At 39.7% G+C, this 50,490-nt stretch overlaps 3 protein-coding genes across 3 annotated transcripts in view; 2 read left to right on the plus strand and 1 right to left on the minus strand.

Annotated features, from left to right (window-relative positions):
* Nucleotides 1-7,308, plus strand: part of nckap1l (NCK associated protein 1 like) — a 23,227-nt gene extending 15,919 nt beyond the window's left edge. Inside the window, exons 27-31 of the mRNA XM_089011281.1 lie at nucleotides 1,334-1,427; nucleotides 1,496-1,612; nucleotides 3,047-3,156; nucleotides 4,725-4,805; nucleotides 6,970-7,308. Of these exons, the coding sequence (XP_088867407.1) occupies nucleotides 1,334-1,427; nucleotides 1,496-1,612; nucleotides 3,047-3,156; nucleotides 4,725-4,805; nucleotides 6,970-7,086 (519 nt within the window). The 3' untranslated portion in view covers nucleotides 7,087-7,308. The remainder of the gene's footprint in view (nucleotides 1-1,333; nucleotides 1,428-1,495; nucleotides 1,613-3,046; nucleotides 3,157-4,724; nucleotides 4,806-6,969) is intronic.
* Nucleotides 7,309-13,445: 6,137 nt separating this feature from the next.
* On the plus strand, nucleotides 13,446-27,143 carry LOC148890464 (dual specificity calcium/calmodulin-dependent 3',5'-cyclic nucleotide phosphodiesterase 1B-like). The gene is made up of 14 exons (XM_089010968.1): nucleotides 13,446-13,554; nucleotides 16,827-16,940; nucleotides 17,063-17,245; nucleotides 17,997-18,063; nucleotides 18,181-18,297; nucleotides 18,433-18,573; nucleotides 19,140-19,240; nucleotides 20,770-20,895; nucleotides 22,452-22,553; nucleotides 22,623-22,743; nucleotides 23,147-23,228; nucleotides 23,320-23,437; nucleotides 26,369-26,505; nucleotides 26,675-27,143. Exons 1-14 carry the CDS (start codon nucleotides 13,502-13,504, stop codon nucleotides 26,758-26,760), a joined length of 1,548 nt encoding a protein of 515 aa, XP_088867094.1. The 5' UTR covers nucleotides 13,446-13,501; the 3' UTR covers nucleotides 26,761-27,143.
* Nucleotides 27,144-27,565: 422 nt separating this feature from the next.
* LOC148890465 (uncharacterized) lies at nucleotides 27,566-50,183 on the minus strand. Its single transcript, XM_089009822.1, has 8 exons — nucleotides 50,027-50,183; nucleotides 49,689-49,863; nucleotides 45,013-45,073; nucleotides 36,704-36,741; nucleotides 36,515-36,578; nucleotides 34,303-34,485; nucleotides 31,975-32,109; nucleotides 27,566-30,532 (listed from the first exon to the last, which is right to left on the minus strand). Exons 2-8 carry the CDS (start codon nucleotides 49,767-49,769, stop codon nucleotides 30,450-30,452), a joined length of 645 nt encoding a protein of 214 aa, XP_088865948.1. The 5' UTR covers nucleotides 49,770-49,863; nucleotides 50,027-50,183; the 3' UTR covers nucleotides 27,566-30,449.
* Nucleotides 50,184-50,490: the final 307 nt, after the last annotated feature.

The raw sequence follows: 50,490 nt of genomic DNA on the forward strand, positions 1-50,490 counted from the left end.
GACTACGATTTGCCACATGATGTTATCTCATGGAAACGGTCCCAAGTGGATACATGCATGGCATGTAGTGACATTTAGTGTTGTGTAGTTACATGACAGCCTACGGGGAATTTAATCAAAAGGTTAAACATGTAGCTGAAAGCATGTGGTGTGTTTGTTGAAATGAGAGGAGAGAGTGTGTAGACGTTGCCAAGGGGAAGGGGGTGAGGTGAGGACAACAACAAATGTGTGCCCACCATTACCCCACCAAATTAAATTCTTTATCTCCCGGCGGAGCACTCTGATGTGAACATGCCACACCAAGGCTCCAGGCCCCCCGTTTTGCTTACGTCTGGCCCCTGAGTGAGGTCTGACAGCCGTGCCACATCTCAGACCAGGATAACCCCAAAGACGTCAGCAAACCCGCCACATCCCACCACCCTCCTCCCACTGTGAGAGAGACCACTTTCACAATACTAACATTCACCCTTCAGTTCGCTTTTATCAACCATTTGGTTCTCCTTGTTTAAAAGTTTGAAAGGGGAGTAAAAGAAGCCAGTTTTATAAAACAGCAAAATCCTTCACTAAACCGCCACGGTGGTGTGAGGTTCAATTTGGATCGTTCGTACAACAGACTGCTTAGGCAACATAGGCATAGTTATGATGATAAGGTGATACCAGAGCAAATGGGGCAATCAGGCCAGTCATAGACCTCATACTCAGGCAGGACAATAGAAGTAATCAGTGGAGCCGCAGGGAGTAGTCCTCTGCTCCCTCCACCCTGAGAGCAGGGACCAATCATAGCAGAGTCTGGCACAGCCACGTCAGGACAGTAGGTATATATATATATATATATATATATATATATATATATATATATATATATATATATATATATATATATATATATATATATATATATATATATATATCGGTAGTCGAGTGGTTAGCACACCGGCTTCACAGTGCAGAGGTCGCCGGTTCGCGTCCTGGTCCGGCCTCCCCGTGTGGAGTTTGCATGTTCTCCCCGGACCCGCGTGGGTTTTTTCCGGGTCCTCCGGTTTCCTCCCACACTCCAAAAACATGCATGGCAGGCAGATTGACCACTCCAAATTGTCACTAGGTGTGTGAGTGACTGTTGTACGTCTTTGTGTGCCCTGCGATTGGCTGGCAACCAATTCAGGGTGTCCCCCGCCTCGTGCCCGAAGACAGCTGAGATACCAGCAAGACAATTAAAAGATGAACAATTAGAAATGTGCGCATCGTCCTCTAATCTTGGAAAATTGCTATCTTTTGTAGTTACGTATGCTTTAATATTGTGACTTTACGAATCACTGGCTGAACATGTTGCCAGGTGACACTGAGCGTATTCGAAATGGCATCCGCTGCAGGAATGAACTGCGAAGTGGATCCTACGCTTGTCTTCGCTATCAGAAGCATGCAGACAGGTGACCGTAGAAATATGTCATAGAGTGTCATGAATGTTTTCTAAAATCAATATTACACACACGTGTAGATAACATGTCCATCGAGGAGGAGTACAAGCTGTCGTGCTTGCTGCTGGTCTTCATCGCAGTGTCCCTTCCGAGCTTGGCCCTGGACCCCAATTCTAGCTACAGCCGAGAACATGGAGGTGCGCTTTTGTCATACTGAATCGTGACTCCATGACAAGATCAAGTGTTCGCACAACCCTCAACCTGACATTCATTAGCCATCATGCATCAATATATTCCATGGAACCAGCTGTATCATCACACCTCAGCCAGGAATGAAATTCTTGATAGGATAGGATGTGAAAATAACGTACACGTAACCAACTGTTAAAATTTAACGCAGGGGTGTCAAAGTCTTTTTTTTTTTTTTTTGCCGTGGGCCACATTGTAGATATGGTTTCCTCTTGATGGCCGTTATGAATTTGGGGAAGCCATTAGAATGTTCAATCCCCTCCACATATATAGAGCGCACAACAAATGAATTAATAACTAGCTTTCAAATCTGAAGTCAAGAATAATGACTGATATTGTGGTATACATCCAAAAATATGAAATCTTAGTTAAGATTTTAGCAAGCATCATGGAATTTCCCAAATTGATTTGTTTTCGCGGGCCGAAAAAAAAAGGATGTGGCGGGCCGGTTTTGGTCCCGGGGCCTTGACTTTGACACCTATGATTTAACGTAACCATTTCATACAACCTGTAACCCGATAACATGGTAAGCTGCTCACTGTCGAAAATGCTGTCCCTAAAAGGGTAAAATGCGAAAATAAATAAATAAATAATTGAAATTAACTTTTTTTGCCTACATACAGCTCCCCTCTCCCGGCAAATTGGCGTTTTCATGTTTATGTTTGTTAAGTAATTATAAGTACCTTGCATGCTGGGTTCGAGAGGACAGTAATTTCATCTGTGCTGTATGTCATGCATATTAGCATATTTGACAATAAAGCTGACTTTGACTTTTGATACAGCATCACAATTTTGCCCGCTTAATAATAATAATAATAATAATAATAATATGATACATTTCATTTATAAGCGCCTTTCAAATAAGATTCAACTTTCCACTGGGTCATTGACTTACATGTATGAGTGCACCTAATATCGTGTCCTGGAATGCATGCATGAACAAACACCCTGAGAAAAGCAAGCCTGTCATGTTTTCCACTCTCAAGTATGTCTGGGACTAATGCGAAACACGTGTTTTGCGTTGAGACTTTTTGTTTATCGACATGTATTGACATCGTCGCTGCTGCTGCTAGCGTGCCTTGACCCCAAACGATTTGCCGCAGACTCTGCATTAATGGCGTTATCAAAGCCAGCCATGTTATCGACTTGGCAATAACTTTCCATAAACAATCTCGAAAAGCTATTGAAGAAACTGTTTCCTCTTCAACTTAACGGCTGGTTAAAAAAATGGTGCTAATTGACAGCTCACAAAAACATCCGCTGACTGTTCGTCACACACTCGCACGCTAATGCTACGCTCATGCTCTCACCCACAATCTAATCTAATCAACACTTTTTCTCTTTTATGTGTACTGTTCATTGCATTTTTTTGTTTCCCTCAGGTCACAACAACAACATCCACTGTTTGGCGCTGGCCATCAACCAGGTGGCTTCCGCCATGTTGACAGTACAGAACAAGAACATAGAGCAGCACCTCAAAGAGTTTCTCCTGGTCAGTTGTCCACAAAACATTTCCAAAGTTTTGTGGATTTTTTTTTGTGGAACCAATCAGAAATTACCCGGATGGAAAATCGATGAAGTCACAAATAATCCCATGGCACTTTTCAGGAGACTGCTTTGGACAAACCTGTTCTCTGTTTGACTTAAAGGACAACCGACGTCTCCGGACAAATTGTGTCCATAATTTGTAAAATGGCTTCAAATGACTTCTACTGAGCGTATTTTACAAAGATCCCACCGTATATAGCTGTATATTTTACGCTTTAAGACTTGTGCTGAATATTCCGGAAGTCTTGTTTTTGAGTTGGTGACGTCACTGAAGGAACGTCCCTGACCGAAAAAAGGACACATTGTAGCAGTCCTTCACGTCAATGCATTTGGCTGTACTTGGCTGGGCTGAAAACTTCGTGTACCACGAAAAAAGAGGCAGAAGAGGGCGACAAAGCCGTAAGGAATGTAAGGAATTAATCAGCCTGTGGAAACGGGCTGATTAATTCCTCACACGGACCTTGGTCGCCATTTTCTGCCTCCTTTTTGGTGATCCATTTCCCCCCAATGTTGCCTCAAAATGGCACGTAATACATATTATTTAATCGATTGCAAACATGTATGCTTTCCTCTTCAGAACTATTTGAATCATATTCATAACTGCATGTGTAACAAGAGAGCATATTCTCCAAATCTGAAGCCATTGTTTTGATTCTCGAGCAATGCAAGGTGTCTTGGCGTGACGTCACGAACTGGGGGCGGGACTTTCTGAAAATGCCCAATTCGCAGCTCAATTTTTTGCAGATTTTGGACACTTTAAGTCATTTTATTGGTGTTTTGCATTTGAATAAAAAAATCATACTGCGTGTTTTGGGTATTTTAGATGCGATAAAACGTTTTTCTGATGTCAGTTAGGAAACAAAAAAGTGATGTTGGTTGTCCTTTAAAATAAAGATTAATCTTGCTTTGGGAAGACCACAGATACATATTCTGATGGGGTCTGCTATTTTCTCTCATGTAAAATCAACTGCTCTCTTACTTTGATTCAAAATCATCTGGGATCATACTTAGAATTGGATTGGATGTACCTTTATTCATCTCTCTGTGGAGAAGTTTACATTGCACAGCAGCAAAGTTATGAAAGTTAGAGGAAAGAAAGAAGTAGAAAACAAAATACAGGAGCTGCTGGAAAGGCAGCCACCCTCGAATGAACAAACAATATTTAAGGTTCAACTACAGCCATTCTGTGATTCAATCAGAATCAGAAAGCCTCTAATCACAATAGGGAAATTTGTAATCTAAAGCATCAAAATTGAAAGTATTAATTTACAGCCTTGAATGTTCACATGTAAAGCATCACCTGGATTTAATTTTTCAGAAGATTGTTTTCAAAGTACGCTTGTTAGCAAGTTCAATAACATACTGTAGCTGCGTTTGGAATTAAACTGCAGCCATTTTATGGGAAAAAGTTGACCCTGAGCCATTTTGTGGATGCTCGTTCAAAATCAATCGGCAAATGAACACATTTTAGTGCCTTGAAAGTACATGTTTGTTTTCCCTCTGTGCGCACAGCTGGCATCCTCTTCCCTGCTTCAAATGGGACAAAACGTGGAGAGCAAAAACAGAGAGTCCATCTACCTGCTCCTGCACATGGTAAAGCCACACCATTTTCATTAAATGCTTTTGCGGTACAGTTTGGAATGCTAATTACGGGGATCAATCAAAGTTTGTCTAAATTTCCTGCACGGGCTTCAATTCTGATGATGAAACATTGACGGATTGGCAAAAAAAACAAAAACAAACAAACAAACTGAATTTGACTATTTACAATACTGCATTTAAAGTTCCATTTTCAATAAGTATGATTATGTACATTGTGTTATTAGTCATTTAATTTATTCACAATATTAAATTAATTCAGTGAAATTTTAAAGGAATTTGTACAGGCAAAAATGCAAAAATGTTCAGATTGTTTTATGTCAAATACATGTGATGTAAGCGCACTGAAATTGGGCAAAAATCAATATGATAACATATTCTAACAATTTTGCAGAAGGTGGCCGATTATGTTGTTTAAAAAAAGAAAACTGTTACATTTTAGTTTAATGTAATGGATTCCGTTGTGATTATATATTAGTATCATAGAGTACATAGGGAAAGTCGATTACTCAACTGTCCATGTTTTTATGTTCCTGTTGTGTTTATTATTTTGCTTTGTGTTGACTATCTGAAGTGTTGACTATTATGTGAAGCGCTTTGTTACAGTTGCAGCTGTTGTGAAAGCGCTATACAAATTAGGAAGTATTTTATTGTATTATGAATTATATAAATCTTTCTCCCTTCATTTTACCTTGTATACGTACTTACGATTTAACATTGTACAGCATTAGGAGATATATGTATATACAGTGATACCTCGGTTTACGAAACCCTCGGCTTACGAACTTTTCGGTTGACGAACGTTACATTTATGAAAAATTTACCTTGGATTACAAACTTTACCTTGGCATATGAACTTTTTCGTACACGGAGCAGCCTCAATGTGTGATGTGTCGTTTGCGAACAAACCCGTTCTTCTAACAACAAAATGACAGCCGACTGTTTTAGTCCTCTATTCCTCGCCCCCAGTCTTCGATTAAAGCCACGTGATTGGTCAAGAACGCAGCAGTGAGGGGGGGGGGGGGTGTGGTTTAAACATTAAAGAGACAGGCAGACGTCAGTGAGAGAGTTTAAACTTTGATAGTTCAAAGGCAGAGTGTAGACTGCAAGTTAAAATATCCCATCAATCAGGCTCCATGAACAATCCGGCCACTCCATTCCATCAAGCCATCAACGACCATCACAAAGCGTCTGTGTAAGCTCACAGTCGTACAGGAGTGATTCATCGATGAGAAGGTTTCTTCCATCACAAAGGTAAATAAAATGACTTTATTATATGGTACAGTTTATTTAATTCTAATACCCTAGCACATTTATTATACATAAAATAAGGTATATTTTGTGTAGTTTTAAGGCTTAGAAAATTAGAAAGTAGAAAATTATTTTTTATGGGGACCTGTGAACGGATTATTCTCATTTGAATGGTTTGGATTGGATTGGATTGGATATGCCTTTATAAATCTCACAGTGGAGAAATTTACATTTCACAGCAGCAAAGTGATGAAAGGAATGAAAGTAGAAAAACAAAATACATGAGCTGCTGGAAAGGCAGCCACTCTCGCGGCGCCGTCTTGAAGTCAAAAGAACAAAAAAAACTAAATAACAAATAATATGAGAGCATAGAGACAATATGACAAAACAAAGACACAGAGAGACATTCATTCTTCAGGACTTGCTGTACCCTCTTTGTGATGACATGAAGCAGTTCTAGATGAAAGAGGAGAGGATCAAAGCGTCTTTCCACCAGTGGATCAGGGACATCATGGTGGAATGTGCACGTCGACTACAAGCTAAATGTTGAAGGCAACCACGCACGTTTCCTATGGGAAATTCATTTTTGGGGTACACACTTTTCACCTTATACACTCTGTCTGGGACCAATTAAGTTCGTAAACCAAGGTATCAATGTATATATGTGTGTTTGTTTTGTTTTTTTTTTTTTTTCTACTACAGCCTTCCGAACATGGTGCTAAAAAGTTTGTAAAATTAAATTACATTTCCATCATTGAATTGTTTTACATCATTGATTTGATAAAGTGTTATAATGTCACAAAGTTCCTGTCATTCAAAACCTATTTTTGTTAAAGCAGCCTGAACAGGAAATTAGGCTAATCCTTGCTCACGTACTACCTTGTGATCCATCATCTACATTATTTAGATTGTGGAGGAGTCTGCGTTCCTGAGCCAAGACATGATGGAAAGATGCTTCCCGTACGTCCTACTCCGGAATGCCTACAGAGAAGTCTACAAGTCCATTATCATCACCCTCGGGTGAAAACACACAGACGTTCCCTTGCACTTATCCGAAATCCATTTAAAATGATTGATGATTTTGTTCACCTTCTTGCGAAATGTCCAAACCTAAATCGTGTGGTTGTTCAGGTGGAAGTCTGTAACAAGCTCTCAGTGCAAACGCTGCACTTTTCAGACTGGAAAGTCACTGATGCCTGTGTGTATTATTCTTTCAAACTTTCCGTGAATAAAGGTCTTAATTATATTTAGTTTGTTTTTCTTTTCTTGGGGGCCCAAGTCAACATGTGTTCCGCATCTGTTTCCAGCCGTCCTACCGCCTACGGCCTACGCCCTTCGTCCAATTTCACCCAATGCAAATGACTTGAGGTTTATTACCAACGTTGTAAATAGTAAACATTAACATCAAATCATGTTCGTATCATCACAAAAATTAATTTCGTTTAGATACATTTTTTTTTTAAATACATGCTCGGATGTGGTAATTAGTTTCTTTAGTTAGTATTGGTGAATTGTCGGTGAGTGTTGCTCCACAGTGTGTGGCCAAATCCGTTATTATGCCGCGACACCAATTCTATCCATTCAACATCTATGGGGGATTTCAGTATCTGCTCAAATTAAGCCAAATACTTCATGAAGGCAAAGCAATTTGCTTCTTTTAATTGCATGTGTACCGTAATTTCCGATATATAAGGCGCACCGGAGTAAGATTCTTATTGCTATATTATTTAGGTCAATAAAAATGGAAAAAAATTAAAATTATATTTTGCCCATATTAATTGAAAAAAAAAATATTTCTTAAAAGCTAAATCATGTACCATGTTTTCCGGTGTATATGGCGCACTGGAGTATAAGGCGTACCCCCAAAGGAATGGTGTATTTTCAAACTTTTTTCCACGTACAAGTACAAGTCGCACCGGGCTTTAAGGTACATCCCCAATGAATTGTGTATTTTCAAACTTTTGCCATATATAAGGCACACCGGAGTATAAAGCGCACCTTCGAACAATGAAAAATGTTTTCTAAATCTAATATATAAATACAGTATATTAATGTTTTCCAAATTTAAGCCACACCACATTAAAAGACAGTAGAGTAGAGGCTGCGGTTCCGCACTACTTCTTCTACAGGGGGAAATCGGTAGCTGCTGACACTAGTTGCGAGACCTGTGTGGCTCAACATGACTTCACATATAAGGCGCACCTGCATATAAGGCGCAGGGTTATCTTTTGAAGAAAATGAAGCGCTTTATCAGCACCCCTGCAGGAAAAAAATAACTGCCGGGGATGGTAGTGAATGAGTAATATTCGAACATTAAACCATTTGGCATTGGATAGCCAATAATTTCAAATACCTGCAGTTATGGGATTCTTGCATGTCTTGCATGTAATTCAAGGATGACAAAGTCATTTTTTGCTGCGGGCCACACTGTAGGTACGGTTTCCTGTCGAGGGCCATTAAGAATTTGGGGAAGCCATTAGAATGTTTAATCCCCTCCACATATTACATATAGAGCGGACAACAAATTAAGAAATAACCAGTTTTCAAATCTGAAGTAAAAAATAATGACTGTTATTGTGGTTTACATAGGACAATTTTAAATTTTGGTTCGGACTTTAGCAAGCATCATGGAATTTCACAGGTTTGATTTGCCTTTGTGGGCCAGATAAAATGATGTGGCGGGCCAGATTTGGCCCCGGGGCCTTGACTTTGACACCTGTGATGTAATTGAACCATTACTACATCTTCACAGTGGGTTTCATTCCCGAGACACTTTGGTCAGATAATGGTGGAAAGTCAAGGCCTGATGTAAAGACTCTCTGCTGAATGTGTCAGTGACGCAGAACCTATCCTGCTGACTTGTTAACCTCTGAGGAGTCCGCAGTCGTGCACATTGCCCTTACACTGACGCGCACGCACACACACAAAACAGGATCTCTCTCTCCCTCGCTCATGTACAAACACCCACCTACCAACGCACCTGAAAACACAATATGCATACACAGAGGAGAAGGCATTGAGTGCGTACGCGTTTGCACAGGCTTACTAACATTAACCATGACAATGGATACTCATGTGCTGGCTTTGCAAGAAGGCACAGGGGGTACCATTCATTTCGGGGGGTCTTGGTAACACACACACACACACACACACACACACACACACACACAAATGCCTCACAAGATATGCAGAAGACAGCCTGACAAAATTCTGATTGTTTCAACATGGAGGATCGCACTGGGCCGGTAATGCTGACTTTTTTCTCTCACTCTTTTATAGTATGTTTAAAAAAAGGGAGAGGGGATTAAATAAATACATGACATCATTTATCAGTCATCCAATTGGACGACAGCCATAAGGTCTGAGTCTGCGAATTTTTGCTCTGGGATAAAAGCCGACATTGATTTGGTTATGTGGCAACTTAACTCATTCACTGCCATTCACGAATTTATTCGGGAATTAAAAATATGATGTCCCGAATTTGTTCTGGTTGGTTTTTCATGCGTGAGTGCCGATAAAGCGCTGGCCATGGCCTCCGGCAATATTTTTTTCCCCTTTCTAGTATGTTAGCGCTTTGTTCCAGCTTCAGCTGCTGTTAAAGCCGTATATAAACCAATATGTTTGTATTGCATTGTATTTTGGACAGCCACCCTCATTTCAAACTCATATAACTTCAGACCCATATAATTTAGGAACTTTTTTTCTGATGAAAGAAGAGAGTCTAACGTTTCTAAAGCTGTATTGAATGTTTATGTTGTCCTAAAACTTCATATTCTGTGGGTCCTGGAATTCAAGTAACAATTACAAAAACCCTGGCACTGGAGTGGACACATTTTTGCACATGTCTGGCAGTGAATGAGTTAAGTTATCATAGAGTGTCAATAAACTAATAATAAGCATTGGATTAAATCATATTCAGTAATTTTAGCGTGGACGTAGTCATGTACATCGGTGTCCAGCTGTTGTTGTTTATGCTAACTGTGCATACAATGTGACAACACAGACGTGATGCGTCTTTGGTGGAGCCATACATACATGTAAAGTGTGAAACTTGCATCATTACCCAGAAAACAAATTAACCTAAAAATATTGCGATGCAATTCGCAAATGAGATTTGATGGGAAGTTAAATTAAATGTTGACCAACTGTCACTATGTATGCTCAGCTGCAAGAATTTAAGATTGTTGTGTCGTGTCCCTTTTGGTGGAGTCCAACAATCTCGTCTTTATTGACTAATCGCAAGGGTGGGAAAATTCCACAATTTGGCTAGAGTATATGTATGTATGTATTGTCCTTTTGCTAAATATGTAAACTCGCTACGTTTGCTTTTGTTGTTTAACTAAAGAGTAGCATCCAGTGACGTTATAGACCGCTCCGACGACATTGAAAGACACTCGAGACTTGAAACGTTGGGTAAACTCTATTTTGGACTCCAGGATTGTAAAAACAAAAAAGACCACCAATCATGCCCCTCAGAACCTTAAGCCTCTTGGAAGTGTGGTTCCCATGAGGGGACTTGAAATGTTTTACAAAGTGATTTATGGTGTCACAGAGTCACATTTCTTCCTGTGAAATGTTGCGGACAGCAAAGAGATCAAAGGGTGAGCGTTCATCATCCTTGGGCGAGGGATAGACCGATCAGTAAACTGAAATAGTTAGACACGAAAAAGATCAAAACTGCAAGAGGCTGCCAACCTGTGACTTGAACTATCTATCAGGAGCAAATTTCCTGAGATTTAAGGAACGGACCTTCTAGCAAGGAGGATGAGGAGAAGACCTCAGTTTGTTTGTACATCCATCTTTAAAGAGGATTACGCATAAACCAAAGTCTTTTTAATCAAGCTTGGTGAAGGCTTTAAGCATTAGGAATCCAATAAAGTCTGGAGTGGATCTATTTACGACCTGTCACAAAAAAAAACTGCATTTTTGGCGGGATTAATGGGGAGTACCTGACTGCCAGATGGCTATTTCAAACACAACTTTATTTAACGCTTCACCATGGACAGGGCCAATAGCAGCAGTGTGGGAAAAAGGCGGGTTCATCCATCAGAGGCTAATTGATTAACAAGGAGAAGAGTAAAAATCACACTGCCAAGACTTTGGGTGAGTCATGTAGTGGCCTTCAGGCCACTATTAATGTTGAACGCTGAGTAGGCTTCAGTTCGACAATATGGATTTTTTTTTTCTCCCCACTATTAGCACGAAAACGCCTGACGACTTTGGCGTTTACTGATGAGGAGGAACTGTTTATATAGGCAGAGTGGGATCTTGGGTAGATCAGGCTTGTACGTGAACTAGATCTATTTAAAGACTGCTTGGAGGTGCACTTTAGCCTCTTCCAGTTTCAGATTTTTTTCACTCTGCCCTTGAACACTTGCAACATATGTTGAAATCACTGTCACCCTCTCTCTCATTGATTTCGCTTTCTGACATCACAATGGGGATGTGATTGAATTCAGGCAGCGTATGCACAGTAGTGTACACACGGTACACTTGCATCAGCCACAAAGCGGCTTGTCGATGGTGCATTGCACTTTGCTCGGCCGAATGACGGGTCGGTGTAACGTTAAAAGATTGGTGGCATTGTCATCTTGGACAATGAGGGGTTGGGTTCATAAGGATTGGAATGTGGTGAAGGTAGAATAAGAAATGCCTATGAAAGTTTTCGATACAAGTCCAGTTATGATGTAACTACTGTGATCTCATGTAACAATCTCTTTGATGGTCAGCATAGTTCAATGTTTTATTTGTCACTTTAACAACCCCCCGTGACCTTAAGATGCCGTCTCAGATTTGCCGCAAAGGTGCCAGTTTGAAATTTGACCAGGATCTCATCAATTCCTACAACCTCCCAGACTTTATGTGCCTTTATCTTTTCTCACTTTGACATCAAAGGTTGCTTTATATCAAAACAAAATCAGCTTCAAGTCGATGGGACTTTTCCTCATTTTGGGCAATGTGTTGTGCCATGTCAAAGAGCATGGGAGCATGAGAGTGAGTCTGACCCAGCAGTCAAACCAGTATACCACCAATGAGTGGGGGTGGAGGGCGGGAGATTTAGACTGGAGCAGGGGTTTTCCCCAGTCACATTGTTGCACAGTGCTGTACTAACTCCAAAAAAAGATTACGCAAGGGTATCAAACATGGAGGGCGGACAGGGGATGGTGGGGGATGAAAGCTTCTCAACAACCTTTACTGATCATTATGATTTGTGGTATATTATTAACCATGTGCCCCATGAAACTTTCCTCCTCATCTAAAAATATCCATTTCACAACGATTATCTATCCATCTACCCATTACCTAATCCGCCTGTCCTCATGAGGGTCGTCGCCATGCTGGATCCTAGCCCAGCTGTCTTCGATCAGGAGGCGATTACACCTCGAACTGGTTGCTAGCCAATCACAGGCGATGACTGTCTTCAACTTTCTCCAAAGTTGCACTACAATTTAATGGTTATGATCTTTGACGCACATCCCTGACAACCGCTTTTTACAATAAAACCAATTTTACGTTTTCATGCTGTCAAACAGTAAAACATACCTGGGTGCAATCCTTTTGGACTTTTAGATGTGCTTTTTGGGGATTGTGGTGCCCAATTCTGGCTTTTTTGGGGGTCTGGTTGTGGTTGAGGTGGGATAATGTATAGTTGATGGGAACTCAAGATACGATGCCTGGTACGATGGGTTGCACATCGTAGATCAGGTGTTCGAGACTCCTCCACAGTTTTGAAATTCCTGAATCCCTGATTATAAGTTTCTATTGTACCTTTATAACTGATTTTGGAAAAAAATCATAATTAACATTCATATCAAATGTGTAGCAATATCCGCGCATTGGTAGTAAACATCAAAAAGTTTTATGACACTGTTCTGAGACCACTGAAGTTCTAAAGCTGTGTAAGTATGTGCACCATTGAATGAAGAGGATTGAAGCGGGAAAAAATGTATTCAAACCATGAGCCTCCAGAATGCCTGCTCTGTTTTGACTGTTTTTGGAGGACAAGCTTTGTTTTACGAGACTGTCTGAAAGACTGTCTCTGTGGATCGCAGATTCATGGCAGTGCTGGAAAAACTCTCATTTGAGATTTAAGTACACACGGGCTGAAAGGCTCGCAGTCAACACCTCATCAGTGAGGTCAGTGCACTCACACTTGTGCACACAAACTGACAAAGATGCTCATACCACACTCATGCACACACACTGACACAGTACGGGCTGGTCCAACCAATCAGAATGAGAGAGTAGGTCCCCCCAGAAGTGGGTGGGAGAGTTGGTGAAACACAAGTCCGTCTCAGGACACACAACTTTTTGAGTTGGTGATTTGGGGAACTTCATTTTGGGGGGTCTCTAGAATAACTCTTTTTTTTTTTCTCTGCACTTTTTTGGGGGGGTGGGGGGGCACTCTGGGGTCCATCAGGGTACAGTTTGAGTGCAGAATGAGTGAACTGGTGCAAATACGTAAGAAACATCTGCAGATGCCCATTTCAAGGTAAGATCAGAGCATAATTTGAGACATTTGAATGACGGCTTTCAACGCCATCAAACCTGACTGATGGGATTTGACCACTTGTTTGAAGTGTGCTATGCAGAAAACAGCCACTAGAAGTCACTGTCTTAAACAAGCATGACCAATTGCTTCTACGTTGTTATCTTATTCAAATTGATGTCTTGTTCTCCAGACATAACTGAAACATGACTTTTTTTTACATTCCTAATCTAGTATACAGATCAAAACATGAGCACTTGCACTAAACATCTGACCGCATGTTTTGTATTCACCAATCTGACTATACTTAGCCGCCACGACACTTGCCAGTTGTTACAGGAACACTCGACTTCCTTGTACCGTAGCTTTGTGGGAGGGGAAACGAGCTGCATGGAATATGGGTCATGTGGCTTTTGTGTTGTTCGGGCTTTGACGGCCTTGCGACGGTTGGTCTATACAACTGCCCATTGTTGGTACGAAATTATATTGAGATCAAATGTACAAGTCAATATCTCTTCCGACCCATACTAAAAGTTGTTTTCTTCAATGGGACGCTAGGGGTAGGCCTTATAGTAGTACATCGCAACACATTACCAAATATGGTTCCTCACCTTTTGTATAAAACCTGCAAAAGCACTAAAGCATGTTAGTTTAAGGAATTGTGTGGTATCTTCGCACTGCTTGAGTATCGTAAAGTAGTCACAGCATGTCGTCAATTTGCAACAGTGAGGCTGCACTGTGTACAAGACAAAGGAGATTTGTCATTCATCTACGTAAACTAAATTGCACTTGACAAGTCATTTCCGGGGAAAATGGGATGTCAAATGTTTCCCCAGCTGCTAAGACGCAAAAGGAGGAGTGATCTGGAAAGATTATGAGTGCTGACATTCGGGTGCTTGCTATTTTTATGGCTCAACAGCTTTCTGAAGATGGTGCCAGATTGAGAAACACTTGAAAAAGCCACGAGTGCCAACTGTAGCATCCTCGCCCGACAGTGGGCCGCACGGCAGTGCTTCAACAACGGTCACGATAGGGATATTGGATATTGGATATGCCTTTATTAGTCTCACAGTGGAGAAATGAGGGGGGAGAGAAAGTTCGACGTTATTTGAAAGAAACTCCTGTCACGTCCAATAAATCGGCATGAGAGAATAAATCGCTAGTGTAAACAGAGGATGGGATTTATCATGGAGACCCAAGTAAACCTGTTCAAGCTTTGAAGATTTATGAATTGCATGAATGCAAGGCATATGGCGTGATTTATTAACCCTTCAGAAGTCCTGAAGTACCACATGACATGAGTACCACATGCACCCTTAGTGCCAAAGAGATTTAAAGTTGCTGTCAGAGAAAAAATAATAATCGCGTTATGAAAGTTATGACAGATAAATAAAAGGAAAGAACAATGAAAGACCGATAATATTAATGATTTTTGTTTACTCTTGTAGGCTAATTCAGGCAACAGAGATGACATTTGTAACATTGCACCCGCATTTAATCCAACACAACCAAAAATGGCTCGGAAATGAAAAATGAAAAACTGAATGTCACAAAATGTCCCGAAGACCTTTTACTTCTGAATTATATCCTCATTTGTTTCCTGAATACATGACTGACAAAAATCGCTCTGAGTCTCCAATTCTCAGAATGTGCGCCTTACATAAGCATGGGAAGTTTTACTCTTGTGGAAAGATCGGCAGCCATGATACCCTCTTGGCCACAGGCATTTTTTTGTTCCCCTTCTTGAGATAATTTGGCATAAAATGGCTTACAAATGAACTCTTAAGACCTCATTGCCTGCTCTGTACGTCATGATTTAAACAGGTGCTTGCAGTTCCGACTGGTGATTCTCCTGGATTGACAAAAATACACATCACATACAAGATGGATTTCTTCACGCCAATGTGGATTAAACAAACAAAAAAAACACATCTGAACAAAGTGGCTTGGGGTCCTGCTGCACCTGCGACCCGATCTCGGATAAGCAGATGTATTATTAACCAATTTGAGTGTTTGAAAAAGGCAGTGAACCAATATTGCATGTAGACATTTGCTGTATGTTTCCTAACACTTGTGAGTCTCCCATAAATTACGTAATTATGAAAAATAACTTCAGAACCTAAAATGTTGCTCACAGTTTCGAAGACGTGGGTAAGACCTGATTTAGAATCTTTAACCTTGGAATGTATGGAGTTTATCCTAGCTGACCTTTGATGTGAGATTTTGAAATGATTGCCAATTATTTCACAAAAAGTATAAATGGAGCTAAAATGTTTTAGGGAGGTATGAAGAAAATTATTTACGTCAAGAAAACCTGTACGAGCACAGGAAGCCAGCGTCCAGCCTTACACCAGCAATTCCCAAAAGTTGAACCAAAAGATCTCAAAATCTGTTCAACCAAACAATAACTCGGGTCATTTCAAGTCAAGTTTATTTCTGTAATCTTGAGTCAAAAGAGTGTGAAAGGGCACAGTTTCGAAAAATCAACATCGCCAAATCTAGGCACGTCTCCTAAGCAAGGAAAAACGCTGAGAAACCCCCATTAACGGGGGGAAAAGGAGGATAGTTTGAGGTGAGATTACAAAAAAGTGTGGGGTGCATTTGGGGTGAAGGGGTTCAGCAGTAAAACAAGCCAAAATCCAGATGTCAGGTAGTAAAGTCAGGCACAAAGACTAATTGCCCATTTGGTGTGTCTTAACCGAGTGTGAAAGTGGAGAATAATGGGTTAAAAGTGATCGTTCGTTCCTGGTTCATGGCTTCTCAGGGTGTTAGAAGTGGGATGTTGAAATCAGCAGGAAGCCAGGTGTTGAACAGAATAAATTAGTTTAATCTTGTAGACAGCAGGTGCATCGTGGGGTGTCGGCCGAGGAGGGGCAGATAGAAAAAAAAAGAGCAAGAAGACGAACTGGGAGAGCATTTAAGACAGACAGGGTGCGATGCAATAGGATGTGACGCAAAGGGATGTGACATCATGTAAACGCAGGCAGGATGACATATTAGGAAGTCCAAAATAAAAACTAACAATGCAAAAAGATGTTTAAAGATGTTCATATAGCACATTACCCCAACATATAAATGCAGATAAATCTTAAATTGAGATGAAACATTGCTCAAATTTCTTTGGGAAGGGCAATCCCAAAACAACTGGAGTCCGAATAGCGAATGCTCAAGAACCTAGAGCTGCCTTCCTACCAACCACAATCACAAACGACGTCTACATTTCCGTTTGTCTTTGATCTCAACATATGAAATAATTGATTTGTGACGGCTCTCAGGCTGCGGAGCATCTTGAAGCAGATGGAGGAGAAAGACATTGACTTTGAAGACATCAAAAGAAATCTGGATGTTACGGCATCGCTATTGGAGGCTGTTTATCTAGATGGAAGCAGGTAGGGAAAATACTAAAAACAATGGCATTGTGAGTTTATTAACGTATCTTTGATATTGTCGGACACGGGGTGGAATGTGCAAAATATGAAATACAGTGTATGTGTGTGAATGTGTGTGTCAGGCAGTGCTTGGAGTCTGAGGACGATCTCCAGCAGCTTCAGTCTGATGGAGTTCCCGCAGAGGTTACTGATTGGCTGGCATCAACATTCACTCAGAGGGTCAGACAGTTGGGGCGCCGGTCAGACGAGAAGCCCAAGTTTCGTAGCATCGTGCACGCAGTACAGGCTGGGATATTTGTGGAGAGGTACTATGTACACAATAATGTGTTGTGGATTAACAGTTAGCACGAAAACCAACTAAAAAGTGGTCAACAGTCAGTCACAGGGCAAACAGACAATCATTCAAAACTCATGGACTGTCTGAAAGAATCAAACCCACACTTGTGGCACAAAAGTATTGTTATGTAAGGATATGAAAGGATTGGTCTACATTCAATCGCAGTGGTGGCTGAAATAATCAGTGATTCACACTTTCATATACACCAGTCCTTGAACGGGAATCAACACACCCTGAACACATCAACACACATCGGCCAAGGACAGCCTGTAATCGCCAGGCAAATAGAGACATACGGTCATTCATATCCACACCTCAGTCAGTGTTCAGTGTGCATGAATGGATCCCACACTCAGTATAAGTCAGCTGAGTGAAGCACTATATGCTCAGGATTCGTCACAGCTCCTCCCAGTTGTGAATTACACATTGGATAGGTCACTATTCAATAAAATAGTTGTAAATTTACCATAATGAAATGATAGTAGATTGACAACAACTAAGACGATGCAAACTTTTTCTTGACAACAACCTTAACAACCCCACTACAGACCATCTTGAACCAGTAAAGCATTGGCCCCCGGTTTCTATTTGGAAACATCCTCACCAAAGTGTATGGGGACTTGGAGGATTTTATATAAACACCTCCCGAGACGAGTTTGCTGCACAGTCTCAGCATGTGAACTTCAAGTGAACTGAACATAAACATTGCATTATTTCAGGATGTTCAAGAGGGCCTACACGGCCTCCATGCCAGATCAACCTGCCACCATCATAAAGTGTCTGAGGGTAAGATCCTAAAACATCTTGCTGTGAGTCGCGTGTTTGTGCAGCTTGTCCGAGCGCAGCACCAAGAGATCAATAATGCTATCATGCAAATCACCTTTTCCCAATCTCTCTCTTAAGGACGTCGACCGTTGGAATTTTGACGTGTTTGCCTTGAACGCCGCTAGCTCTGATCACGCTCTGCAAACACTTTTCTTCGAACTAGTCAACAGATATGAACTCAACAGCCGCTTCAAGGTATTTTTTTTCATCCAAACATCGTATTAGATTTCTCTGGAATGTTTAGTTACACACCGGCCTTAAATTGAACACAACTGAGGCCATTTCCAAGGGGCTGAAAAGAGGCTGACGCTATTGAGTGATTTGTTCTAGATTCCCATTTCGAGTCTCACGCTGTTCATGTCTGCTGTGGAGAAAGGATACTGCAAACACAACAATCCATACCACAGCCACGTGCACGCAGCGGACGTCACCCAGACCTTGCACTGCCTGCTGCTGCGATCCGGTCTAGTGGTACAATTTGGGTTTTGATTAATTAAAGTCCAGATAAGGATTAAGATGACTGATGACCAATGCAACAGTTCAGACTTTGAGGAGGCTTAAGGTGTAAAAAATCCAACACCAAGTCAAGACCGACTGACAAGTTAAGGCATGGAGGAGTTTGAAGGATTTGACTGGCTGACAATTCAACACATGGAGGAGTTTGAAGGACTTTGAGGAATGAACAAGAAAGGACAGCTAATCTGAGATGTTAGGACTAATACACGTTTAAAACTTCAAAAGAGTGAACCGTGAGTCAATACTGAGACATTGATGAGTAGTGATCAATTTAAGACCAAGATTCTGACTATTGGCAGACCGTGTTGTGCCTCGCTGGGAGTTCAAGACTTTCAGGTGTCAACTCCTGAACTTTGATGAATCAAGACCAAGTCAAGACTTGAGACTTTGTAGTGTTAAAACCAGTTCAAGACCAAGACTTATGACATCAAAAGGTTATGACCAAGCCAATAAAAAGATTTAAAACCAAGTCAAGACGACATGATTGATTGATTGACGTGTTTCTGCCGTTTAACAATCAGCATTGGCTAACCGAGCTGGAGGTGATGGCATCATTGTTCGCTGCAGCCATTCATGACTATGAGCATACGGGGACCACCAACAACTTTCATATTCAGACAAAGTAAGTTTTTTTTTTATTGTTGTTGTTGTCCTGGAAAAAATGACTCCACATTTAGCCAAATTCTAACAAACGTGTCCATTTGTATAACATCATGTTATGATGTCAAGGAATATAACATATACTGTTTGTTGTTTTATAGAGGGCTACAGTCTTAACACAAACATGTTCACGGTATTTTTAGATCCCTGTATAACCATCCGCCCTGCAGAAAGTGTTGTATTATATATGGCTCATTGTTTATATGTCCAACTAAGTATGGCGGAACCTACTCAAACCGAGCGCCTCGAAAAGTGCAACAATTTGGAGTTCAACTAAAAACATCTACAAAATGATGCCTCACAAGCTCCAAACTAAACAAAGCTTCAAACCACCGTGAGCATCATAACAGAAATGTAACATGACAATAAAGTATCTGATTTTGCAGTGCAACAAGAGCAAAAAATGAATCCAACAGATAATGACAAACAGCATATTCTATAAACACTGCAGACAAAAAAAACATTGTGGATAACTTTTCACCATTCAAATCAGAATCAGAATCAGAATCAGAATACCTTTATTCGTCCCGCAATGGGGAAATTATTAGCAAAAATATTAGCATACTTAAAGGACAACCGACGCCTCCGGACAAGTTCTGTCCATAATTTGTGAAATGGCTTCAAATGACTTCCACTCAGCGTATTTTACAAAGATTCCACCGCATATAGCTATATTTTACGTTTTAAGACTCGCGCTGAATATTAAGGAAGTCTTGTTTTCGAGTTGGTGACGATTCCTGACGTGACATCACGTCAGGAACGCCCCTGGCCGAGAAAGCGACACACAATGCATTTTGGGTAATTTGTTTGGTCTGAAAAGTTCGTGTTGATCCGTGTTGATGGCGAAATTAGAAGGAAAAAACAAAAATAACGCGATGGTGAATCATTGTGTGTTGCACCACGACAACTATTTCATACTAGAATATACATCAAAAATATCAGCCTGCGTGTTTTGGGTATTTTAGATGCTATAAAACGTTTTTTTGATGTCAGGAAACAAAAAAAATGGCGTTGGTTGTCTTTTAAAGATTTTCCTGGACAATGAAATTTTTGGGATAGTACAATTTGTAGTCTGCAAGTATTTTAGTTTACATTACAATGAGGCCTTGAGACAGAAATTTAATTGTTCCTCTGATTGTGCTCATAACTCAAAACTCATCACGATTATATCGGAAATCCATTCCTCTGTTATCTGAACCACTTCTCCTCGAGGGGGTTTCTTTCTCATTTGAAACAGATGGAAAGACCATGAATCAGTTTCAGATTCCCAAAAAAGTTATAGGGGATTCTCATCAAATATCTTAAATTAGATTAGATAACCTTAATTGTTCTCACAATGCAGAAATTACGGACATACTTTAGTCGTCAAAAGTAAAACAATACCGTTTTTGCCATGGGTAAAATGATAACTAGTTCAAACAGTATATATGAAACCAATGAGTGCACATACCTTTCATGGATGTGTTTTTGTTTTGTTTGTTGCCTTGTCAGGTCTGACTTTGCATTGATCTACAATGACCGCTCGGTGCAGGAAAGTCATCATCTGAGCGCAGCATTCCGTCTCCTTCAGGATGACCAAATGAATATCTTCATTCATTTGACACGAGAGGAGTGGATGTAAGGCTTTTTTCGATTTTCAAAGGGCATTTATGTTGTAGATTTATGATAAAGTTTGCTCTTGGTGCTAGCGAGACCAGATTGGTAATCTCACGTGCGCAATTTACAGCACGACACAACATTGAATTCTACACAATAAAGCTAGCGTATTTTCCGGTCTATAAGGCGCACCCTAAAGCCTTGATTTTTTTTCAAAAGATGACCCTGCGCCTCATACTCTGGTGCACCGTATACACCAGAAAATACGGTAGTTTACTTCACGCTTGACTCTTAAAGGACAACAGACGCCTCCGGACAAGTTGTGTCCATAATTTATAAAATCACTTCAAATGACTTCTACTGAGCGTATTTTACAAAGATTCCACCACATATAGCTATATTTTGCATTTTAAGACTGGCGCTGAATATTCAGAAAGTATTTTTTTCGAGTTGATGACGATCACATTTGGAAGGCCCCCTGACGAGAAAGCGACACACAATGCATTTTGTGGTCCTTTGTTTGGTCTGAAAACTTCGTGCTGATCCGTGTTGATGGCAAAATTAGAAGAAAAACACATAAATAACGCGATGATGAATCGTTGTGTGTTGCACCAAGACTACTATTTTATATTCGCTGACACAAATTCCCAGCAGACAAATAAGCCCATTTCCAACGGAGCTTTGGCACCATCTCTTGCATTTTCTGGGACGCTACATTGCTGTCATTGACGGCTCAAATTGATATGGGAGGACTCCTTTAATCGATTGCAGACATGTATGCTTTCCTCTTCAGAACTATTTGAATCATATTAATAACTGATGAGTAACAAGAAAGCATCTTCCTAGAATCTGAAGCCATTGTTTCGTTCTCGAGCGAGGCAATACGTCTTGTCGTGACGTCACAAACAAGGGGGCGGTACCTTCTGAAACTGGCCATTTCCGGTTTAATTTTGAAGTCGTTTTTGGACACTAAGTCATTTTTATTGGTGTTTTGCATTTGACTAAAAATATCAGCCTGCGTGTTTTGGGTATTTTAGATGCTATAAAACGTTTTTCTGATGTCAGTTTGGAAACAAAAAAATGGTGTCGGTTGTCCTTTAAGGTGATGACCTGCGATTTACTATATATACATCATTGGGTACAACTCAAGACACTAAATAGGCCGCGACTGAATCAACAAAACAGAAGAATAGGTCACAACTTTTCTTCAAAATAACAACAGTACACTTGTAAAGTGCAAGACCACGAATATTTGGTTTTTAGAAAAGAAAATAATGTTATTAATGTCATCTAAAGGCTTTTTTCCTCTTGAAATACAAAAAAAATCCACTTTTGTTTCCCTCTAAAATTATTCTTACATGATTCAAGTAGTGTGTAGAATTTAGCACCATCTAGTGGTCAACGAATAGAATCAATGTCCCTTGGTCATTCCGCTTGTGATTGATTTGGGACCAGTCCGCAACATATTGGGCATCCCCATCTCAATATTTTTCCAACATGACATTCAAGCCTTGTTGCTGCAACAGCGGTTGCTCGAAGCAAACTTTTAATTTCTTTTTCAATGGACGCCCACACAGGGAGCTACGTTCCCTTGTCATCGAGATGGTGCTATCGACAGACATGTCCTCTCACCTCCTCCAAGTAAAAGCTATGAAATCCTGTCTTCAGCAACAAGAACGGTACGCACACCCAAGACATTGAGGAATTATTTCGGGAGCATCTAACACCATTATTTTTCGGTCTTATAGAATCGAGAAGGGCAAGGCTTTATCACTATTACTGCACACGGCCGACATAAGCCATCCGTCCAAACCCTGGTCTCTGCACTCCAGATGGACCAAAGCCCTGATGGAAGAGTTCTTCCGGCAGGTAGGAACATGAATCAAATGATTTGATACTAAAATTTTAAGGGGGTAAAATTTCTAAGATAATGTTATTCATGCAACCTTTTTTGTCATGACACCAAATCATTCTCATGATCGAATATTTGTGTGGTTTGACCCCACAACCACTTTGATGTGCGATTCACATACATACTCTTCCTATCATTAAGTGATTTTTTAAAAAACCAAAATAGAAAAGAAGAGGCGCACTGTGCAGCCTCGCTGCTTCTCTTCAGGAACTAAAACTAGACAAGAAAAGATTTTCCAGCGTTATTTCGACAGTGGGATGACGCTTCAGATGTGTCATAAGCTCGGCACAGATATTTTGAGTCTTGGAGTGGGATGCCTTTTTAAGATATCGGCTGGTTGTCTCTTTCTACCATGGGGAGGGTGATAGAGAAGCGGAACTCGGTCTGCCCTTCTCGCCGCTGTGTGATCGAAAAACAACCCTGGTGGCCGAGTCCCAAATTGGTATGTACTGTACATTAATGGAACACACACAAAAACTGTTTTCATTTGTCCCGAATAACATCACACTTACGTTGGATTTTGTTTCCCGCAGGTTTCATTGACTTTATCGTGCACCCGACGTTCTCCCTGCTGACGGACATGGCGGAAAAGATTGTGGTTCCTTTGGTGGAGGAGAACCCGGGACCACCGGATCCCTGTAACAGACACAGGTACTGGCCTGTCATCAAGCAACACTTAAAGGACAACCGACATCACTTTTTTGTTTCCTAACTGACATCAGAAAAACGTTTTATAGCATCTAAAATACCCAAAACACGCAGTATGATATTTTTAGTCAAATGCAAAACACCAATAAAAATGACTTAAAGTGTGCTGAAACTGCAAAAAAAAATGACGTCTTGCCTTGCTGGAGAATCAAAACAATGGCTTCAGAATCGGAGAATATGCTTTCTTGTTAATCATCCAGTTATGAATGTGATTCAAATAGTTCTGAGGAGGAAAGCATACATGTTTGCAATCGATTAAAGAATTCATTCCGTGCCATTTTGAGGTATCTGGGGGCGGGAAATGTAGCACCAAAAAGAGGCAGAAAATGGTGACAAAGCTCCGTGTAAGGAATTAATCAGCCTGTAGAAACGGGCTGATTAATTCCTTACGAAGTTTTCAGACCAAACAAAGTACAGCAAAATGCATTGATGTGATGGAAGGACTGCTACAATGTGTCCTTTTTTCGGTCAGGGGCACTCCTTCAGTGACGTAACGTAAGGACTCGTCACAAACTCAAAAACAAGACTTCCGGATTATTCAGCGCGAGTCTTAAAACGTAAAATATAGCTATATGCGGTGGAATCTTTGTAAAATACGCTCAGTAGAAGTCATTTGAAGCCATTTTACAAATTATGGACACAACTTGTCCGGAGACGTCGGTTCTCCTTTAAAATAACATGGATAAGACAGAATGGATAACACACACAAAACAATGTACAGACGCTCACCAATTTACGAATGAGATACGTTCCGAACGGACGTTCGTAAGGTGAATTACTTTGTAAGTTGCTTCAGTGCTATATTTTGGATGGAATGTATGTTTAAACCTTATATAAGTATGTTTAAGGTTTATATAAGTATGTTTAATGCTTGTATAAGCAACCTGTATTGGTTTGTACTAAAAAAAACATTTAATAAAATATATGCTCTATAAACGTACGAACATGTACAACTGGAGAGAATAGTACATATGTTCCTACAAAAATGGTCAAATGTACCGTTGTTCATAACTTGAATGTTCGTAAATAGGGGGTGTCTGTACTGATGTTGAGAGTGTTGAGAGTAAACTATTTTTTGTGACCAAACGAACAAATATCTCACAAAATATATCACAACCCACAGATGTGCATAATAAAATGAACCTATATCCTGTAGACAGAAAACACAGTATTGAAGAGGATTTAACCATTGCTAATCACTCAAAATGTAATCCGGAACAAAAGATGGAGCTACACACCATATGAAAACGATTACCGTATTTTCCATTTCCATTCGGAAAACTTTTGATATTTGTATATTATAATTGGATTTTCTTGTCATTCATTGAAGGTGCGGCTTATTCATCGGAAAATACAGTAAATAAATAATCAGACCACAAACCCGGAACCCGAGATGGACAAGGAGAATCCATTATATTTTTAAATATATATAAATAATAAAACGAGTGAAAATAAAGAAATTAACTGGTTCAATGGCGTGAATTGGGGCACTCATCAGTCAAGGCCCTGTTTTTTAAAGGGGCCATATCCGTTTTAAACAACAACCATTTTAAATGTTATGGCAAAGGCACAAGCAAAGTCAAATTGTTACCTTCTCATCAAAGTGGGTCCTTCTTCTGGAATATGTGTCGTGTGAAGTGAAGTCATCCTTTGATTCCGTTGCGTTGTTGTTGTTGTTGTTTTTTTTTTTTTGCAAGGCTGGGAGGGCATTTAGCTTTATTGGTGGTCAAAATTCAAGCAAAAAAAAATCCATCAGCTCAACACGTACGATATTATGAACTTCTGATGACTCTTTTAACTAGTGGCAGGCCTTCCTAGGCCTTCAGTAGTGCTACGTGCTACTTCTGAATCACACCACCCACAGTGATTTTCAATTTAAGAGATCGTCAGGTGTAGCGTGAGAAACTCTAATGCCCCTTTTTCAAATTTAAAATTTTACAAACATTTATTCATCATTTTCTGTCAATATTATGTCATTGTCCGGTGTCCGTGCTGAAAAGACTGGGAGTGTAATTTAATATTCGTCCGTGTGGCAACACGTCACCATTGCCTCTTCCTGCGAGATGGTTAGTGGTGTGCCGCAAAAAAAATCCAAGGTAAAAAAAACGTGCCTTGGTTCAAAAATGGTTGAAAAAAACTGAACTAGAGGATGTCATTACCTCGGAAATAACGTGACATGAAGAAATATAGTCATTAAACTGTTAGAATTTTTACTATGAACGTGTGGATTCGTGATCAAATATTAGTTGCTATTTTTGCTAATTTCGGAGCTGTCCAACCTTTCTTAATGATGTCCATCTATTCTTGAAAACTCCGTCTTGAAAATGGCTATTTCTTCTCCTCCTTCAGCCATTGTGGGTTGACAAAATTTAAATCAACACAAAAATCCTCGCAACAGATACAGTGTGCCAGGCTACAATCACTAGCGGCTAGTGATACTGATTGGCTAGTGACTCGCCAATCATGTGATTAGCCAACCATAACTTGCAAAATCTATTACGTCAACCTGGCCCGCGATATGGCCTTGGGTTGCCAATACGAACTCTGATTGGTTAAAGCAGCGGGTACATCGCCATTAATTTTTATGCTCCAGTGCACTGTGAAGGCGTCCAGGTAGATTTCTGCCCCTGGTAACAAATGATGACTGAAATGTCATTGGATAAAAGCTTAAAAAAAAACGAAAACAGACATTTGGAATCAGCATAACAGGGGGGGGGGGAACAATGAAATTAAACAAAAAGACAATTTGGAATTATTTAATAAGAATTCATTGACAAAATATAAAATCACACCTATATGTAATTACTTGGAATTTCTTCCCGGTTGCCTGTCTATTCTATTGTATTGCCTCTGTGCTGTTTTTTGGCCCTCTAGTAACGTGTGGAAAGAAAGCTCCAGAGGCCTGCAGTGGAGTCTGGCTCACATCACAGCCGAACTGGTCAGCTTCCGTTCAACGTGGACGCGTCACACCGACGATAATAAGCTTAAATGGAAAGACGGAGGATCCAACGGTATTTTTCCCCATCATTCAATATCAACAGGACAGTGCACCGTCCATTTAGCTGATTGCAATTGGGGAATGATGTCCAAAATGAGCTATGCTAAGTCACGTGATCTATTTTACAGCCGTTTCTTACTTTGGGGGTTATTTATTTTTTATTTTCTTCTTTATTTCTGCAGGAATTTCAGAGGCCCAGGTGTCAAAAGAGCAAAGAGGCACAACAGAAGAACAATCGCATGAATCTCAGCAGGATGCCACTACATAAACAAAACAGTAGACTTGACTACTTTTAAAAAAGTCTTGGCTTTTTTTTGTACTTTATGTGTTGAGCTGAATATCACTGTAACAAAACCACAATGCTATGATATTGTCCTATTTTTAAGAGCATAATTTAATGGTACAATTGTGTAACATGCTGGCCATGTTGTACTATCACTAGAGCATCTTATTAAATTAATTTCCAAGCAGCTTGTCGCAAGTGTTATTTTCACATTATCCTTTTTTTTTCTTCTAACCTGCTTATTTTCACAAGGCTTGCGGGCGTTCTATCCCAGCCACATTCTGATGGTTGGCGGGTACATTCTGAGTTGATCGTAAGGTGTAAATAAACAATAAATATAGACAATAAGAATAAAGTGAGAATGATTAAAGTCAGAATCTAGTCAACTTTTTTTTCTTCAGTGGCCCTATTCCTCTTCCATACTTTCATAATGTTTGCGGCACTAAATTGGGAATTTATACATTATGCAACAAATAAAAGTTTTATATTTCCCCTGGTCTACGGTACCTATTGAAACTGATTTGCAAACTGCTTCAGGTGATGCATGCTTGTATGGGTTACCCACCAGAAACGTCGACTTATAGACGTAAATTGATGCGATGCTACTCAATATAAGTGGCCTTGTTTATGAAAAATGTATGTTTTGTGTGTGCTCTCTGCTCATAGTTCAATGAATTATTAATACGCTGGCCTATTTTTAGGGGAGTTACCCTCAATGAACCAATATTGCCAATGGCGCGCGTTTGCGAAAACGTCCTCTTTAGGGGGGAAAAAAAATCAGAACACATCAGCAATTTAAACATTTTATTGTATCAAACACATTTGGATAACTTAAATTCAAATAAGCTTAAAAAATGGTTTGAGTTGAAGTTGTAATGTTTAAAAACAAGAATCCATGAACACAATATTTGCAATATTTGTGATGTTTTTGTTTTTAAATGTTAAGTATGATGCGGCTGATGCGAGTGATGTATCATAAATGAGAAGCGATTGTCACCGTCTCCATATTAACGTAACGTCAATTAGGAGGAATTTAACAGAATCAGAAAGCTTTTAATCATTCCACAATGGGAACATTTCCAGGTTCTGGTATTTTCGACAAAAGGATTATCAGGCTGTAAAATGGCCACACAAAACAAAGCACCCCAAAAAAAAAAGCTTTGTGGGATTATGCCCGAAGGTGTTTTATGAGATTGATTTACCTTAGAAAAAAAGAAAGAAAACTCTGAAATGAAAATAAATGATGCAACATAATGGAACATGGACCGGGCGAATAACCATTAAATCAGCAAATTTACACAGTACCATACAGTAATCCCTTGCTAATATTCAAGACACCGAGCTCTACAGCAGACCACAATAAAATGTTTATAATGGTTTACACGGCCAAAAAGAGAAATATAATTTCAAACACATTTTACAAAATGAACCTCAAAAATTAATGACAAACAGATTATTTAGATTCGGAAACCAATACATCTGAAGAGAGCACCTACACGACTCTACAAACTTGGACTAACAACCAATGCTAAACAAAGTAAAAGCTTCTCTCCAGCACAACAATTTTATGGAAAACAATTGAGCATATATTCCATATCCTGATATTCAGTTTAACCCTGTCGCGATTTGCAAGGTGGTGGAGGACCCCAAAAAGGCAGGCAAGAAGGAGGAGCAAGATGTATTTGACAAATTGTATGAAATAAAGTCAGCAGGAACAAAATTTCAATCAACAAAGTCATCAGAATGACAAAGTCCAAAGTAACAAACAAAACCATGAGTAAAATATGACAAAATGAAACAAACAACGACCCGACATTGAATAGTTGTGCCGGGAGGTTCATAAAAAGTTGGTACACTCACATGTGTAGGGCAAAAATGTAAATAGACACAGTCGTTCTGCTGGTGCAATGAACTGTGCACAAATACATATAAAAAATAATAATAATTTTAAAAATATATTATGGTACAAGAACCTGAAAATGGATATCGGTGAAATGTTCAAATGGCTTTCCATCGAGGCGTGTGTCTAAATTGAGATTTTTTTTTTACCTCACTTCCTTGAAATCAATTTCTTTAAAGATAGCCTGTGGTCTCATCTTGTGGCAACTAAGACAATTAATAATAATACATTTCATTTTTAAGTGCCTTTCAAAACTCTCAAGGTCACTTTACAGTCATACGATACGTTTTTCTATGGGTGAGCTGCGGCAGCCACACTCGCCAGCGTTCACTCAACCTGCAATACCTCAAATAGATAGAAAGCTAGCTAGCAAGCTAAGAGATAGCTAATAAATTATCGAAACGTATCACTGCATCTAGTCACATATCAACCAATTGCTGTTACCCTTTTATGTTACACTTTACGTCCATCAGGTGTCATCAAAGAGTGAATCGTTTTATTGTAGTTTTTATTTTACAAATAATGACTTTATCTTTATACAGTGATACCTTTGCTTACGAACTTAATTGGTTCCCAGACAGAGTGTGTAAGGCGAAGTGTATATCCCAAAAATTAATTTCCCATCGGAAACCATTAAAATGAGAATAATCCGTTCCCAGGTCCCCATAAAACATAATTTTCTACTTTCTAATTTTCCAAGCCTTAAAACTAAGCAAAATATGCCTTATTTTATGTGTAATAACTGCTATGGTATTATAATTAAATAAATAAACTGTACTTTATAATAAAGTGATTTTATTTACCTTTGTGATGGTCGTTGATGGCTTGATGGCCGGTTTCATCAGCATTAAACAGTTGATGAGGAACGTAACCTTCTTCTTTCACCATCTTGAGGAATGACGGTGCTTTTGCTGTGATAATTTTATTTAGTTCCTCATCAATTGTGTTCTGTTTAGCTGGGTTGATAGCTTTTTGCATCAAGTGTACAGATGGCTTGTGCGGGTTGTTTGCGGAGCCTAATTGATGGGATATTTTAACCTTTCAGTCTACACTCTGCATTTGAATTATCAAAGTTGAAACTCTCTCACTGTCGTCTGCCTGTCTCTTTAATGTTTAAACCATCCCCCCCCTCACTGCTGCATTCTTGACCAATCACGTGGCTTTAACCGAAGACTGGGGGGGGGGATAGAGGGCAAAAACAGTCGGCTGCCATTTTGTTGTTAGAAGAACGACACATCACTCATTGAGGCAGCTCAGTGTACGAAAAAAGTTCGTATACCAAGGTAAATTTTTCCTAAATTTAACGTTCGTAAACCGAAAAGTTCGTAAGTCAAGGGGTTCGTAAACCGAAGTATCACGGTACTTCAGTTAGGGAATGTGAAAATGAAACTTATACAAATGCTAATATCAACCGTGTTGAAAATGAGGTACAAACGGGGCGTTATTGCTTCAATGGAACAATCACAGACGTCATGGCACATAAAATGACATTTTGCGTGTGTGATTAAATGAAATGCTAACACCTCTAGCAGATGTGTAATATGCAAGTGTGAGGCTGAAATGGGTGAAATAAAAAAGCCTTGCGATTTATGAAGGTTGTTTTATGGCTGGTAACTGAGGCCCTGAAGGACTATCCTGATGTAGCTAAAAAGTGAGTCTGCGCACACACGCAGATAATTTTTTTTTGTCATTGTGTGGAGCTGGCTGAGTAGAAGGAGCAGCATTTATGACGTACACACCAGTGCTTTTCATTCTTTTCATCTTCTTTTTCAACTTATTTTTCTGTCCCTGGGCTGAGCTTCTTTGTCTTCTCGTCGGCTAGCTGACAGGTGCCACCGCATGTCACCGCTTTTGTATCTGTGAAATACAGGCGTGACAGTCAGTGTTAGATATTCTCAGAAATGCTTCTTTGTTGTCCTCAAAGTGTACCAGAGTCATGTGTCTATAATTATTTCGACTTGATGCCTGATAATGATTAAAATACTGTGTCAAAACCCAATTATTGCTAATTGCGATATTTTATCAGTACTTGTCATGATACAGTACTCACAAGATGGTGTTAAACTATTTTGCCATTGGTGATCTTGATATAATGTGGACGATACAGCGATATGTTTCCCACAATATCGCGATACAGGATTTATATAACAACTCATCCTCATCCAGGGTGACCCAAAAAGATGTGTACCCATGAAAATTGTAATTGTGGCTTTGATTAAAAAGCTATTTATTTCAAATTACAAGCACCCATTTTTCAGTTTATGGAAGACCACTCACCAGAGTTTCAGCTATTTCTGTCAATTTTTAGTCAATTTATGGCTTTCCCCAGATGTGTTCCAAGGGGACCCAAAAAGATGCGTCCGACTGAGTCCCTCACTGCAGCAATGTTTTCTCCCGAAAGAGGAGTGTGTAAAAGTGATTGACAACTTTGTCAGACGAGTACAGGTTTGCTTGCAACGAAATGGTGGACATTTGGAACACATCTTGGGAAAGCCATAAATAGACAGAAATAGCTGAAACTCTGGTGAATGATCTTCCATAAACTGAATAATGTGTGGTTGTAATTTGAAATGAATAGCTTTTTAATCTAATCCACAATTAAACTTTTTGTGGGTATGCATCTTTTTGGGACACCCTGTACTTGTCAAGATTTGCATGCTGGTGGTGGTGGACCTGAAAAATGCAGGCAGGAGGGAGGGGCATGGTGTACTTGACAAATTGTATGAAATAAAGTCAGCAGGAAACAAAATCTAAAACAAGAAAACATCACAACAGAAAGGTCCAAAGTAGCAAACAAAACCAGGAGTAAAACATGCAAGGGTAAAAAAAATGACAGGGTTTTATTTTCGCAACACAGCTTTGATGAAATCAGTAAAAATGTTTTGGAGCTTCAACTTTGGCGACTATAAAGATTTTGCCTGATTTTATAATTCATTTATTTTCATTTTTGTTTTATTAAGAAAGCAACCGATGACTAAAATGTATTCTGTGGAAATCAAGGTAACATTTCCGAATGCTAAAGTAATGCTAAAGTGCAGTGTGAGTGTACTTTACAGACCACCTCATGTGTTCTAACAACTTTGGTTGTAATGATATTTGGTGGTGGGTGGTAAAAAAAAATCTTAGAAACACAAAAAAACAGTGACCGCACTGTAATGTCCTCTGGGTATTTTGAGCCGCAGCAGAGCTTTGAGAATAATTTGCGCAAAACACACTTTGCATACTAATGTAAGACTATAGCGCCTCCGGGAAAACCTTCTTCACGACATAATATGGTGTTATTTTTCCTTCTTATTTACCCGATTGAGCCTTGCTAAACTGCAATGATGGATCCGATGAAGCCATTTTGGAACAGTCATCATCTTCTTCCTTCGAGAAAGGGCACTCCGATCCGTCGATGGCCGCCTCTGACAGACTCTCCCTGGAGAACTCGGCTGCCGACGCAAAATAATGGGTGTCAGGATAGTTGACCAGTGAAGTCACGCTCATTAGACGCACATGATGTGCTCGATCAATGCTGCCTGACATTTACGTGGTAGTGTATTTACGCACGCTGAGTCTATTGACAACGTCGCCCCCATTAATGAGGACACAAGGCCATCTTATCATGGACCTTGCACATGACTGCACTGGGCAAAAACATTTTTCCTGATGTATATCGTACTCAAAATGCAATACAGCATACTGTATTTCTGATATTAATACTCATTATAACATGGTAGAGTAAGAGGAGGATTCTCAAATCGTATAAGTTGGAATACATAAAAAAAATATTGAATTGTGCTCGGTGAGAAGGCTGAGGGTGAAAATGATGCATGTTGTGTTAGTATTTGTAGTGTTGTTTTTTTTCCTTGTCCTTCAACTGCCGTTGTTATCAATTTTGCTCATATGCTAGCCAGCTATCTATTTGCTAGCAATTTGCTATCTATTAGCTGGCTGGCTATTTAGTTAGCTATCTGTCTAGCTATCTATTACCTATCTGGCTATCTAGATAGCTATCTATTAGCTGGCTAGCTATCTAGTTAGCTATCTGTCTAGCTATCTATTAGCTATGTATTAGGAAGTTAGCTTTCAATCGATTTGAGTTATTCCGGGTTGAGTGAACTCTGGCGCGTGTGGCTGCCGCTGCTCACCCACTGGAAAAACTTATCCTGAGATTGTAAAGTGACCATGAGAGTTTTGAAAGCCGCTTATAAATGAAATGATGATGATGATGATGATGATTATTATTATTATTTTATTTGCTACTTTGGACGTTTTTGTTCCGACGACTTTGTTGTTTGAGATTTGTTCCTGCTGACTTTATTTCATACAATTTGTCAAATACACCTTGCTCCTCCCTCCCATATGCATTTTTGGGGTCCAACACCACCTACCACCATTAATCGTGACAGCTTCAATGCTTACAAAACCGTAGCTGCCAGGATAATCGTGTAGGCAGTGATCGTATCACGATACAGAGCAGCTCTCAAAACAAACGCGCAGAATATATCCGGAGATACAGCTCTTATGAAGCATTAAGCCATGGCAATTACTGGTTGCATGCGGAGGGAATGTGTCGCACTCAATGACCATCTGGTGACCTGCTATTTCAGTGAATTACTGGGGCTGAGATGGAGCGCCAACATGCACTCTTTGTCACTAAAGCAAGGACACGACATCTATACAAGTTGCAGGAGATACCGGCACAAATGAGTAAGGTCTACGTTCATGTGCACAGGGCAGTTTCCAGAGAAATTTGGCAAGTTGATTCTGCCATAACTAACTAAATAAATACAAATACAGTAAAGTCTCGTTATATCGATGTCCAAGGGAGTCCGAAAAAATATCGATATAACCGGGACTATCAATTATCCGACCCTGTTTGCATGTAATTTTCTCTGTGCGTGCATAGAAATAGTATCGATATAACCGGGACTATCGATATATCCGATATCGATATAACGAGACTTTACTGTAAATACTGAAATAATGAATTAAATGGTCAAAAAAATAATTTTACATTAACTCATTCACTGGCAGACGATATGCAAAAATGTGTCCACTCCAGTGCCAGGGTTTTTGTCATTTTCACTCAAATTGCAGATCCCGAAGAACATTGAATTTTAGGACTACGTGAACATTCAATACAGCGGTAGAAACCTTATACTCTCTTCTTTCATCAGAAAAAAAGAGTTAATTCCTAATTTAAATGGGTCTGGAGGTATTTGACGTAGAAAAGGGGGTGACTGTAGAAAATACAGTACAAGACATACATATTGATTTATATAGCGCTTTAACAACAGCTGAAGCTGGAACAAAGTGTGAACATGGAAAAAAAGGAAATGCTGCCCCCTTGTGGAAGGGATAAAACATTGACAAAAGGTCTGGCCAACGCTTTATTGGCACTCAAGCAAGAAAAAAACCCCTGAACAAATGGCGCGCTACGTCATATTTTCAATTCCCGAATAAGTTCGTGAATAGCAGTGAATGAGTTAATTAGGTAGTGTTAAAATTACTGTTAAATTTCACGTGATATTGTTATGATTTTTTTAAAATCTGAAACTGTGTGAATCATTGAACTTTATCACACCTCTGATTGATATTTTTTAATTAAACCATGTGAAAATATAAGACTCCAGACGTACCCTCCATTTGGCAGCGCAGTTTCTCAAAGGCTTCGGCGGTCGCTTCGTCATCCCTTGGGAGCTCCTCCCCCGGGACCGCCGAATCGGGGCTGGGCCGATCCGACAGGCAACTCTCGGAGGAGCACTCGTCAGCGCCTCCTTGCTGCTGCCTATAGAGGTGATGCTCCACCAGAAACTGCAGCTCTGGGATCAGGCAAAGGATAAGGATCAAGGATAACACAGTGGGAAAAAGAGTACTGAGTGAATATTCGCAGAATGTTAAAGGGGGGAGACCGTTGGGGAGAAAAAAAAGCGGTGAGATGAAGGTAACCAGTGAGGAGGAGGAGGAGAGGGAATTGGGGACAGAAAGGTGATGAGACATCCGGCACGTTCAAAATATTAAAAGCTACTTCACGTTGAAAAAAAAAACATAATTAACACACGCTTATGATAATGAGTAAGGGGGATGCTTGAAACGATATTACTCTTAATCACGTCGGAGCGGCAACTCAAGCAGGCTGACTCATTCTTCTAAAGGCCGCCTAGTGAGAAAACTCAATTAAAAAAATAAAATAAAATCCCACCATCGTTAATTCTCCACTTAATTAGGCTCTGTGTAATCAGGGTATTATAGAAACCCTCAAGTTAAGTGTCATCATACCTTTCAATATCACTTAATAGCTTCTTAAAATTCGCTGCAACCAACGCAATTGCGTGCTAATTTGAAACTACACACTAAGCACTAAGATGAACAACACCAAACTTTCATGATCGCATTGAATTTGATGTTTTGATAGAATGTCACGTTTCGGTTTGCGACCAACGGGTGGCCCTGTAGGGCTCCGCCTGCAGCTGTACAGGTGTTGGTTGTTTTAATCAGTGACAGTTAAAAGGACTCCCGGCACGACCATTCAGTGTCGGGTCATTTTTTGTTTCACCCTGTCAGGTTTGCTTCGTCTTGTCATGGTTTTGTTTGCTACTTTGGACATTTCTGTTCTGATGACTTTGTTGCTTAAGATTTTGTTCCTGCTGACTTTATTTAATACAATTTGTCAAACACAGTGATACCTCTGTTTACGAACCCCTTGGCTTACGAACTTTTCGGTTTACGAACGTTAAATTTATGAAAATTTTACCTTGGCATACAAACTATTTTTCGGGATACACACGGAGCGCCACAATGAGAATCAGAATCAGAAAACCTTTATTCGTCCCACAATGGGGAAATTTGCAAATGAGTGATGCGTCATTCGCGAACGACCCTGTTCTCCTAACAAGGAAATGGCAGCCGACTTTTTTTTGTCCCCTATTCCCCGCCCCCAGTTCGGTTAAAGCCACTTGATTGGTCAAGAACCCAGCAGTGAGGGAAAGTGGTTTAAACATTAAAGAGACAGGCAGACAGAGAGAGAGTGACAAAATGGATAGAAATAGTGAAATTTGGACTCGTTTCAACTTTGATAGTTCAAAGGCAGAGTGTAGACTGCAAGGTTAAAATTCCCATCAATCAGTCTCCACAAATAACCCGCACAAGCCTTCTGTACACTTGATGCAAAAAGCTATCAACCCAACTAAACAGAACACAATTGATGAGGAACAAGGTAAAATTAAAAAGAAAGAAGAAGGCTCGATTCCTCATCAAGTGTTTAATGCTGATGAAACCGGCCACTCCATTCCATCAAGCCATCAACGACCATCACAAAGGTAAATAAAACAACTTTATTATACAGTACAGTTTATTTCTTTAATTATAGTACCATAACACATTTATTATACATAAAATAAGGTGTATTTTGTGTAGTTTCAAGGCTGACAAAATTATAAAGTAGAAAATTATGTTTTATGGGGACCTGGGAACGGATTATTCTCATTTTAATGGTTTCCTATGGGGAAGTAATTTTTGGGATACACACTTTTCACCTTACACACTTTATTTTTTTTAAGTTTAAGTTCGTAAGCCAAGGTATCACTGTATACCCTCCTCCTCCCTCCTGCCTACATTTTTTGGGTGCACCACCACCCACCACCTTGCAAATCGTGACAACAACTTGTCAAATTCCTTTTCCTAAATTTGAATTGCTCTATGGAGATTCATGTCGTGTATTCTTACCTGCCGAGTTATTGTGCAGAAAGCAATGAAGTGTATCACCATGGATACCACACAAACACACACACGCACGAGCACACACACACACAAAACAAATTTCACAATCCATTGCTGCACATCATCACTCACCTTTCATCGTAGGCGTTCCTTTTTGTCCTTTTCGCCGCTGTCGAGGGGAGTTCAACAGGGCGGCCTTCAAAATGAAAAATAGTAATTTTTAAATCACCAAATAATCAATGAAGATAAACCAAAAAAGGGGAGGGGGCGTCTTTTGTTTTGGTTATTTATTTCTGTGATGTCTAAAATGACTCCAAGTACCTTGTAGAGCTGGTTGGGAAGGCGGTCTTCATCAATTTCTGTGAGAGGGAATCAAAAAAAAAAAAAAAGACAAATGTAAACATGGTATCAAAAGTCTACACACCCTTGTTCAAATGAGAGATTTTTATGATGGGGAAAAAAACTGACTTTTTTCATCATTAATGATGTAACTGGCACAAATCAATCAAATTTGTTTGAGAGGGCAACCGAAAGTAAAAAACTGAAATAATGCGGTTGCATAAGTGTACACACCACACATCATGTCGAAAGGGGTTAACCTCAAATAAACATCAGTTTGTTTGCTTGCTTTATTTTGATATTATTGTTTTTCTTTGCTTTCATCCTGATAGAGAATAGATAGAAGTTATCATATTTAAAAGTTTTATGCCGCCAAACACAAGGCCCACAATGGAAGCACAGAAAATCTGGGGTCAATCTGAGGTGAACAGACACAGCCTGTTAAACTGTCATCTTCATGTAGGAGATCTGGCCTTGGACTATTTTAGGACTTTGTAAACTCCTTCACAGGAAGAGGTCATTAGCCAGGTTACAAATCTATCAGTTCATGGAAAGGACAACCAATTAAAATGTCTATGTTCTGTTGTTTTAGAGTTGTTGGTGCTTGGGACGTCCAGTGGCGTGGTATTCAAATCAAGAGGACTATGTTTTACTAATGTATCACTTAAATTTGCATATACTCTTGAATCAATAGCTCGGCAGAGGGCTGCAGAAGTTGGGTGTCGGTCATGAATGGCTGCATCCCCTGCCGGCAGTAGAAGACAATCTTCCTGAGTTCGAGCCTTTGTTCACAGTGTCTGATTGAATATCTCTGACATATTCTAATATCCAGCTAACCAAAGTATGATACTGCTGCCACCGTCCTTCACTTTATTCTGACTGTATAATGGATGTATCTTTACAATATTTGTATTTTCCACTGTTTCGTTTGTTGACAAGGGGTGTTATTTAAAAACATGTCTTTTGGACTTTTATCGGATCGTAACACTTTTTTTACATTTATTTGTGCAAAGGATTTAAGCCTGGGTTGAAATTATCTGCCATAATGAAACAGAATCAGAAAGCCTTTAATAGTCCCACATTGGGGAAATTTGCATGGCGGATATTTATTTTTTACTACATTGAGGAATAAACTTTCAATGGTTCATCTCAGCCTCACACAAACACTTGACTTTTGAACAGGCCGATTCTTTCATTATATCCGCTGGTGTCGTAAAACTTCCTATGGGGATTGAAATGTGGTTCGTGATATGTATGCTAAGCACGTCAAAGAACCCATACGACCGCCTGGAGACAAAGAAGAGATTTAAGTACCGGTGTATGTGCAGTAAATTTAGATCACATGACTGGAACAAATCGAAAAAGAAGTATCGGTTGATCGGTGCTGAAAAGCATTGAGTGTGAGCAATACAACAGCGGAACTTTTTCTAGGACAGCATGCTGTTGCTCAGCAACCTAACCATCCCGGAGGCAGCGCGCCAGTGCGCATACATTGCTTCATCTTGAAAGCGTACGCCGGTGGGTTTCTTAAAGGACAACCGACGTCTCCGGACAAGTTGTGTCCATAATTTGTAAAATGTCTTCAAATGACTTCGACTGAGCGTATTTTACAAAGATTCCACCGCATATAGCTATATTTTATGTTTTAAGACTCGCGCTGAATATTCCGGAAGTCTTGTTTTTGAGTTGGTGACGAGTTGGGTGCGACATTTCCCACCCCTGATGCCACAAAATGACACAAATTAAATTCTTTAATCGATTGCAAACATGTATACTTTCTTCTTCAGAACTATTTCATAACTGCATGAGTAACAAGAAAGCATATGCTCCGAATCTGAAGCCATTGTTTTGATTCTTGAGCAAGGCAAGATGTCTTGCCGTGACACCACGAACATGGGGGCGGGACCTTCTGAAACTGGCCACTTCCGGTTTCAAATTGAAGTACTTTATAGACAATTTAAGTCATTTTTATTGGTGTTTTGCATTTGATTAAAAATATCATACTGCGTGTTTTGGGTATTTTAGATGCTATAAAACATTTTTCTGATGTCAGTTAGGAAACAAAAAAAGTGACGTCGGTTGTCCTTTAACTCTTAACTTGTTTGAAGTAGCAAACATACGCTCGGATCGTCACGAATGAAACTGTTGACGACTTGCAATTCCAGCTTGGCCATATTTCTAGGAAGGTTTAATGGAGCAATTGTAGTGACGAACCAGTGGAGGTAAACGGAGGGGACTTTTAGGTCAAATAAAGATTTATTGTCATGAGAAGCCTGGGAGTCATAACCCACTGATCCTCGTAACATCAACCCATCTGTTTGCATCAGTTGACTGAAGTTGAAAGTTATACCGAGGGATGAATGAATTGAAATGAACGGAATACAACGTAGGGATTTTTTTTTTATGTTTAAATTTGAATGAATTTTGACTCACTTTATCCAAAGTTCAAATTTTGACCCTTCCAGATTTTACAAGGTGGTCCTGTTTGGATTTCTTCAGACAGCAAAAGGGACTGGATGAAAAAGACCCTCATTCCTTGAACGCATCATCGCGTGCAATTCAGTGAAAATCCAAATTCAGATGTGTTTTAACTCATTCACTGCCATCCCCAAATTTATTCGGGGATTGAAAAGCATGACGTGGAGCACCATTACCGAATTTGTTCATTTTTTTGTTTGTTTGTTTGCTTTTTTTTTTTGCATAGGGTGGCAAGAAAGCGCTGGGCAGACCTCTGGCAATGTTTTTTCCCTTCCACGAGGAGGCAACATTTGCCTTTTGCCCATGTTAGCACTTAGTTCCAGCTTCAGCTGTTGTTAAAACGCTATATAAACCTATATGTATGTATTGCATTGTATTTTGGACAGCCGCCCTCACTTCAAGCTCATATGACTCCAGACCTATATAACTTAGGAATGACCTCTTTTTCTGATAAAATAAGAGAGTCTAAGGTTTATTACGCTGCATGGAATCTTTATGTAGTCCTAAAACTCAATATTCTGTGGGTCCTGAAATTTGAGTGACAATGACAAAAACCCTGGCACTGGAGTGGAACATGTTTGCATGTCTGGCAGTGAATGAGTTAAAAACTGACAAGGCCTTTATTTTAAAGTAAAAAAAGTAATTGCAACATGAAAAATGAGACTCTGCTCATAATGATGGTTTGAAATGTGAGCTCTCTCATCATATCGCCTGTCATCTTTGGGGAGAGTGAGCAGCCGTGGCGGTAATAAGAGATTTTCAGATGACTAGTTGGGTTAAGAAACATGAAATATGGCGTTGGTATTGATGTCGATACTAATTGCCTTCGGTGTGCGTCTCGGGGCCCCATCTGCTCCCCCCCAAGAAGTGGAGATAACACCAGTAATGAAAGCTTTTTGTAGCTGACTGGAGACTCCCAGCTGACTGAGTGGTGGACACAAAGCCAGATGAGAACAGAGACAAGCTTTTTGGCTCCTTTTTATACAACATGGATGCTCTACTTAGCAGAAGAGTGGTGCTCCAGCTCAAGTTTTCATTTTTTTGTTCTCTTGAATGAGAAAAATTCAGAGCGAAAGTGGAGAAGTGCCGCATAATTCCAGCATCAAGGCCTGCAAAGCCAATTCACATTCGCTTCCTGAATATGGACTTTATGGTATGCATACAAATTTGACATGTAATAATAATAATAATAATAATAATAATAATAATAATAATAATAATACATTACATTTTTAGCGCCTTTCAAATCTCTCAAGGACACTTTATAGTCACAGACAAGCATTTTCAGCACTGGCGGACCGTCAAGGCCTGCAAAGCCTTCTCTGCTGGCCTAAAAATATCAGAATCACGGACTGATGTTAATTATATTTTATCCATTAATTTTATTAAATAATTCAAAATTGTCTTTCAGCTTACTTTCATTACTTTTCCCGCGTTGTGCTGCTTCCAGACGTGTGTTTTCATATTTAAGCATTTAACCAATCACATTTCAGCTATCATTTGTTACTAGGGTCAGAAATCTACAGTCTGCAGGCCCTGCAGCATAAAATAAGAGTCGATGAAACTGTTGCTTTAACCAATCAGATTTCGAGTTGGCAACCCAAAACGTTTATCGAGAACTTCTTGAAGGCGTTGCTCAATGTCAGAGTTTTCGCAAACTATAATTGGCTCGTCACTAGCCAATCATAGTATCACTAGCCCCTAGTGATATGCACATACTGGCTACCGCTAGCATACTGTATCTGTAGCGAGCTGCAGAAGCAAATACATTGTTGTATTGATTTAATATCGTTTTGCCAACCCACAATGGCTGATGGAAGAAGAAATGGATTTGGTTGCAAATTTATTGTTAGTCATTTTCAAGACGGACTTTTCAAGAAAAAGGTAAATAAAACGACTTTATTATACAGTACAGTTTATTTCTTTAATTATAATACCATATCACATTTATTATACATAAAATAAGGTACATTTTCTGTAGTTTTAAGGTTTACAAGATTAAAAGTAGAAAATTATGTTTAATGGGATCTGGGAACGGATTATTCTCATTTTAATAGTTTCCTATGGGAAATTATTTTTTTGGGGATACACACTTTTCGCCTTACGCGCTGTCTGGGAACCAATGAAGTTCGTAAGCTAAGGTATCACTGTATTTAAGAAAACCATTTCCCTCCACCCATGAGTTTCATCTATCCATCCATCCATCCCTGCGTGCCAACCACTTGACTACCGGGCGGCCCCCATGAGTTTCAATTTTGGAAAATTATTTTCAAAAATATTGCATTTGCCCACTAACAGATTGAAGCAGACACGTTTTTATGGTTTTATGTTGCATCATTGATCTCACTCAAGCCTCGTTGTCATGGGGAGAAAAATCTTGCCACACATTCATTTTGATTAAATGCTACTTTTTTGGTACAGCTGTATCTTCTGATGGGTACTTTTTGGGTTAAGGGGGGGGGGGGTTCACAGGGTGCGTATGAGGCAGGCTAATAAATAATGCAGAGATTTTGTGTGATTCAGAGCACGGCAGAACAGCTCGTCTCCACCCCGTCATGGTATCAGTTCCTCCCCCATCCCCCTCCAACACCATTTTCCGCCTTCCCCAGTCTAGATCAATGCATTTGCTCCAGCTTGTGATCTGTATTCTATTTTGATTTGATTAGGAAAAAGTCCCTAAAAACAAAACAAAAAAACAATTTGTGCAGTTTTTTTTTTCCTTAGCAAACAAAACAATTGTTTGTATTTAACCAAATTGGGATTGTATATTTACAGTAAATATCTTGGGGCGGATCAGTCAAGTGAGGCTATATTCAAATCTTGCTAGCGTTTTCAAAATAGAATGAAGTAGTAAGTGTCTCTGGACTGCAGCATATATTTTGTGTTTATTATTCTTTTAATTGTAAAGTGTCCACACGTTGTTAATTCTGTTTTGTTATCTACAATGTTTTGCATTTGAGAACAATCTCGAGGAGATTCAGGTTAATCACAAGACGAAACCCATGCGACTTCACCCATCCCTTCTGCCATACTGTGTTGCAGAAATAAAAGAAATAAAAAGACACATCCACGCGTCTCGTCTTCATTAATACGGCAGCATCGTGGAGATGAAGACAGTCACTGTTGTGACACCCGTCACATTGGTGCCGTGACCCGGATCACAAGTGACTCTCCACTTCGGACCGGGACCGCGATGCTGCACAATGAAGACGCTGTGCAGTCCCATCACTCGGTGGACGGTGTGTCGACCCCCGTTTTGAAAATACATGTAGTGTGTTAATTGTCTGACCTGCTGTTTTGCAATTAGTGTGTTTTTTTTTCATGTACGTGTTTTCGTGTGTTAAGTCTAAGAATGAGCTCCTTACATGTAACAAGTAGCACACCTTTGAGTGTGTTGGTAGAGGCTTCCCAACCGTGTAACAGTTGTATAGTGCAATCCAGAGTGGTGTAGGTTGTACAGAGGGGAATGGGCAGGTTCAAGCTGAGGCCACTTATGTTAGTGGGGACAGAGTTCCTTCCCAGACCCAGTGCAGTGCATCTACGACGAGCGCACAGACAACTGATACACCAGCAACAGATACCTTTCTCCAGTCTGTCACAGTTATGTAGTGCTATGCAGGGTGATGTAGTTTGTACAGAGGGGAATGGGCAGGTGCGAGCTGAGGCCACTTATGTTAGTGGGGACAGAGTTCCTTCCCAGACCCAGTACAGTGCATCTCCGACGAGCGCACAGACCCTGACACACCGGCGACAGATCCCTTACTCCAGTCACCTGACGTAGTTGGTCAGATGAGCGACATAATTAGACAGCATTTTTGTACATCCTTGCCCGATAACCTTGTCTATTTTGCCTGTTGGTCTTTCTGTTGTCTTCCGTGTGTATGTTGCCTCACTTCTGCATAATTTAAGGGGGGTGTATGTAACGGAGTTGTACACTTAGGTTATTAAATTATGAAGGAAGTGACGCAACGGCGCACAGTGTGGCACTATGTCCCGCCCATAGTTTCCAGAACAATCTCGAGGAGATTCAGGGTGAGTCGCAATTTTCTGTTGGTCTTGATTAACGCGCATTTTCATGACAATATCTTATTTTGTTTCCCCTTTTTTTACTGTCTAGTGTTATCTAATTAGTTCCCTTATTCATTTCGAGTCCAGATTACTTTTTGTGTCATTATTTACTTCACGTTTTGTCGAGTGGAATTTAGGAATATGCGCTTTTCTATCGCAGTTAATCACAAGACGAAACCCATGCGACTTCACCCATCCCTTCTGCCATACTGTGTTGCAGGTAATAATTGTTTCATTTCGTTTTTATTGAACAATATTTAGTTTCTTGTGTCGTGTCTCATTTGCCCGTGAGTGTCCGTGGCTGGTTGAACTGTGCGCTAGCCATTACAAGCGCACCGCGTGTTCTGCCGAGTCTCCGCCCATGATGCGTTCAGGGACATCTTGTAAATAACAGTGAACTTGTGTTGTATTCTCTTTTTCTGTAAATAACCACTATACGATCACACGTTGTTAATTCTGTTTTGTTATCTACAATGTTTTGCATTTGAGAACAATCTCGAGGAGATTCAGGTTAATCACAAGACGAAACCCATGCGACTTCACCCATCCCTTCTGCCATACTGTGTTGCAGAAATAAAAGAAATAAAAAGACACATCCACGCGTCTCGTCTTCATTAATACGGCAGCATCGTGGAGATGAAGACAGTCACTGTTGTGACACCCGTCACACTTGGGTGCTTTGAAATGCACTTGTAAATTAAATGTATTATTATTATTATTATTATTATTATTATTATTATTTTAATTGTTGAATGTAATTAAAATATTTATTTTCAATGCTTTTGATTATCAATTCATCACTGTTCAACAATATGAAAGCAAGAAAATAAATAATGAATCAGAATAGTTAAGCTCAAATTGATTGTTGACATTTTTCTTCTCAATGAAAACATTTGATAAGCCCTGACTATGAAAATTTCAGCGCTTTATCGGCACCTCCAGAAAAGAACATCAAAAACCAACAAATTCTGGACTGGCGCTCCATATCATATTATCAATTCCCAAATAAATTCAAAAGATAAAACAAAGTATACATATACAGTAAAGTCTCGTTATATCGATATCGGATATATCGATAGTCCCGGTTATATCGATACTATTTCTATGCACACACGGAGAAAATTACATGCAAACAGGGTCGGATATATCGATAGTCCCGGTTATATCGATATTTTTTCGGACTCCCTTGAATATCGATATAACGAGACTTTACTGTATGTAACTGTATTGACTCGACATGAGGTGGCTGTCCTATTTACAATGTGTGAGTACAATTTTTTGTAGGATTTATCACGACAAGTATTGCAGTGTTAGCTCTAAGATCCTTTAGCTTCATAACAGAGCCGGATTGTCTCTCTTCAATCGTATTTGCATTCATTGTTTCAAAATATTTCACCAAAACGAACATCAACACTCTACACCAAGAGAGCAACAAGTAGTACAGGACTGACTCGTGTACAACAAGAGAACTCTCCAGAGAAGCCTTGTTGTGTTTGATCTGTCTATTCCCCCTCGAGAATACGCTGCATGTTTTTGCTGCTCTGAAACTGAATATCTTTGACAAAATAAGCTGTTGAATTGTATGTGAAGTTGACATACACCCACGCTGACTTTATTTTCCAACCATACGACTCACATTTACAGTCGAAAGGGGAGTAGAAATAAAGCATCATAATGTATTTATATGGTCTATTGGTGTCTGATTCGAGAAATCTCGTGTGTGTTTGTGTGTTGTTTTTTTTTACCTGGTGATGATTGGTCGCTAGATGCCACTAAAGTTGCAGGTGTTGGTCGACGTCTTCTAATCTGAAAAAGCGGAATACATTACTATTTAAAAATAGATTCATTTTTGGATGCACCTTATACACGGGAAAATAGGGTACATGTATTGAAATGTGTTTTTATTATTTCAAAAGTGTGTTGAAAGACCCTTAAAAGAAAATAATGGGTGAAAATGCGATAACAAGATGTTCAGACTATTTAAAGGACAACCAACACCATTTTTTGTTTCCGAGCTGACATCAGAAAAACGTTTTATATCATCGAAAATACCCAAAACACGCAGGCTGATATTTTTAGTCAAATGCAAAACACCAATAAAAATGACTTAAAGTGTCCCAAAACTGCTTCAAAATGACCTCGGAAATGGTGAGTTTCAGAAGGTCTCGCCCCCTTGTTCGTGACGTCACGCCAGGATACTTCAGACACAAAACAATGGCTTCAGAGAGTTCAGATTCGGAGAAGATGCTTTCTTGTTACTCATCTAGTTACGAATATGATTCAAATAGTTCTGACGAGGAAAGCATAAATGTTTGCAATCGATTAAAGAAGTCCTTCCATATCAATTTGAGCCGTCTGGACTCCAATGTAGCTCCCAGAAAATGCACAAGATGGCGCATAAGCTCTGTTGGAAATGGGCTGATTTGTCTGCTGAGAATTTGTGTCCACCTTTATGGTGTTACCGCAATTGGTAGTGTTTGTGTGACACACAACGATTTACCATCGGGTTATTTATGTGATTTTCCTTCTAATTTCGCCATCAACACGATGTTTTGAGACCAAACAAAGCACCCAAAATGCATTGTGTGTCGCTTTCTCGGTCAAGGGCGTTCCTGACGTGACATCACGTCAGGCATCATCATCAACTCGAAAACAAGACTTCCTGAATATTCAGCGCGAGTCTTAAAATGTAAAATATAGCTATATGCCATGGAATCTTTGTAAAATGCGCTCTGTATAAGTCAATTGAGGTGATTTTATAAACTATGGACACAACTGGTCCGAAGGTGTCGGTTGTCCTTTAATAATAATAATAATAATAATAATAATAATAATAATAATAATAAATTTCATTTTAAGCGCCTTTCAAAGCTCTCAAGGACACTTTACAGTCACAGACAAGCATAGATACATAGCATACATACATAGCATAGATTTAAATATGCTATATCAAATTTTTTTTTTACTCATCGCAGAAGTGATCTAATTTCAGAATTCGCACTTCCTGGAAACATGCTCATTGCATCTTCTTAGATTCTCCACTGACCATGTGACCCTCTTTGAGTCGCAGCCGTCAAATTAGCCGTGACATTAGCTGAGCCTCCACTATCGGGCTTCTAGAAAACCACCGCACTGAGTTCCCGGTTGTTTACAAACCAGCACCATGGCATTTGCATACTTCACGATTGTTCTCAAAAGCTATAACGGTAGAAAGAATTTGGAACACCTTATATGGTGTTGACGTGGAAGGTATAAGCTGCCTAAATGCAGTGAAGAGGCTTCATTAGCATTGGAAGCGTATCAGTGGAGTACAGGATGGTCGTATGAATAAGAACGTGTGCTCTGTGCCTTTTCTGTCGTTGGAGATATGCACCTGCTCCTCCTTCTTTGAATGCTGCCCACTTCATATCATGATTGCATATTGACCCATTCAGCACTTTCCTGCTTATGCTTCTATTTTTATTCATGATGATCAAAAAACAAGATGTAGTTGATTTGTAAGTACAGTAAAGTCTCGTTATATCGATATCGGATATATCGATAGTCCCGGTTATATCGATACTATTTCTATGCACGCACGGAGAAAATTACATGCAAACAGGGTCGGATATATCGATAGTCCCGGTTATATCGATATTTTTTCAGACTCCCTTGAATATCGATATAATGAGACTTTACTGTACGTTAAAAAAAAAAAAAAAAAAAAACGTTTTCAATATGTATATAAGGCGCATTGGACTATAAGACATACTTTCAAAGAAGGAAACCCGTTTTCCAAATATAATACAGTGATACCTCGGATTACGAACGCTTTAGCTCATGAACTTTTCGCCTTACGAACATTAAATTCACAAGAATATAACCTTGGCATATGAACTAGTTTTCGGCAGACGAACCAAACCACACATCGCCACGGTGGCTGGCGGACTAGTTTTCGGCAGATGAACACCAAACCACACGTTCGAACAGCGCCATGGTGGTTGGCGGACTAGTTTTCCACACCCTCTTTGAGTGCAGATGTGGTTTGCTATCGAGTGGAGTACTTTTACTATTATGGGACCAAAAAAGACCCCACCACAGGCTAGTGTTCAGCCGAACAGGACACAAAAGAAAATTAAGGTCGAACAGAAGAAAGAGATCACTGAAAAACACAAACGAGGTGTGTATTTGTGTGACTTAGCGTCCCGGTACCAGTACGCTAAATCGACCATTGCTAAGTGTGGCTAAGGGTGTTTCTGTGTTGTCCAAGCAACTGTCTCAGACAATAGAAGAGGTTGAAAAACTTCTGTTGATTTGGATTAACGAAAAGCAGCTAGCAGGGTACAGTGTGAGTGAGGCTATTATCGCCGAGAAAGCACAGCAACTTCATTCGGATATCATCAAGAGGTACTACATCAACGACCATCACAAAGGTAAATAAAACGACATTATGATACAGTATAGTTTATTTCTTTAATTACAATACAATAGCACATTTATTATACGTAAAATAAGCTATATTATATATTTGGTATTATATATTATGTTATGTCGTTTTAAGGATTATTTGGTGGAAAATTGTGTTTTATGGGGACCTGGGAACGGATTATTCCCATTTTTAATGGTTTCTAATTGGAAATAAATATTTGGCAGACGAACTTCTCGCCTTACACACACTTTCTGGGAACCAATTACATTACCTTCGTAAGCCGAGGTACCATTGTATATAAATATAGAAAATGTTTCCAAATATAAGGCGCACCACATTATAAGGCACGACAGTAGAGGCCGGGGTTATGCACAGATGTTTTTTTTTTCTCCTAAAAACTAGGGTGATTTTTTTATACACTTTATTCCCTCTAAATTAGGACCACTACCCTCCCCACTAATATATAATAAATTCATACTCACAGTGTGTTCCGTCGTAAAGTATACTACACACCAATCTGCAAATATCTAAAAATGCCTCCCCTTGTCTATCTACGAGAGCCTGAGTCATGCTGGAGTGGAAAAGGGAGCGGGGCACGTCACAAGCGGCAAATGAGAGACTCACCCATAAATCTCTGCTATTTATACACAAGATTCATTCAATATGAATGGACCATCTTGTTCATGGAAGATTCATCAAAATGAGAAGATCAAGGACATTCATAGCTCCTGCGTGTGCTGCAGTTGCGAGTGGCTCTTAACATGCACCCACTTTGACCCCGTCCTTCACTTCCATAGTCACGACTTCTTGAAATATTGTACATTGCACACAAGCAACCACGGGGCATTCCTGGTGTCTCATTAAATGTGTGTGTACGTGTGTGTGTGTGTGTGTGTGTGCAGGTGCAAGACACTTCATTCTGCTCACACATGGAGGTGGATGTGCAGACAGTTAACTGGCTGCATGGGGATCGTAAAAAAGCCGCAATGTGTTTTTTGGGACTCATATTGGGCGCTCAAATATACAAAAATAATACAGAAGTATTTGCAGGGGGGGAAGTGAACTAAACTGGGGGTCGAATATTAAGTACGAATATTCCTCCATGATTCAATCAGTGATTAAGCCAGCGTTATTTAACACTTTCCGATTGTTGATCAAGTCCTCATTAAATTTATAGATAGGGTGGATCGATGGATGGATGGGGCTGATTGGATGGATGAATACAGTAGATAGCTAGCTAGCTGGCTTGCTAGATAGATAGCTAGATAGCTTGATAAATAGATAGCTCAATAAATAAATAGCTAGATAGATAGCTAGATAGCTTGATAGTTAGCTCGTGAGATAGCTAGCTAGCTCACTAGATAGCTCGATAGTTCTCTCAATAAATAGTTAGCTCGTTAGATAACTAGCTAGCTCGATAGATAGCTGGCTAGATAGATAGATATTAATTCTCTACAATAATAATAATAATAATAATAATATTATTATTATTATTATTATTATTATTATTATTATTATTATTATACATTTCATTTATAAGCACCCTTCGAGCCTCTCAAGGTCACTTTCCAGTCAATACATTTTATTTCTTAGCGCCTTTCAAAACTCTCAAGGACACTTTACAGCCACAGGATAAAAACATTCTTTTTCTGCGGTTGAGCAGCGGCGGCCATTCGCACCAGCGTTCACTCAACCCGAAAGTAACACGTGTATTTTCCTTTGTTAATTTATTTAGGAAATATATACGTAAATTGAATTTTACGAGAAAGTATTTTTTTCATCCAAAACACAGAATCTCTAGATTCCAACTCTGATCAAGATAATATTCAAATTTATTCACAAAATATTTTTTTACTGTAAAACATGCTACCTTAAAGTTTATTCTAGAAATGATTATTCACTGAAAATTTTGATTTTTTTTTGTATTTCTCAAAATTCAACAACTATGCAAGTAAAAACATTTTTGCTCAACTTTTTCTCACAACTATTTAAGTTCCCTCGCTCTGCTGTTACCTGTTCCGCTGCTTCCGGGTCCAAGTGGGTGTCCAGTAGTGGGACGGTGAACTGTATCTTCCTGGGACTCCCGGTTTCCATGGCGGCTGAGCTCAAGCAGGGAGATGCGTCGGTCTGTGTGTCAACAGTTCTCGAGGAACGCAAGGAAGAAGGAGAATCCCACCAAGTGATGAGACTGGGAAAAAAAGTGAAGAGAAAGAAGAAAATAAAATTGTAAAAAAACAAGACTGGTGTCACTGTTGCTTCAGGTATCCGGGAAATGTAAGCTTGTCCATCAATCATTCACTTGTTTCTCAGCATCCTTTTGAATATTTCCAATGTGACTAATTTCCCAGCACCTGCTTGGACTGCTTTGCCTCCTCTCTGGATCCCAATGCTGAGACGACAAGGGCACACCGTTCTGGTAAGCGGCTCTCCTTCACGTGCATTGGCTGGGCTCGGGGGAAGACCCGCCTTTTTTCGACAGCCCCGACCCTATGTATTGGCGTGCTCAAAGCTCTGCGGCAAGGAGAGAGAAAATGGAGAAGAAAAAAAGATTATTTTCTTGAAGATGTCAGATGGACATCCAATTTACATTTGAGTCCTTATACATTGGTGCCATTACATCAGTAAATGTTTCTAATAATACCAAATATTAATTTCAGATTGTAAGTGTGGCGAGCAGAAAGGCTATTATTACAAGAAGGTGGTTAAAAACCTGAAACACCTACCATCAAAGAATGGTTCGACATCATATATGGTATGCATAAAATGGAGAAGATTATATTTGCTTTGAGATCGCAACAAGAAACTTTTTGGAAAA

Source organism: Hippocampus bargibanti, linkage group LG12 (assembly GCF_051943395.1).
Source record: "Hippocampus bargibanti isolate YZ-2025 linkage group LG12, ASM5194339v1, whole genome shotgun sequence".
In the NCBI taxonomy this organism is placed as follows: Eukaryota; Metazoa; Chordata; class Actinopteri; order Syngnathiformes; family Syngnathidae; genus Hippocampus; species Hippocampus bargibanti.

What these genes read in the sequence shown, in the direction of transcription:
- LOC148890464 (XM_089010968.1), top strand. Translation starts at nt 13,502, where the DNA reads ATGAGTGAACTGGTGCAAATACGTAAGAAACATCTGCAGATGCCCATT. An exon ending in TGTCTTCAGCAACAAGAACG is followed by an intron (nt 22,554 to 22,622) that starts GTACGCACACCC and finishes TCGGTCTTATAG; the next exon opens with AATCGAGAAGGGCAAGGCTT. An exon ending in GATCCCTGTAACAGACACAG is followed by an intron (nt 23,438 to 26,368) that starts GTACTGGCCTGT and finishes TTGGCCCTCTAG; the next exon opens with TAACGTGTGGAAAGAAAGCT.
- LOC148890465 (XM_089009822.1), bottom strand. Translation starts at nt 49,769, where the DNA reads ATGGAAACCGGGAGTCCCAGGAAGATACAGTTCACCGTCCCACTACTG. An exon ending in TAGCGACCAATCATCACCAG is followed by an intron (nt 36,742 to 45,012) that starts GTAAAAAAAAAC and finishes TCCCTCTCACAG; the next exon opens with AAATTGATGAAGACCGCCTT. An exon ending in TTCCCAACCAGCTCTACAAG is followed by an intron (nt 36,579 to 36,703) that starts GTACTTGGAGTC and finishes TTCATTTTGAAG; the next exon opens with GCCGCCCTGTTGAACTCCCC.